At 34.6% G+C, this 72089-nt stretch overlaps 1 long non-coding RNA gene across 1 annotated transcript; it reads left to right on the top strand.

Moving 5' to 3' along the window:
* The first annotated feature begins 55637 nt into the window (after positions 1 to 55637).
* On the top strand, positions 55638 to 70672 carry LOC116872267. The gene is made up of 3 exons (XR_004383621.1): positions 55638 to 55715; positions 67178 to 67184; positions 70661 to 70672. It is a non-coding gene; the product is annotated as an uncharacterized LOC116872267 (long non-coding RNA).
* Positions 70673 to 72089: the final 1417 nt, after the last annotated feature.

Here is a 72089-nt window from a genome sequence, read left to right as displayed (position 1 = left end):
GATCATTGGGAAAAAGGAGAGAGAGAAAGAGAGGCAAACGAAGAAACAGACTCTTAACTCTAGAGAACAAACTGATGGTTACCGGGAGGGAGGTGGGTGAAAGGAATGGGTTAAATAAGGTTTGGGGATTAAGAAGTAAACTTGTGATAAGCACTGGGTCTTGTATCTAAGTGCTGACTCACTAAATTGTACACCTAAAAGTAATATTGCACTGTGTTAACCGGAATTTAAATAAAAACTTAGGGTGCTTGGGTGACTCAGTTGGTTAAGCGTCTGACTCTTCTTCATGATCTCAGGGTCCTGAGATGGGGCTAGGAGTGGAGCCTGCTTAAGATTCTCTCTCTCCCTCTTTCTGCCACCCCCACCCCACTGCACTCTTGCTCTCTCTCTCTCTCTCTAATATATATACATACACATCTATATCTTTACTGAAGTAGCACAGATCTTTATCTCTACACATGCTGTGTGAAAAGAGCAACCATAGGTAATAAGTGAAAAAGACTACCACAGAGGACACAGACTAAGTAGATTTTTCAGATGAAGTAAACCAAATAAGCCTCCAAAACAGGGGCAAAACCAAGGATTTCATGCTTGCAGTTTCAAGGTTGTGCCGCATGGACTTGCTGTCATAGTCTCCTTGAACCTGGTTAGTAGTATTGAGGGACAGGCGCTGGGCTGGGGATATCATTATAAGCAAAGGCCCAAACTACTCAAAAAGCAGGCAGCAGAGATGGCAAGGTGAAGAGAAAACAGAGTAGCACAATGCCCTGGACCTGCCAAATATCGTCATTTGACAAGTATTAATGGCTAACTCACACACACAAAAAAGTTTACACACAAACGTGCAGATGCCCACACACGTACACAGATGAACTGCCACATTGTCACGGCCTCATTGCGAACTAGAGAGATTTCCCACTTGCAAAGCGCAGCGGAGACATATCCAAGAACAGAGACTGATGAGGATGCGTTTTAGTTAAAGCTCTAAATATTATCCACTGACTGGTTTTCAACATCAGCTACATACACATCAGCATCACTAGGAGTTTTGTAAATGGTAAGACACAGGCTCCAACTCAGACCACCAGAATCTTCGCAGGTGAGACCTAGACAACACTGTATTTTAAAAGGCCTTCTTCCCTCCACCCCTAACCCTGAAAATTCTAATGTGAAGCCAGACATAAATAGTGTTATACAGATAAATACAAAAAAACAATAGGGCCAACCAAAACTAGAGGTAGGATGGGTAGGAGGAGAAAATAGAAATTATTAATTATTTATGTTGTCCTTATCATTCACATGAAATAACCAAAATACAGCATTAGAGAAAAGCTGATGTACTAGATCTTGGCTAATTGAATTTAAATGAAAAAATTTTAAAAAAGAAAAGCTGATAGTACATATAAAGCAATAAGTAAGATCACAAGAAGAACTAAGTCCTGAATATAAGCCCCCTGCAAATTGTCTGAAGGGAAACACACATACAGAAAACAAGACAAAGATAATGCAAATCAAATACTTTAAAGGAAGATTAAAAGGAAGAATTATACATACATACAAGAATTATACAAACATAATATAAAGTGAGGTGATATAATTAAAGCCAAGCATATCAGACCAAGTATATACATAAACACACATTCCTATACACACACACCCCCCAACACATTTGTAATCAGCTGTTCAAAGGGAAAAAAAAACAAATATTTTTAAAATATGAGATATAGTTGTAACTGATATAGGAAGTCTGAAAGGAAAAGGATGGTCAAAGGTATACCAGAAAAAAAAAGATATCTGAAAAATGCAACTGAAAAGAAAATAAGAAGCATAATCTTATATCAACAGTTTGAAATTAAGGGGGGAGAAAAGCTTTTCTCAAGACAAGAGGAACACTCTAAAAAAAAGAGTAAACTGAATCATGGAGATCTATCATAAATATTTTTCTTCCAAATAACCTGGTATCAATGGTAATAAAAATTAACTTAAAATAATAAAAAACGCTAAATTTGAGATGGAATCAGAATAGTTGAAATGAGGAGGAGACTTTATAATGATTTTAAAATCAAACAGTAGAACTTCAATATTCATAAATAAAAACAAAAGGAAATGCCTGGAGAAATATAAAAACAAAGATCAATTATTAGATAATTTATTTCCATCAGCACATAAAAACCAAATAGAAAAAGTAGGTAAACATAAGAGAAATCAAACTGATTTATTAGAGTCTATTCTATAAAAATATAAAGCAGGTTTTCTTTCCAAGCGTACAAAAGAACACCTTAATCACTTGAATACAAAGAAAAAGCAAAATATTTTTCCAAAACAATAAAATGACCTATTACAATCATAGTGAAGTAAAACTAAAATTTTACAGCAAAAAAATGGAAATAAAACAATGTGAAAATTATAAATACCTTTAAAAACATTTAGGTAAAACAATAAACAAAAACTAATATTACAGAGTATTTGGAAAATACTGATACAGAAATATTATGTACTAGAATTGATGGGTTATACTCTGGAGAGGGAAAATATATAGCTTTAAGTATTTATAATACTTACTTAAGAACAGATGCAAATTTATTGAACCAATAAACCGAAAGCTTTTTTTAAAAAGTACAGAAAAAATAAACCCAGGAAAGTTGGAGGAAGAAACTAAATAATATAAAAGCTGAGATCAATGAATTGGAAAACAGAAATCAGAACTAAGAAATCAATGATGTGGTTCTTTAAAAATGTAAGTGGAAAAAAATAAAATAGACAACCAACGACTTAAGTTAATTTGGTGGAAATAAAGAACAAAATGAAGGAAAATAGGAAAAAAATACTTCTACAGGGTATATTAGGAAAAAAAAACAAAAAAATATTTTGCTAAATACAATATAATTAAAATTTAAACCCTAGCATGGGTGAAACTGTTAGGTAGAAGCTAGACCTGAGCCATGTAAAGAACATATGGAGGTAGATTCCCGAGTCCCTGAAGGGGAATGAAAGAGACAGGAGCTGGACACACAGTGATAAATAAGCTACACATTAAAGCCTGGGGGCACAACATCCTGACCTTGTGGCTTCCAAAATCTCCTTGGGACAGGCAGATCAAATGCCACATGTGTGGAAAATGTGCTTTCCTCTTCTACCTCTGCCTCCGGGTAATCCCTAGATGCATAATGCATTTGCATGCCTGAACAGCCTCCCCAACCTCCACTGCCCCACCACCTACCCACGGAGAAAGGCTGCCCTGATGGTTCAAACCTTATCAAAACCCTCCGCTCCTAACCCAATCACTTGGCAGGAATCTCCCAAAGGACTGGAAACAGCTTCCCTGGAGACCACCCCACTCCTCCCAGCCAAAACAGAGCCAGTAATATCCAATCCCAAAACAACCTCAGGGTCAGTTCCATCCTGTGGAACCTGCCCACTTTCCCACCTTGAGAGTGTTATTTTCACTTTAATAAACTGCTTTGTGCTTGCTACTTTCCTTCTGACTATCTTTCTATCAGCACAGATCCCCATGTAAATATTCTCTAGGAATCCAAGGACCTAAACCTCCATTCACACAATGCAGACTCTCACCTGTAACAAAACTGCCCATATAAAAGGAATAGATAACCTCAGTGCAATTTAATTTGTTCCAAAGAATAGAGTGAAAATAAGGCAAAATCTTTTTGTAGAGGCAGCATAGCATTAATAACAAAATTTAATAAAGACAGAAACTAGATTATATATAAATTAATTTTTTACACTGTAAAAACATACCAGATACATTTATAGTATGAATGGGAATAGGTTAATTTTCATAGTAAAGAGGGCTACTTTGAACCTCTAAGACTAATATGAAGTGTTTAAACAATTCCTAGAAGAGAAATCACCTAGTCCTAAGTTTTGTAATTGCCATATTAATTAGATATTAGCAAACAGAAATCTAAAGTGCTTGTAATAATTTACCTGGAGTGTATGCAATTTAACACATTGCTCTTTATAGAAGTTAACACTGGTATTGTCAGACTCAACATTTTCTTGTGTACTGGTTATGAAATAACATTTGACTGTGGTTTTATTTATTTTTATTTTTTACTTTATTATTTTTAAAGATTTTATTTATTTATTTGACAGAGATCACAAGTAGGCAGAGAAGCAGGCAGAGAGAGAGGAGGAAGCAGGCTCCCTGCTGAGCAGAGATCCCGATGTGGGGCTCGATCCCAGGACCCTGGGATCATGACCTGAGCTGGAGGCAGAGGCTTTAACCTGCTGAGCCACCCAGGTGCCCCAACTCTCTTAAAATTTTAAGTGCACAATACTGTATTGCTACTATATGTTATGCAGCAGGTCTCCAGACCTTACTCACTGTTATAACTATAACTTTATACTCATTGAACAACAATCTTAAATCAGCAAACTTGGTTAACTGTCCTATTAATCTAGAAATTTATCTGAGGACTCTCTTAGATTTTCAAGTATTCCGGAAATTCTAAGCTGGGGGTGATTCTGCACCCCAGGGGACATAAACAATAATATCTAGAGATACTTTTTGTTGTCAAAAACAGGGGATGTTGGCATCTAGTGGGTAAAGGTCAAAGATGTTACTCAACATTCGATAAGGCTCAGGATACTACCCTCACATCAATATCCTGCCCCAAATGTCAATAGTACCCACATGTAGACAATGCTATCCTTGCAAATGAGAATTGCATTTCCTCTTTAGCTTCTCTTGTAACTTTTGTTTTTTTCTTCTTTGCCACTGCTGGCTGGAATCTTCAGTTCTCACGTTTAAAATGGATAACAAACATCAGTACCTTGTTTCTTATATTTTAATTATTTTCAATTTTTTTTAAAAATAATTGTATCCCTATCAAATATTTATGAAGATAACGAAGTTCTGTGTACCCTTCATCCAGTATGCACCAATGGTAACACTTTACATAATGATAATACAATTACCAAAATCAAGAAACTATTATTGTTACACTATTAACTATAGCTCTTACATGAATTTGATCAGGTCTGTGACTAATTACATCTCCTTACGCTCCTCTAATCAGTGAAAATTCCTCAGCCTTTATTTGCTTTCATGATTTGATGCTTTTGAAGGTCCTGGTCAGTTATTATGTAGAATATATCTCACTGTGTTTGTACAATGCTTTTTCATGAGGAAGTTTCATAGTTCAATTTTTAAGAGTTTATCATAAATTGCTATTAATTCATAAAATATCTGCACATTTTCAATGATCATATGATTTTCCCCTTATTCATGTGCTGTATTTCATTACTAGGTTTCTAACATTTAAATATTCTTGAATTTATTTAATAAATTCAATTTGTTATTTTGGGTATTTTATCGCATTACAAAATTGGAATAGCTAAAATTTTTAAAGATTTTTGCATTTATTCATTTTTAAGAATTATCTGTAATGTTCTTTTCCTACATTGTACATTTTTCAATTGTTATACAGGTTAGAAGCCTCATAAAATACATTTTTCCCCCAGAAGTTTGTTTAACATTATTATTCCTACAGTTTTTGATAAAATTGTTTCTATGACTTCTTACAGTGTTTTGTCTGTGTGTGAATGTGTTTGTTTCATGTTACATTTCACTTGCTGACTGATATGTGTAGGTCTATTCAGGCTTTTTATTTCTTCTTGACTCAACTTAAATGAGTTATGTTTTCTAAGAAATGTCCATTTCACCAAAAATTTTAACGTTAAGACATACAGTAATTGTAGCATCTTAATATTTGACTTTTGTTACATTGGTAGTTATATCTGAGTCTTATATTACTAATTTTTGCCCTCATCTATAATTTTCCTGTTTTATTTTTTTTTGTTTTGTTTTGTTTTACCATCAGTGGCTTATTTTACTTTTCTTTCACCAATGTACAAAACATTAGTGAATAAGATTATGGTCTGTGCAACTAGTCTACTTACTTGAACCCTCACTCTGCATTTACTAAGTTCTGTGTCCTTGTTCAATGTTATGTAATCTCTCTGTGACTCAGACTCTTGTTTGCAAAATAAGATTATTAATGATATCTGCCTCAAAAGGTAGCTTGAAAGTTTAAAAAGTAGAATCTTCAAATAGTTTGTTGTTATACCATACATTCAATATTACTTATATGATATTTTAAATTTTTGAATGCTTAGGATTTTAACATTTAATCATTTTTAGCTAATTGGTCATTTCAATTTATAAAATTTCCTGTAGGTATTAATTGACCTGCATCCACATACTTTGAAGTGTAACATGCCTGTTTTTGCCTTACTTTTAGATTTCTATTATTTCTTAATTGGATCTTGAGTTATTTAGAAGTGTTTACTTTTTTCTTAATATACTAATCTGGCACATTTTTGCTCTTTTTTATCCTTAATATATGTCTAAATTATTTTTAAAGACTGCATTTACTATGGTCTCAGATTCTTGGAAAGTTGTCCAGATTGGTTTTATGGCCCAGTATATGTCAGTATACATTAATATTCTGTGTGTTCTTGAAAATAATAAATATTACATAGCTTTGCTGTGTAAGGATCTATATAACTCCATTAAGTGAAGCTTAGTTGTAGTATTCTTTCGGTATTTTATGTCCTTAGCCACCTTTTGGCTTCCTTACCTAAATTCCCTACTTGTATTATAACAAAATTTCTTTTCATTTCACACACACTACTGAACTATAGCTCACCTGGGTTTAAAATTCTATCTTGACACACATTTGCTTTCAACATTGTAGGGATATTTTTCCATTATGTTCTGGCTGTTTACTAAAACATCTGTTGTCTAACTGATATTCCTTTGTACATAGCCTGTATTTTCTTGCCTCTGGTTGGTTTCAATATTTTATCATTGTCTTCTGAGTTCTGCTTTTTCATTACAGTATTTCTGGCTGTGGGCCCATTTCTTTTAACCTATTTCAGTTTCATTATGTTTTTATACTGAGGATTTATACTCTTTCAGCTCAGGAACACTTTTAGGTGTTATTTGCTTTTCTCCCATTAAAACCATTGTTTCCCTCTTTAGCAGTAAGTAGAACTTTATGGACCATATTCTATCCTCCGTGAATCTCACTTTTTTCACATTTTCCATAAGATTTTCTTACTGTGTACATCCTTTGTATCTTATTCCAATATACTTCCTGTTTATTAAGTATCTCTATATAATTATTCTTCTGTTAAAAGATCCACTGAGAGTTTTTTATTTCAATTATTACATTGATTTTAAAGATTTTATTTATTTATTTGACAGAGATCACAAGTAGGCAGAGAGGCAGGCAGAGAGAGAAAGGAGGAGGAAGCAGGCTCCCTGCTGAGCAGAGATCCTGATGTGGGGCTCGATTCCAGGACCCTTGGATCATGACCCGAGCTGAAGGCAAAGGCTTTAACCCACTGAGCCACCCAGGTGCCCCTCAATTATTACATTTTTAACTTCTTTTCAAAACTTGGCCTTCTTAAATATGGTATCTTGTTTCTTTCTAGTATTTCTTCTATCCTCTTTTTAAAAATTGTTTTATATTTGTTTTTATTCTCTATTTCTTATTCTATTATTTAAAATCTTGAAAATCTCATTCTTCTGTGTATTGTTTTTCTAACTCCTGTACAATGTCACTTTTGTCTTTATATGTTTTGAATTTTGGATTTTGGACTTATATTTAACAAGGATGTATTTGTGCTTATCCATGTGGGACCTAGTAGAGTTCTTTCCCACTTGACATAATTTGGATTTACTTCTCTCACATACAAAATGGGTCTCCTAACCCTTAGGCCATTATATACTAATATCTTGGTTGACAGTTTCCCAGACAAAATGGGTGGTATAAATTTAAATGCCAAATCCATGTGAAGGAAAGTCTGTTGTTCTGAATTTTCAAAGGAGATGATTTTTTAATCTAGCTTTCAAAAAAATCTCAAACATTTTCTTGACTTACCATTTTGCTTGTGGGCAGAGAATGTCATTGACTATGTAAACATTTGAGTCTTCTTAATATATGTCAGGACATGTTGATTCTAACTCTCTACCCTCTATAGTCTGAATCTTGTATCTAGAGTCAACTAGCAACTAAAATACTCAAATTAGCCCTGGGCCCTGAAATGAGGTTGAAAAATCTATTGGACACTCAGGCACTGGTAACACTTTCTCCAACTTTTCCAGGAAGGCAAAAGTAAATCCTGAGCCACCAAGTAGATTTAAATTTTTTTCATAACTCTGGTAGTACTGGGAGGCACTCTTGGATCTTCCATCCCACCACAAGAGTCCCTGGAAGGGACTTGTAATTTTACTAGAAGCTCAACGAGGTCACTGGCATCCTTGTTTTCAGCAATGTCAGTTTTGGGGTTCTGAGGTGACGTAGAAAATTCTGAGATCACTGGATGGAGCCATTGTTTTCCCCCAGTGTTTCCAGGAAGACAAGACCAGTTCCTCGGCTTTTGTGTGGCTCTAGCAACCAAAAGAGTCCTCTCGGGTCTTTCAATCCAGTGCAAGCATGTTCTGGGTCCTCTGAAGGAACTCTGTAAATTTTTCTATAGCCGCAAGTTAGCTTAGAACTTCCACACTGTGGTACCTTGCTAGCACATGCAATTCCATGCCACTTTAGAGGGACTTGAATTATTTCAAGATTCTCAATCCACAAGAGGGAAATGAGCTGTACAGGGGGAGGTCTGGAGTCTCAATGTCTACATAGATATTTGGGGAAAGTTTCTATAATAGTGTTCTGTAAATTGGACACTCATGAACAGAGAAACTCTATTCAATGTTGTATAACAACCATACAAAAGAATTAATAAGAAATGTAATAATTAATAAAAGCTATTACATAGTAATAGTATATATCAGAAATTAATCATAATAAATGATATAAATAATTTTAAAAGGCAAAATACTTTTCAGATAATCCAAAGTAAGAGAATTCATTCCCAGAAGGTAAACACTACAAAAAAAAGTTTATGGTAGAATAGTTATTACAAATTAAAGTTAGGATCCCCCACTACCCCAAAGAAACAAATTAAAGTTTGGATCTACACAAAGGGATAGAGAGTCCTAGAAATGCCAAACTAAAAGATATTCTTCTTAATTTTTAATATCTTTAAAATAAAATTGAATTTTAAAAACAATAATAATATTATGGGTTTTAGAACATATGCAGCATGAAGATGAGTGATGACAGCACACTAAAGGGAGAACTAATGGAAATATGTTGTAAGGCTCTCATACTTAACTGAAATGGCATAATATTATTTGAAAGTAAGCTAAATTAAATATATATATATATTGATGTATTATATATATATATTAGATAATATATAATATATTATCTAAGTATTTAAAGGTTATCATAATAACCTGGAGGGCTTATTCAATCAACATACTTTTGGCCCAAACTCAAGAGTTTCTTATTCTCCTAGCTCTGGAGTGGGGGCTGACCATTTGACAAATTGCCAAGTGATACTCATTTTAATGATCCAAAGACCATTCACTGATAATTTCTGCTTTAAAGAAGTCTCTTTGTTTAAAAAAAGCATAACTAACAAGGTATTTGTGAGAAAAAAGAAATCTTAGAAAAGTTAAAAGTAGGCAAAAACTGGTAAAAAATATTTTTTAAAGATGTGACAGAAAATAAATATCATATGGAAGACTTTTAACCCAGTTTTACTGATACTCATAATGGATATAAATGATCTAAATATTCCAATGAAAAACCTGTATTGTCAAATTTAATAGTAAGAGAACACCCAATCCTGTACTATCTATATGGAAAAAAATAAACATAAAGATACAGAGAGGTACCTGGATTAGGATTAGGAATCTGGATTAGGGTCGGGGGTACAGAGTGTTCAGTATTTTCTTGACTAATTCAAAATGATCAACAATCCTCAGTTAAGAACCCCTGCTATTCTCCTAGTTTTTATAAATGTACTACAGCTATGTAAAATGTCAAAATTGGAGGAAACTGAATATAGAGTATTGGGAAACTTGATCACTACCACACTATGTAAATGTAAAATTATTTAAAAATAAAATTTTAAGTGTCAAAAAGTACCAAAAAAGAAACTATTGTGTCTTTTTGATGGTTTAAAAAATTGTAACCAATTGTCTATTGATGTTTACAAGAAAATAAAAGGCAAGTCATTGACTAGGACAAAGTATTTGCAAAATACATGTACACTAAAATTTAGGGTATATAAAAATATTTTACAACTCAGTAAGTTTTAACAAGACATATGTTCCAATAAAAATTGGGCAAAACATTTGAGCGAACACTTTACCAAAGAAGATGTATGGATGAGAAAATAAGTACATAAAAATAGTCATTAGGAAAATGCAAATTAAAACCACAGTGAGGATTACAGTGTGCACATACTATCATAGCTAAAATGAATGTGGCTGATCATCCTAAATGTTGTTGACTACATTAGCAACTGAAGCTCTCATACACTGCTTCTAAGAATGAAATGTTACAGCCACTTTTGAAAAGTTTGGCATTTTCATGTAAAGGTGTATACGCATATACTATATGACCCATCAGTTGATTCTTAGATTAGTTGAAAATAAAAAGATATGCCCATTTAACACCTGTATTGAGATTTCCACGATAGCTTTCTTCATCAGAAATGAAAACTGAAGACAAGCCAAATGTCCATTGACTGGTAAATGTTAAATGAATCAGCAAATTGGAGTATTTCTATGCAAAATACTAGTCCAGAAAAAAATGGAACCTACCAATATATACATTATATGGATGAATTTCAAAGGCATTATGCTGCATGAAAAGCTGATGCCAAAGACTATGTAGTGAAGCAATTCCATCCATTTAATATTCTAGAAGAGGCAAAACTGGTAACAGAAAGCAAGTGAGTGGTTACCTAAAGACAGTAGGTGGCAGGACTGCCAAAGGGCACAAGAGGCAGATCTTTTGGGGATAATGGAAATAATCATGATTCTGGTGATGGTTACACGACTAAATATGTTTGTCAACATTCAGAAAACTATACACTTAAATTGGCAAATTTTATGTGTATAAATTTATCTCAACAGAAATGATTTTTAAGGGTTGCCTGGGTGCCTCAGATAGTTAAGCAACTGCCTTTGGCTCAGGTTGTGATCTTGAGATCCTGGGATCAAGCCCTGAGTCAGTCTCTCTGCTCAGAGAGCAGTCTGCTTCTCCCTTTCTCTCTGACCCTCCCCCCATGCTCATTCTCTCTTTCTCTCTCTCTAATAAATAAATAAAATCTTTAAAGATAATATTTTAAAAATTGTCTAGCTTCTGACTTCTCTGCTTTTTTCTCAAGAAAAGGTAAATTTTTGTTTTTTCTTTTTAAGTTAATTGATGCTAGGTAAAGAAGACAGAAACTCCCTGACTTGAGATGTTTCTGATTCCTTCAAACCTATGTACAGGCAGATCCCATGAAGTATAAATAGCATGAAAGTTGTTGACCCATGATCTGTCTGTGGCTTCTAGTGACAAGCTTGCTTTTGCATTGAGAGACACATCTTAAGTCCTGATGGGAATAATACAGACAGAACTCCATCTTCTGTGTTTTGGGTGGCCCTTTCGATATGAATTAAATCTGTTGGCAATGCAGATACCTCAAACCAAAAAATGTTGTATGAAAAAATAAAAATTCACGTACTCATTACATTATATTTATCCATTAATTACAAACCCTGTGATGCTTTTCAAAACAGAGGATCTATATAAGCATTATCTACTGCCTATCACTTTGGGACGGAGTATACTGTAAAGAACAAGAACTCTGCTTCATTAACTTCTCTAATCAACCAAAACACTCCCTCCTTTCTACACCCTTACTTATCACTTGACCTTATAAACTCTGGGTTAAATCTCCTTAGAGTGTGTCCCTTTACAGTTCTGGGCACCTAATATCCATAGCAATAGAGGATGGGTTGAGCTCCAAAAATTCACAAGAGTAGTATCACAGTTGGGATCATATCCTAGAAAAAAAGTGTTGAATTTTCTTACGCTTATTCCAAATATGAAAAACACAATTCCAATGTTCCAGAGCTATTATTGTAGACAAAAGCTAAATAGTCTAGAGATCTGTTACACAACAATGTAAATATACTTATCATTGCTGAATGATACACTTAAAAATGCTTAAAATGGTAAATTTAATGTTATTTCTTACTAGAATAAAAAAAGCTAAATATAGTGGGAAAAATAGGGTTTTAAGGTAATATCACAGTGCCTCTCTTTGTATAATTTCCTTATAAATCTTATTCAATTTTCATTTCTATTCTAGTTTATATGCATATTACATTCATTCTGGAATAAACTTTTTATTTCAGCAGCTAGTGGTCTGTTCAAAAAACTTATATTGTGGGGCGCCTGGGTGGCTCAGTGGGTTAAGCCTCTGCCTTCGGCTCAGGTCATGATTTCAGGGTCCTGGGATCAAGCCCCACATTGTGCTCTCTGCTCAGCAGGGAGCCTGCTTCCTCCCTCTCTCTCTGCCTGCCTCTCTGCATACTTGTGATCTCTTTCAAATAAATAAAACCTTTAAAAAAAACTTATATTGTGTTATAATTCACAATGGCTTATTTACTTACATAAAAATTGAAATATGGTTGCAAGAACTGTCACATATTAATTATCAGGATTGATTCTGTTGCCTTAGATAACCAGGCAGGTGAAATCTTCCTCATTCATCATTCTCTATATATTTGTCCCAAAGCCGTACACACCATGATTTTGATGGCCTCCTCTGGCACAGAAGAGTCAATCCACCTTGAAGCATACATGAATACTTACATTCCTGTGCTAGGATTTTCCTCACATTTCTGAAGATCCATTTGAAGGAATTACACATCCTCAAATATTTAAGTATTATTTTACTACAAGAGATCTCTAACACTATTTTCTAAAAACCAACAAACACAAGACGAAAAAGAATACTTCTTTTCATAACCAGTGAAACATAAAATTCTCTTTCTCTCTCTCTCTCACACCCACACTCACATGCAAAACTTTTCATTTTTTTGGTCCCTTTATGTTATTAGGAACTGTGTAAAGTCTAATAGATTAGCTTTCTTTTTGTTAAATGATAACAAGTTTCTAGCTAATAGTCTCAGATGGAGGGATATGCTCGATTGCTGACCAAGGACTAGCAAAGCATCCTCTTATTTAGACGGTTGTTCCTCTCTTGACACCAACCATGTGGCTGTAGAGGGAATTACCAACCACCATATCCAAGAACTCTAATGGTATTTTTGGACACTTGAGCAAAATCAGACTAATTAGTGTATTCCTCTACAGCATTTTAAATCTGAGAACTGAAGTATGATGTGCAATGGCTCTGGCAAAGCAAAAATGAAAATATACTAGCCTGAGAGCTGCCAATGCCAAGGAGCATTAGCTAGTCAGCTACAGAAAGTCTCAATGAGGGGCACCTGGGTGGCACAGCGGGTAAGCCTCTGCCTTCGGCTCAGTTTACTATTTCAGGGTCCTGGGATCAATCCCCACATTGGGCTTTCTGCTCGACAGGGAGCCTGCTACTCACCAACCCCTCCCCCCACTCCCACCCCCCACCCCCCCACACTGCCTGCCTCTCTGCCTACTTGTGATCTCTCTCTCACTGTCAAATAAATAAATAAAATCTTAAAAAAAAAAAAAGTCTCAATGATGAGAAAAAAATTCCAAGATGAAGATGCAGAGAAGAGCAACACCTTTCAAATCCCTGTTCTCAGTCATTTCTGAGGCCGGCTAATGCTTTGAGATTCCTAAAGTCTGGTTAGGTAAGCCATAAATTCCACTCTCTAAGTGTGTTCTAGCTGAATTCCTGCCATTTACAGTCAAAAGGAGTCCCGAGTGGATTTCTCTAGACTGAATTTTCTCTCCTCCATCTACCACATTCAGTTGCATAGTTTGAGACTGGATTAATACTCATCATAGAGAATTAGGCTTCAAAAGTAGGAGAATTTGTAATTATTCATATCATATTCTGGAGTTTAAGAGCTTCTTTTAATCATTGAAGGACTTAAATATATTTTCAGCCACGAGTGTTGGGCCAACATTATGGCAGCAAAAATCACTGAAGTATATAGATTTGAATTATAAATCTGAAATAAAAGTTAAATCATTGCTTAGCAGTTTAAATCTATTTCTACTTGTCCAAAAAAGAATGGTCTTTCTTTTCAACTCGCCTTTTGTTTTTCTTATATCCATATAACCATTTGTACATTCATTCAGAATATGTTTGCTAGAAATCCAGTATGTCTCAGGTATATACTATTCTACAAACTTTACAGTATAAAGAAAAATCACTGTTAACTTGTTTTGAAGTTGAATTTGATAGCCATATTTATTTTACTTAAAAAACAAAACATTATGAAACACTATGAGTCCTTACATAAACTTTAATTTTATGTGTCAGCTTGACTGAGCTAAAGGATGACCAGAACACCAGTAAAACTGGTAAATTATTTCTCGGTGTTTCATGGAACTTCTCAGCTGCTCATGGTGTAAGCCAACACCTCATAATAAATCTCTTTCTATATATCTCTCTATAGCCTATTGGTTCTGTTTCTCTGGAGAACTCTAACACATCTTTGGAACAGTTGAGTTAATCAGAACCAGATGAATGAGGTCAGAATCAGTAAGTTATTTTCATAGTAGTAGTGAGAAAATCAACCTCTTGCCAAACAAAGCTTATCATTTCAAATGAACAGCTTTCTGTAATTCTAAAGTTGTTCTTTCCTAAAACAAACGTTCAAAATCTCAAGGTTACATGTTAATTGACCTTAGAATTTTTCATTTTTTAATACTATGCAAAAGTATTAAAGTATTAAAAAGTATTAAAGTATTTTTAGAAAAAAAATTCCTTAAGAAGAAAGATACAGAATAGGTATAGGTTTCACTTAATTTCCAAGATAACTGCCATGTAAATATTTGATAGGCTTCATTACCTTTCTTTATAAATGAAAGTAATGGATAATCTATTGCTTTGCATGATCAAAAGCACTCGTGTGAACAGCTTCTTAAACAGTATCATTAAGGTTTTATCACCAAATATTAGCTTGACATTTGTGGCCTCAGGTATCAACTCTAATATTAATCAAAGTTGGATGAAAAATACTTGGGTCTTATAACATTATCTAACCCACTAAAGAATAGAGGAGCCAACATACAAATATCTAAAAATATTACAAAGTAATTGGTTTGGCCAAAATGTGTTTAAAAAGATAGTGAAAGTACAAGGGCTAGAGAAATTCTGCATCCATGCATTGGTGGACTCAGAAAATTCTCCAATGAAGAAATTAAATTTTGTCTGGATCCAGGATAAATAATATTTTTCAGGAGAAAAATAACAGAGAGTCTATTAGTTTCCTAAGACTGTTGTAACAAGATACAGCAGAGTGGGTGGTTTAAAACAGCAGAAACATAGTCTCATATAGTTCCTAAGCTTATAAGTCCTAAGGCAAGGTACTGGTAGGGTCATGCTCCCCCCCACCCAGATCCTTTAGGGAAATATCCCTCCTGGACTCTTTCAACTTCTGCTAATCCCTGATTTGTGACAGCATAACTCCAATCTCTGCCCTCAACTTCCCTTTGTTCTTTGGGAAAGAACAATTTTCAGAATTATGGAAGGGGAAGAAGCTGTGCCACTTACCAGAATCAGCTGAAAAGAGAAAACTCTAAATCAGAAGTTTGTGACAAGGGACAGCAATATGAATCATGACACCCTGTTCACTCTAAAAGAAGGGAGGGGTGCCTGGGTGGTGCCCAAGCGACATAGTCAGTTGAGCGTCTAACTCTTGGTTTCAAGCTAAGGCCATGATCTCACAGTCCTGAGATGGAGCTGCATGATGGGCTCCATGCTCAGCATGGAGCTGGTGGGATTCTTTCTCTCCCTCTGCGCCTCCCACTCATGCTTGCTCTCTCTCCGAAATAAACAAATCATAAATGAATGAATGAATGAATGAATGAATTGAAATATACCTCCTGAACTGAGGAAAGAAGGTAACAAACTACTGTTGAAACATTAGAAAATACCACTTTGGATAATGGCCAAATTCTCCACATTTACTACACTCTTTTAACCCCATCCAAGATTATTCTTGAGCAGGTATCTTCCCCTCATTGAGTGATCTCAAATCAAGACATGTAGTGATCAGAAAAGAACGAGCAAAAGAATACTGATAGATGAAGAAAACACATTAGAATTATTATGATACAAAATTTCATATATATAGCTCTCGAAACTCTATTTCTGAGCATAATGCTCTCATAATGAGAAATCAACAAGAAAATTTTGGAATGCCAGTGTGAGATCAGTAAATTAAAGAGTTTCAAGTCACTACCTAGGTTGAGTGAAGGGGAAGGGGTAAATACTAAGTAAACAAAAACAGAATAAGCCAGGATGAAGAAGTGAGGAGTACTTAAAGTACAATAATATTAAAAATTATCTTTCATTTTCTAGTCACCTTCCAAAATGAAAATGTGATGTCATTTCCTAAATCAATACATGTTGCTAGCTATCTACTGTACTTTGAACATTTAAAATTTATTTGTATGGTTTTTATTCTGGGTGTAATCTACTCTTTTCCTCTTTTACCTCTACCATTTTATCTTATTTGTTGACTTTCATAAATGTGCCATGAACTTTTGTGACTCCTACATTTACTTCATCTTGGTCTTTTTACCACTCTATTTAAAAAATCCTTCCTCAAACTTGTGATATTGTTACTGTCGATCTCCTTTAAGAACCATGTCAAATGTCACCTTCTCTGTGAACTTCCCTTCAGCAGACAAAAATGATTATTCTTTCATCACTTTGTTTATGCTTCTATCAAAATACATGACATACTTAGAAATGATATTGATTGGGGCATTTGAATAATCAATATTTCTTCAACTAAAATTAGAATTCCAAGTACAATTCTAACAAGTTTTGGGTTAATTGTTATAGGAAAAAGGGAGGAGAGGGTGGGCTTAGCAGTTGTGAGAACAGATTATATAAATTTAGTCTGTGAGGACCTTAGACTTATTTGTGGAGATTCTTGGTTGAATGAGCCATTTCCAGAAAACATAACCTAAAGGGCATGGCCAACAAGAATAAATAGCAGAAAGGAGTAGGTTAGTGACAGGGAAACTCAAGGACAGAAGTTACTCAGAATCTATGCCAGCAGCCTCTGTCAGAGTTTGTCTGCAGCCAAACATGGCCCCACTGCCATACTGGCATCTAGAAATTGGAGAAAAGACAAAAGGTTTTATGAGGAGAAAAGATAAAAGACAAAAGCAAAACCGGGATTCACAAATGACCAAATATCAAACCAATTACTAAGGCAAGAATTCAAACCAAGGAAAACATGAGAGAAGAGTTGTCAGAATTAAAATCACCATGAAAACATCAGACTTAGTACATGAGAAGTTTGATACCAAACTCCAAATATTTCTGATAGAATTTTAACTCATTTCTACCTTAGTTCAGTAATTCTTAAAACTACATGATTATCAAAATGACTGTTGTCTCTTAAATTACAAACCCCAAATCCTACTTCCAAAGACTTAGAATCAATAAGCCTACATTAAAAACAAACATATTAAAAAAACAGATAAGGAAAGTCACTCTAATGTTTTCAGCCTGTTTGTTCTAGGCTGGAAACATGGCACAATCAGGGTCAACCCATGCTCACCTCTATTTCCCTCTCGATTTATCTAAAGCTTCTAATTTTATCAGTTTTCTATTGAAAACATTTCTTATTTGTAGTATGTCACCTGAATTCTTGTCAGTTATGTCCCTTGGATACCTTGCTCTATGTGGTGTTTTGTTTTCAAGGAAAGATCCCAGGTGCCTAAATATGTGCTTTCTTCCATTTTCCCCAATTGCTCTCGGCCTCAAAACCCTGTGCTTAAGCAAGATAGTATTTTTTATTTTATTTTACTAGCATCAACAAGACTCTTCTTGACTCCACATCTTCTATCCTCACATTTTTGTCAACAGATTCATCAAGAATATTTGCAATTAATATGCTTATGTTAGTGTTAATGGTACAGTTTCAGAACTATAATTAACACTTCAGTATATAATTAATACTAACATTTCAACCATATATTAGAGCTGACAAATTTCTGATTAAATGAATGAACTGAAGAAGTATTCGGCAAACATTTATCTACAACTACTGTCTGAACTATAGTAATTAGATGAAGATTGTGGGACAATGACAAATCAATTCCAAAGGCAAATTTACAATCTCTTGAAAATGAAAAAAGAAAGCTATAATGAAGCCATGTTTTGATTTTAATAATTGTGAATACTAGCACATATGTTATATGCAGACCATATATAATGAGTTGTTTTATTCTACCCAACTATAATTTAATGCAGGAGTAGGGCATTTTTTTCTCTGTAAAGAGCGAAATAATTAAATGCCTTCAGATTTGTGGGCCATATTATTTGTTGTAGCTATTCAAATTTGGCATTAATAATGTGAAATCAGCAGTAAGTGAAATACAAAAAAATGGGTGTGGTTGTGCTCCAATCTCTCAGTTCCATAGATTGTCTTTTCATTCTGTTGGTTTCTTTTGCTATGTAGAAGTTTTTAGTTTCATTTAGTCCCAGTTGTTTATTTTTGCATTTGTTGCTTATGCTTTTGGTATCATATCTGGGAAACTGTCAAGGAGCATTTTCTCTGTGTTTTTTTTTTTTTTCTTTTTAGGAATTTTATAGTTTTAGTTCTTGTGTTTTAAGACCTAATCCAGGTCTCTGCGAACTCTGATAGCTCCTGCTGTGTGTCTGCTAATAACAGCCTCTGCTTTTCTTCCTTGTTCCTCGCTCTATACATCTTAGTTTAGCTGGTCCAGGTAGGGTGAAACCAAAGTGGATCTTTATGCTGTGCCCCAAGAGGCTGGAGAATGTGTTTGCTCTCCTTGCTTCTTCTTTCCTGGCAAGAGGAATTCTACTTGAGGAGTTCCTTCTTGGCACCCAACAGTCCTGGCTTGAGGGATGGGATAGTGCCAGCAAAATGAAGTTGCCTTTCTTTTCTTCTGTGTGATTATTTCAGTTTTCTCCCATTGTATTGCTAAAACTTCCTAAGTGGACTCTAAACGTCTCCCAGAGTTGTTTCCCTTTGTGGATAGTTGATCTTTGTTGGGGGACAGGGAAACTGGGTCTTTCCACATTGCCATTTTTTTTGCAATTCTTCCACAAAATTTTAGGTGAGAGTACTTCATAAAGCAATGGTATTTAATGTCTAAATTATCAACTAATCAACTTTTTTTTTTTCTTTCTCATCATTATAACAAATGCAACCTTCTGTTCCTGGTTGTGCAACAGAATTTCAAAAAGTGAAATTCAGTGCGCTCAAATGTCCATAACCTGACTGTTCGTCTTCTTGCTATGTCCCTCAAAGAAGATAAAACAAAAACAAAACAAAAAAACAAACCAGAAACCAAACAAGCCTGGGATTCTGACTATAAGGATTCCTGAAGTCTCAGAGAAGAGCAATTATTATATAGAAAAGAAATGGAAGACCCAAATTAGGATGAAGGGACTTATATTCTATATTTGAAGGAACACACATTTCGTAGTTACAGATCTAGTTTCTTCTAATGAAGGGACACTACCACCACTTCTATAATATGTACCTTGTCTCCATTGTTATAGACAAAATACAGAATGAAAGAATCATGAGAAAATATTCTCTTAGATTCACATATTACTAGTGTAATTTGAGGGTAGCTAAAACTGTGTATGAAGCTAAAGTTCAGCTTTCACTGGTAGAAAATTCTCAAGTCCAGTCATTCAGCAATTATTATTTTTTGATTATCCCCTATTCTGGATACTCTATTAGAAACAAATAGATAATAGTCACATGAAAAAGCTATCATGACTTGAGAAGGGTTAAATATCTTCCACAACATTATATTCAAGTATATTTGGAGAACTTTGGTCTGTCATGTTGTTTTCAACACATTAAATTTTAGAATAAGTATCATTTAGGGAAAAAATCCAAGTAATTACACTTGAATTATATCAAATTTTAAGTTGTCAGGTCACTGAGGAGTAGAGATACATGTTTGTGTGTCTGCTGTAATGTTGTATTCTAGTTAAAGCTGCCAAAGGAGGTCTGTGAAGCTAAAAGGAACATAATTTCCACAACAGTATCGTACAGTAAAGAGCGCAAGGTCTGGCATTAGATCACCTAATTTGAAGCCAGCCTCTAACTGTCCTCAAAAATCCCTATCAGTGAGAACTTTGGGAATTTATATAATTTTGCAGTGCTTTCCTTTTTGTAAAATTAAGGTAATGATAATTCCATCCTCATACATAGCCCATTGTAGACATGCAATAGGGTAATTATTATTGCTTGTTAAAATTTCAAATATATTTAGTCCAATTAAATAGAAATTCAGAATACACGTTTTGGCCCTTAGATATTTAGGTTTTGTCAAGTGCAGGGTCAATTGCTATATGATTTAGCTGTAGACGTTCTTGCAATTGTAACCCGGCTGTGTCATCTTTTTACAGAATTTAAAAGTAAAGTTTTCTACTTTGCCTTTCCTTAGAAGTAAGGTTTTTGGTTATCTTTGTATGACTTTTTTCTCTCCTTCCTTTCTTTCCTCTTTTTGTCCTGTTTTCCTCTCTTCCTCTTTCCTTCCTTTTTTATTTCCAGTGGATTTATTACTATTAATAATGGTGTATTTCTTTTATTCTAGTCACTCTCAAAAATTATGTTCATTATTTGATGGATAATCTCTTCCAGAATTTATCAATCTTGGAATTTCAAAATAAATTTGGAACTAAAAATATAAAAATATACTATGTAAAAGTAGACACGTTGATTTACAGATCTCTATTAAATTATCAAAAATACATGTTATGTTTTTAAAAAGATACATTATATTTTTAACTTTTGAAACAATATTTTAAATAGCATCAAGTATTTAAAACCTCTTATTGAAAGTTTTTGGTATTTGAAACCCAATTTTAAATTGAGTAACATATTCTTTAAAGAATTATATAAACCACTAATAAAATAAACACATTGAATAAGCAAAAATGCCTGCATTTCAATTAGATCTATTTTTAGGGGGAGGACTGGAATATCAGATGCCTGTGCCATGATGATGCCATGATGTCTTATGTGTTGGTATTGTCAGTTTCTTTTTTGTTTTTTGTTTTTGTTTTTGTTTCAGAGTTCTCTTTACCCATGTCAAGGTACATATTTACTTACTCATTTGAATTTCAGATGCAGTTAAGTAAATAAACTTTACAAACGTTAAGTAAATTTTACTTCTTAGTTTATGACATGTCACTTTCGTCACAAGATTTTACTCAATTTATTAGTTTATGTCCTTAATATTTCATTATTACTGCCATTCCTTACCTTCCATAAGCACATGATCTTCAGATTTTGTTAAATTCCTATTTATGTAGTATCATCTCATGAGAGGAAATCTAAAACAAAATGCCAAGATGACAATGACATGCAGTGAAAGACTGACTGTCACTGTACTTCACAAAGGATCCCTTATTTACAGTGATTTCCTCAAAACTAAAAACAATAATGAAACAGTCAAATTGCAAATATCACTCCTTTCAAATGTTTTGCATTTACTGTTTTAGGACAATAGAAAAAAGTTAAAGCGTAAATCCTCTTTTCCAGAAATAAATGTTTGAAATGGATTTTTCCCACAAGGTCTATATTATTGGCAGAAATTTCTTCCCAACCTGCATTACAGTCTATAAATTCATATTTGTTTCAATGACAATATAGATGTGCAGGACTTTAAGATGAGCTGTTGAGGACCTGAGCCATAATTACATGATTTTAAGAGACACAGAAAAACGTGACTGCTACTGATTTACTACAGCTGTCTCCATAAACCTCAAATCTGAATATAATAGATATTACACAGAAGATGGAGAGGGACACAGAATAAGAAATAAGGATGTTCTTCTATATTATATATACATTGATGGTAAAAACAAAAACAAAAACAATAGAGACTCTCTTCTCAGGTTTTTGACAGAATGTGGAAGTGTGGGTTTTCTTGAGATAGCAAAAGATGGATGGGAGATGGGGGGCTGGGATTCGTACATACAACAGCATTCACTATAAACCATTGTCTTATAATCAAATGACAAATGGAATCTTTGATACATGGAATCAGTTCTGTTTACATATAAGCACAGCCTATTAAAAAAAAATCCTGTTTTTGTTTTGAAACTGCATTTTCCACATTGGTTTTTTAAGAAATATATTCTAGTATTTTTGTTAATGGTGATGGCAGTACCACAGTAACACTGTAACTCTGATAAGGTAAAAGACTTGAACTAGTTACTCCAGCTTCTTGAAAGCAAGCATCATGCCCTGAACTTGTTTTATATTAATGATGGCTCTTCCCAAGATGGCAGGCAAACTGGAGAACATTAAGTCTCTATTACACAATTACTGATAACAAGATCAATTTGTTTGCTTTAGATTAGTAATGACCTTCTCTTTTGTATTCATAAACTCATGAGTATAAGTCACAGCTAAAAGATTACTTGATAAGAACTGAAGGATGGACTTTGCAAAAGTCAATTTCCCCCAGGGAGCAATAAAGAGACCATGCACTAAAACTGTACTGTACTGTACTGAAATATAGGACACTAAAATGAGAAATAAAAGTAAGAAAACTTAGAAAGTCAAGGTACAATATAAGTTTACAAGTATTTGCAGCCAGAGTTGTTCAAGTCCTAATGAGAAAGGCAGTAACTGGACATTCATCTAGTATCATAGGCAGTCCACAAGTCAGCAAAGTATGTGTGATAATGAAGCAGAGAAAGCAAAAAAAACAGTGTAACAGTTGAAGAAGAAAAAAAAAATCAGTGAATATTTTATAAACCCATTAAAAATATGCCATTTCAAAATGGGAAGAATGGTATACTGAAGTCAAATGGACAAGATATATGTTATTAGATATCTGTGATACCAATCACCAATCACCAATATCATAGCTATGTCACTGAGTATCTGACATGAGTCAAATACTATACTTGTGTCTATCAACTCCTCCAGGTAGCTATTATCTATAATTTACAGAATAGTAAATTATGACTATAAGAGTCCCTAAAACCTTACTATGAGATCAAATAATTTGCCTTGAGTCACGTGGAACTAATCTCAAATCTTAGTTTTTCCATTTCATTCATCAATAGAATGACCTTGGGCTAATATTTTAACCTTTTAATTCCTCACTTAACTGTGAAATATTATGTTACAACAGTTTTGTTGTTTTAAAAAATTGTACTTTATTTATTGTAGATCATTTGTGTCATTGATGCAGTATAGTACTTTATTCTTAAGTAAAAGAACAGTTTGCTTACAAATTTTTAAATTTCATTGAATTAATTCCTGTTATGAGTTAATTCAACTTTGACATTTTATTTAGGGTTTACATGCAACAGTCATTTTTTCCTCCTTCCTAAACACTAAATATTTAAACTTAAACTCAAAATAACACATCAATTCTACAAAGAGAGGTTTACAAACCAGTCTATTGACTTAGGTATAGGACATAATTGTTGGGTTCTCTATAGGATGATTTCTAAAAATATTTTGGTGATATATCATAAATTATAAAACTCTGGCAAAAGCAAAACACTATATGGTCTTACTTGCCCATGTCAAAGACTGAAGTCCAGCACATTTACAGCAATTAAAAAAATACACAGAATATATACATTAGGCACCTAAGTAGGCTTACATCTCACTCCTAAAATAATGCCTGAGTATATAAAATACTCTCCAATTTTACACACTTTTTCAACAAAGTGGATAATCACATGGCAATTTTATTTTTTTTATTATTTTCTTATTATTTTTTAAGATTTTATTTATTTATTTGACAGAGAGATCACAAGTGGGCAGAGAGGCAGGCAGAGAGAGAGGGAAGCAGACTCCTTGCAGAGCAGAGAACCCGATGCGGCGCTCGATCCCGGAACCCTGGGCTGAACGCAGAGGCTTTAACCCACTGAGCCACCCAGGTGCCCCCACATGGCAATTTTAAAATCACAATTTTAATATTTTATTTGAGCAGTGGAATAAATAATTTAATTTTAATTTATCTTTATCTTTATTTTATCTTTATCTTATTTGTCTTTATCTTAATTTATCTTTAATTTATCTTTCTGATTTATCTTTCTTTTCTTTTCTTTTTTTTTAAAGATTTTATTTATTTATTTGACAGAGATCACATGTAGGCAGAGAGGCAGGCGGAGAGAGAGGAGGAAGCAGGCCTCATGCTGAGCAGAGAGCCCGATGCAGGGCTCGATCCCAAGACCATGGGATCATGACCTGAGCCGAAGGCAGAACCTTAACCCACTGAGTCACCCAGGCGCCCCTGATTATCTTTCTGAACACACTTGTCCTAGGTTAAAATTGTCTTCCAGATTTTAAAAATATGATCAACTGAAAAATAAGATCATGGGAATATTTAAAAGTACATAGAAATGGAAAAATAATCCTACTTCACCATTCCATGAGGTAGAATTAGAAAAGTCCTTAGAACTGTATGTAATAGTTGAATCTAAAAAAAATTTAAAAAAAAAGAAAGAAAGAAGAGAAAACTTATAGGATAGAATATAAACAACTTATAGAATAAAAGGTTTAAATTCAGCTATTCATTCTAGGAACTATTATCTAGTTCAGGTAACTTTTATTACTATTGACATTCCTTCCATTCATTTCAGCTTTTTGGATAGCAAAGAGATGGTACAAGGGTGCAAACAGGTTCCCTATTCCATTTGTTATGGACAGTTTGTTTTTCTCCTTGGCAGCTTTTACAATGAGGGAGAAAGGAGAAGACAAGCTAGATCTCTCATTCAGTGAAATTTCTGTTTGTAATCATTCTACATTTTTAGCAAATTTCCCCTTTGATCCAGCTTCAAAATACATGTTTATCCCATCTTGCATTTTGGTTCTTTGCTATTCTGATTAACCGAAGGGTGCATGCTTTAAAGCTGTCTTCTGGGAATGAGTCTATCTATATTCTATGTATCACTGGCAGGTAGGCCAAAGAGTTTTTCTACCAAATTATATTCCCAGCAGGAGTAGATGTAGACACTCTAACAAACTCCGGGCATGGTGACATCTGTATCTATGAAAGAGACCAATCTGCATGCCATCTGGCACCAGAGACTTGAGCTACTTGAAGTCATACTGGAGACATTTTGGCTCTGGCAATCAGGGTTGCAGCTATGTGGTGAGTTAAATGCTCCACACAGAGCTCCTGACAGGAGTATTATAGCCCTAAAAAAGACAAACTGGGTGGTATCATTGGGCTGGCTAGAATTATTGTAAAAAAATGACATCAAAGTTGGGAATTTCTCTTTTTGTGAAAAATCCAGCAGGGTCTATATGTCATAATAATTTGCAATATTTAAGTTCATCCTTCAAAAATAAGTTAGTTTTTAAAGTAAAGATATTAGTCTCAGACTTGGTAAAAAAAAAAGGGGGGGGGATAAGAATGTTCTTTCCAAGGTGCAGCATACTGTGTCTGTAAGTAACAGCTTGAGAGAAAATTACAGTCATTAGGGTACAATGGTAAAGAGTTTTTATTTCTATTTAATTCAAATTAAATCTGATTCAAAATACATGGGGAACAGGGTTGGTTACTGCCAGGGATGCTATTAAAGCTTCTGTTCAGCACTTCTGTAGTCTCTTTTTAAATATGAGACTGACAGCATCATCCTCTCCACTGCCCTTCTGTTTGCTCCTTCACCACTGCCTTAAACACAACTGCTTTGGGTTAGAGGTACGATCAAGGAGAGGAGATGAAGGGCAAGGGAAGGGAGGAATGAGTGGAAACACTTAAATATTATCACCTATCAGAGAATAAGCTTTAAAATTTTACTCACCATTTCTAAGACCGGGTTTATAAAAAGAAACCCTGCACTTGGTTTGTGATACCATCATTTTTAAGAAGAATTTAGGTATTTATGTAATGTCTTTTTTCTTACCATAACTTGCTCATGATGAAGTAATTTTCATATAAACATCCACCAACTTCTAATAAAATAATTAACTTATTTGTTTGAAATTTTGTTCCCAATAACTCAACTTAGTTTCTGCCCACGATAATTTGTTTAATTCTCTCCAGTTTTTGGCCCTACTGACCACAGAAATGTTATCTGGAGTAAAGCATTCCTTCTCCTTCCTTCCTTCATTTCTTCCTTCTTTCCCATATTACTATCTTTTTTTCTTTTTTTCATTATCTTTCCTTCCTGGAAGTACATTTTATTAGTTTCCCATGGCTGCTGTAATCACAAATGTAGTGATTTAAAATGACACAAACTTAAAAATAACAAAATTTGACCAACAGTTCTGGAGGTCTTGAAAGCAACCTGTCAGCAGAGCTGTGCTCCTTTTGGAGGCTCTAGGGGAGACTCCATTCCTTTTTTGTTCCAGCTTCTAAAAGCTATCAACATCTCTTTATCCATGTCCCCCATCCCCAATAGTGGCACCACAATGGCCTCTGCTTCCACTGTCTCCCTCTTATAAGGACCCTTGTGATTACACTGGTCACACCTGGAAAATCCAAAATAATCTCTCAATCTCAAAATTCTTCATTTAGTCACATCTGCAGAGTGCTCTTTCCCTGGTCAGGTAACATATCCATAGATTTTGGGGATTAGGACACAGACAACTTTGTAGGATCATTGTTTTACCTACCACATACATGGAGGACACCAAATGATGATATGAGAAGGTAATAATTTCCACCAGTGTTAACTGCCATCTCAGATGTGACAGATGGTGTAATGGTGTTATAATCATCAGTATGAAAATAAAAGAAACCTCATTTAAAAGGGATTTGAGAGGCACTGAAGGGGAGATCTCATGTAAGTATTATTGCTGTAGCCTGCATAACCAGCAGGAAGAAAGAAGATAAGAATTATCTTGACAAGAGAGGACATTTTTCACATTGAAATTTTATCTCCTGCTTTTAGGAAAATATAGGAAGATCCCTCCATGTTCCAGCAACAACTCACCAACTACTGCTTGCAACCAATAAGAAACTGCCACATCTCAAACTTTTAGTCTTCTCTAATGGCTTTTTATTCAAAACAAACCTCTCCAATTTCCTCCTAGAACCTAACAAAAACTGACCTTCCTTTTGTCTATTTGGACTTGCCTATGGTTCACCATAGCTTGCATGTCCTGAATTGCAATTTCTCTGCTATTCCCAAATAAACTCATTTTGCTAGTAAAATAACTGGCTATTTTATTTTTAAGGTTGACATTAGCAATGTTCTCTCAGAGGGAAGGAAATGGAAGGAAATCACTCGCCTGCCTCTAGAGAGTCATTGATTCAGTTATGTATGAGTCTTATTGAACAATATCCTGAGGCAATGGAAGAAAGCTTCCTCAAGAAGCTTAAAATCTACTATAAGTGAAACAGTATGCAAATAAATAATTATAAGAGAAGACAAAGTGGTTAGTGCCCTAAAGTTAAGTCAAATACATTAGCAAACGTGACAAACAGAACAATTCCAATCAAACTTATTGGTGAAGGTTTTATTTTTATTTTTAAAAATTTTTTAAAGACTTTATTTGAGATAGAGGAAAACTGTGCATGCATGAGCAGGGAGTGAAGCAGAGGGCAAGGGAGAAGCAGAGTCCCTGCTGAGTGCAGAGCTTGATACAGGGCTGATCCTAGGACCCAGAGTTGAAGGCAGAAGCTTAACTGACTGAGCTACTCAGGCATCTCTTCTCTATATTTTTAAGTATAAAGCAAAATGGGCCAAGTACAATAAAATAAGCAAACATATTGTTCATGTCCTATTGTAGAGCTAAAGAAGGAGATGCTTCCATAACTCAGTCATACTCAGGTGGTATCAATGTGTAACAGCATATTTTTATTTATTTATTTATTTATCAAATACTTATAACAGTTCTTACTTTGTTCCAGACATCATTCTACATATTTTTCAATTATTATTCATTTAATTTTTATAACAATACTTTGTGGAACATATTATTATTATTCCAATTTTACAGATGAGAAAGCTGAGGCACAAATAGGTTAAAAAATTAAATATAATCTCATATTTAGGACGAAGTCTGAACCCAGGCAGTCTGCCTTCAGATTCCCTTTCTCAACCATTACACGAAGCTACTCCTAGAGTGAGTCATTAGGGCCAGACCCTCTCAAGTACTATATTAGAACATCTGTGCACAGAGAAGACAGGGAACATTCTGGGTGATAAAAACAGCCTTATCTAAAAGAAGAAAAGCAAAGAACACAGCTGTTCAGGTGAATAGCATAGCTCAGCTATCTAGAAGAGTATGAGATATGTAGCTGTATGTAATTTGGTGCCCACACATTTACAGATGAGCAAAATTCCAAACTACTGGACCATGCTCGTTATCTAAGAGCATCTTAAAACTTTCAAATTTCCTTAGTCTGAACCTTGAGGTGAGCACACATGTGAAGCCCATAGAATCGTGATTTGGGGAATTTTGATTTACTAGCGATTATCTGTCAAATAATTTAGATTATTTCAAGCCTGAAAATTCCTCTCAATTCTTGCAATATATTTTTCTCATCATAAGAATTATTAAATTATATATAACTTCATGATACCAAAGAGAAAACACTATAATGGTAAATAGCTTTAGAATCAGATACACATGAATTTGAATCACATCTCTGCTATTTGCCAGTTATGTGTAACATACTTGTCTCAATTGGGGTGCCTAGGTGGTGCAGTCAGCTTGGAGTCGAATTCTTGGTTCAGGATCCTGGGATTGAGCCTCACTGGCTCCATGTTCAACTTGGAATATGCTTGGAACACTCTCACCCTTTTCCCCTCACCCCAAAATAAATAAATAAATCTTTAAAAAATAAAACATATTTGCCTCCTTAAGGCTTAGTTTTTTCATCTGTAAGATGTGGACAAAAACAATTGCTTCTTCAAATGCTGACATAAATATTAAATTGAATAGTGTATATTGAAACAAATAGCACAGAATCTGGCACCTATTAATTGCTCATTAAATTTCAGCTACTATTACCACTATAGCTAATCATCTAACTTTTATACTGACATCATATGGAAAGGATTGAATTTTGATGTATTAAGAACAAAGCAAGGTGAAAATTTTCAATGTTTAAGAAAGCTTTTTTTTTTTTTTAAAGATTTTATTTTCTTAAATTACAGAGAGAGACATAGTGAGAGAGGGAACACAAGCAGGTGGAGTGGGAGAGGCAGGATTCCCACCGAGCAGGGAGCTTGATGTGGGGCTTGATCTTGGGACCCTGGGATCATGACCTCAGCTGAAGGCAGACACTTAATGACTGAGTCACCCAAGCATCCCAAGAAAGCTTATTTTTGAACAATAGTAAAGGAGGCAGTAGAGTATAGCAGCCCGTAAAACAAATTTTTGAATAAGATACAGTAGGTTGGAATTCTAGCTTCGTGACTTACCATATTTATAGCTGTGTGGCTCTGAATATGTCAATTAGGTTTCTGAGTCTATTTTTAGTATTCAAATAAAATAATATGAATAATACCATTATTCAATAAATTATATATATGAAAATTTAATACATTTCTAGAAACATAGTAGATATTAAATACAAACTTCGTGTTTAACGATTCTAATTGGACTCCTATTAGTTATTTCTAAATATTATTTCTGATAGAATCTTCAAGTGATAACAGAAAGGTAGAAGAACAGGAAATTATTGGTACATCAATGTTTGATTAAGAATTTACTAACAATTTCAAGATAAAATATTATTTAGTTATTTTATATTAGGCCACCATAATTTTTGACAAAAATAAATGATATGTTATGGGTTTTTTTTTTCACTATATAGGTTTATGCCTAAATTAACCCATTTGGTTTTGATAAAAGAAAACTTATTATCATTTGAGGACAGTTATGTTTCCAAAAAAATACAGACTAAAAGTAGTATAGTATCCAATTTTGGTGAAACTAGATTTTTAAAATTTATTTACAGAGTCTAATTAATAATTGCTGACTGAATCAAAGAAGTCAGTTTAGAAAATTTAGTACATTCCCTGACATCTGTTCCTGGGTCATTATTTACTGAATCTGCACTTTTACAGCAGGAGGAGCAATTATTATAAAGTTAATTGATAAACTAAGCATTTCCACCAACAGGAAAGAGCTGATTTTACAACTGCAAATGAGTCTGAAAAATTTAAAGAACATATTCAGCAGTCTCAGATTTATATATAGATCTCCCTCGACTTACAATGGGGGTTACATCTAAGTAAACCCATCACCAATTGAAAATGTTATAAATAAAAAATGCATTTACGGTACCTAACCTAGCAAACATCATGGCTTGGCCTAGCCTACTAGCTCAGAATATTTGTATTAGCCTACAAGTTGGGAAAAATCATCTAACATAAAACCTCTTTTATAATGAAATGTTGAATATTTCACATAATTTATTGAATACTGTGCTAAAAGTGAGAAACAAAGTGCTTGTTAAGTGTACAGAATAGATCTAAGTGTAACTGTTATTTACCACCTGATTGCATAGCTGACTGGGAGCTGTGGCTGCCACCATCCAGCATTAAGAAAGGACTGTCCCATATATCACTAGCACAGGAAAAGGTCAAAATTCAAAGTACAGTTTATACTGAATGCTTAACTGTTTTTAAATCATTATGAAGACAAACAAATTATAAGTTGAATTATCATAAGTTGGGGATCATCTATGTACAGCTTCCCTAATACCAATAATTTTGACTAGCAAGAGAAAAAAAAAAGAAAGCAAGCAAGAAAAAAAGAAAAGAAAAAAGCAAGAACATTGACTAGCACTTACTGAGAATTTTTAGTGCCAAGCACTTTACAAGTACCACATTTAACTGACAAATACTTATGGGTAGATAGTTTAGCCCTAATGCTTATTTTTCAGGTGAGTAAACTGAGGTTTATCTGAGTTAAAACATTTTGCTCAAATCCTATCATTAAGAAATGGCAGATTTGGGACTTGAATTCAGGTATGGTCACTTCTAAATCTCATATTTGTTAACTACTTTATTTTTATTATTTTTTACAGACAATCACAGAAAATAATAACTCTTAAAGATAATCAGAGGAAATATCTGCTCTAGGATGTTGTCAATGTATATTACTTTTATCTTCCAAAGCATATCATACAATGTTTCTTACTTCTATCTTTGCCACCTTCTTTATCATTAGGATTCCCTCTTCATTGTTGTAGGCTGCGCTCCTGGACTCCTCTTTACTCCCCAGCCCCTTAACCATGACAGACCCATTCCATTTATGCTCTTGCCTGATTCCATTTACTCTTCACTGCTTCTCTGTTGTCTTGAATGTTTGGAGGAAGGTGTCCTGTGAAAGAAGATTAGAGTAGGTAATTCTCACTTTCTCCATTGCAGGACCCAACACACTAATTTTGAATCTCACACAGCAACTTTGATAAAATAATTAATATGTTCAGCCTAAGATTTTCTGTGAAAAATAAATTAAAAACTAAATTTATTTCATATGTTTACATACTCAAAAAAATCTTTGCTTTTGCATCAATTCTTAATCACTTTTAAGTTTAATTCCAAGAGATAACTATAGTAGTATCAAGAGGGAGATTTTAAAACTCTATCCAGAATCTCAATATTGAATAAAAATGTATTCGTAACATATGGATGAGAAGTTTCAGTGTCAGCCTAGCCTCAAGTTAGCCATTAATCCTGAAACAAATGGATTAATCTTTTTGAATTTCTATGTTCTTATCAGTAGAGTGAGGTATTTTTGCAACAGAGGAATCAGTAGTCTTCCATTCCCTAAATTTGATATATCTAGAATAAGTCAATTTTTCAGGACAGAGTAGAAAACAACTACCAGAGAAAAAAATAAAAACTAAAACAAAATAGAACAAAGAAAAGATCTGCAAATAAAATCAGAAAGAACAAAATAAAAATGTTCAGATTCAGATGATGGCTGTACCACAAATAATCTCCAAACTTTGTAAAAGAAACAAAAAACTTACCAGATTCAGCCATATATTCAAAACTCATTGAATATAGTAGCCGGGAACCAACTAAGCACTGAACAATAGATTAGACCAGCAGTTCTCAACTGGGGGCTATTTAAAACTCCAGGGACATTTGACAAAGTCTTGAGACATTTTGGGGGTGCTACTACTGAGAGTGAGAGTACTAATAGCATCTAGAGGATAGAGCCCAGGGTGCTGCTAAACATTTGACAATGTACAGGGTAGTTCCTCCCCACTAAAAAGGAATTACACATCCGCAAATATCAATAGTGCCAAGGTTGAGAAATCGTGAGCTACATTAAGGTAAAACACAAAAGCAAACAGTTTACAAAAAAGAGTTGAACCTCTACCAGCCAGTGCAATGCAATAAAACCAACCAAGGGAATACAACAAGGTAAAAGGCTACTGTTATTATTTTAAATTATATTTTTCTTAGATTGATATAAATTATTTAGTTTACATATATTTTTTTACGTCAAACTGGACTTATCAAACACTTCCATTTCCTCATGCCTGTCAACTACTTATAAGCATGGTCTCAGTAGATATTTTGTCACGAGAGATCAATAATTAAATGGTGGTGGCAGGATGAAATGAGAGAAAATAAGTTGAATTGTGTGTGGAGGGATCTATGTGGAGAAATAAAAAGGAAAAAGAAACAAATTAAATACTAATCAACTGAGGTAAGCAGTATGAGAGGCATAGACATTTCAAACAGAAAGAACTGGAAATCTAGTTTGGTTCTTATGTAAGTTTATTATTATTGAATTGCTACTACGTGTCCAAATATTTACATGTATCTTTGGGCCAAGAGTAAATTACTTTTATTATGAGCATAAACATTAAATCAGCTATTATGTTTTTGTGTCCAATTCTCAATTTATCTACCTATAACACAGTGCTAATAATATCATGTACTTCATAGGGTTTTGAGGATTAAAATTATATAACATACAAAAGGAATGCATTATGATTTATTATAATTAAGTATTAGGCATTGTAAGTTTAAACAATGATGTTGGTGATGATGTCCTATGAGGTTGTGGTACAAATGACTTTAAGGTGAACAGAAATGGCCAGGAGAAACAATGAATCAAATCTGGCCAGGAAAAGCATGATATATGAAACAAAAATTGGATTAGTCGAGAATAGATGGTTATGACAAGATAAATATGATATCAAAATTGAAGCAAGTCCAGAAGTCTTCTAAGAAAGGTTATTAGTTGCTTACCAAAGGACTAAGACCACAGAGATTACATAATTATAAATTTCAGGAGCAAGAAACTCAAGGTCAAGTGTAAAATTAAAAATGTAAGTTTCCTTTATCCTCCCATTGCAACCTCTGCAAACCTATGTAGGAGGGGATTAAAACACACCTGGTTTACCTTGTTGCTGATTAAAGAACCATTAAGGGAGCCAATGCATTCCCATATCTTCAGAGCTAGAGGGAATATTTTTGGATCCTACCTGTAGGGTAAGGATGCTCACTGTCATTCTAGAATTACTAGTGGCAAAACAATACTGAGACATGGGGTGCCAGAGAAAGAACAGGGCCCTAGCTTATAAAGAAAGGTAAAATAAATTGTTCTATAATTATTAAAATATTTTTCTATTATGTGATTTTGAAAGGAATTCATATGTATATTGGCAGGGAATATCTGGGAACTCTGTACTTCCTGTTCAATTTTCGTATGAACTACTATAAAATAAAGGTATAAAAGTACAAAGTCATAAAGGTATAAAAATAAAGTCTATTTAAGAAAGTGAACTAGTATGACATGTATCTATTTATCTGAAAAGTCACTTAGGAAATTGTTTTATTATTTTAGTTTTTTGTTTTTTTTTAAGAAATCTGTACACACAATGTGGGGTTTGAACCCACAACCTCAAGACTGCGTGTTCCATCAACTGAGCCAGCCAGCTGCTCCAGAAGTTGTTTTCTTTAATTCTAGAAGAAAAAGTAAATTATCTGTCCCATTCATAACTGAAAATTATCATTGTATTGTACGTCTAATATGTGACATAAATTCTACATACCTTATCCTTAACTTTCACAAAAACCTTGAAATATTGCTAGTATTTCCATTTACAGATGAAAACCTGTGGATTAAATAGGTTATGTTGTCAAAGTTCACATTATTACTATATGTCAGAGCTATAATTATAACCCAGGTCTCCAAATGCCTTTAAGAATTTCCGCTAGACTGTTACCTTAATTGTGTCCAATTAATACATCATTTTCTTCAGAAGATGGCAGTAACAGATTCATATAGAAAGGGAAGATTATTTCCATCTTTTTTCAATACCCGAAGAACAGACTAAAGAAAAAGCTCCCTAAATTTAATAAAGTTGAAATCATACTAGTATTTTTAATGGAATTTTATTTTCTTTCTTTTTTTTCAGCCATTTAAAAATGTGAAAAACTTTCTTAGCTCAAAGGCTGTGCAAAAACAGGTGGTGAGCTTGACACAAGCATTATGGTTTTCCCACTCCCAAATTAAAATATTATGCCAGTACTGACAGTTCTTTAATCCCTCTTAGAGTTTATTTTTTCAAATAATTTACTAAGTTGAAATTCATATGACATAAAATTAATCACTTTAAAATGGACAGTTCAGTGGCAGTTAGTATATACATGATGTTGTGCAACCACCACCCCATCTAGTTCTAAAATATTTCCATTATTCTAAAATGAAACCTCTTACCCATCAAGTGAATTCTCCCAATTACCCCTCCCCAGTCCTTGCCAGCCATCAATTTGTGTTCTATCTGTACAAATTTTTCTATTCTGGATAGTGCATTATAAGGAGAATCGTATAATATCTGACATTTTGTGTCTGGCTTCTTTCACTTTGCAAAACGTTGTCAAGATTCATCCATACTGTAGAATGTATCTGAATTTCAGGGTTTTTGTGTCTGAATAATACTCATTTGTATGTTTATCTATATTGTTTATCTATTCATCAGCTGATGGACACTTGGGCTGTTTTTACCTCTTGGCTATTGTGAATATTTCTGCTACAAATGTGCACTTACATTTACTTGTTTGAGTACCTGTTTTCAATTATTTTTGGTATATACCTAGGAGTGGAATTGCAGGGTGAAGTGGTAGTTCTAAGTTTAACTTCTGGGGGAACCATTAAACTTTTTCAAACAGCTGAACCGTTTTCAATTTCCACCAGCAACATACAAAGGCTCTAATTTCTCCACATGCTCATCAACAGTTGTTATCTTCCATTTTTATAATTATTGCATACTAGTGAGTGTGAAATGATACCTCATTGTGGTTTTGATTTGCATTTCTCTAATAACTAATGATGTTGAGCATATTTTCACTTAATTCATAAACATCTTATGTGGAAAAATGTCTATTCAAGTCTTTTGCCCATTTTTTTTAAAATTTTATTTGTTTATTTGACAGACAGAGATCACAAGCAGGCAGAGAGAGAGGAAGGGAAGCAGGCTCCCTCCCGAGCAGAGAGCCCGACATGGGGCTCAATCCCAGAACCCCAGGACCATGACCTGAACTGAAGGCAGAGGCTTTAACCCACTGAGCCACCCAGGTGCTCCTTTTTGCCCATTTTTTAATTGCGTAGTTTGTCTTTTTGTTGTTCTAAGTGTTTTTTATATATTTAGGATACTTGTCCTTTAACAGATATGTGAATTGATGATGTTTTCTTTTGTTCTGAAGACTTTCTTTTCACTCATTTGATAATGTCATTTGATGTGCAAAGGTTTGAACTTTAATGAAGTCTAATGTATCTATTTTGTCTTTTATTGTTCATGCTTTTGGTGTTCTACCTAATGGAATCCATTATCAAGTCCAAAATCATGAAGATTCACCCCTATATTTTCTTCAAAGAGTTTTACGGATTTAGCTTTGATATTTAGGTCTTTGATCCATTTTGAATTAATATTTGTGTATTGAATGAAGTAGGAATTTAACTCCATTTTTATGCATGTGAACATCCAGTTGTCCCAGAAGCATTGTTGAGGAGACTACTCTTTCCCTATCAAACAGTCTTCTCATCCTTGTCAAAAAAATTAATTGATTGACCATAAATGTATGGGTTTATACCTGTAGTCTCAATTCTATTCCATTGGTCTACATGTCTACATCACATTGTTTTGATTACTGTAAATTTGTAGTGAGTTTTGAAATTGGAAAGAGTAACATGTTTGTTGTTGTCAAGTTTGCTTTGCCTACCAAGGGCTCCTAGAAATTCAAAAGAACTTGAAGACTAGTTTTTCCGTTTCTGGGAAAAAAAAAAAAAAAGGCTATTGTAATTTTGAATTTTGATAGAGACTGCATTGAATTTGTACATCACTTTGGGTAATATTGACATCTAAACAATATTAAGTCTTGCAATTTGTGAAAAAGAATCAATCCCCATTTATTTAAGTTTTTACTTTCTTTCAGTAAAATTTTGTGATTTCCATTGAATAAATTTTTTACCTACTTAGTAAACTTTTCCTAAATATTTTATTCCTTGAATGTATTATAAATTGTTTTCTTAATTTCCTTTTGGATTATTCATTGCTGGTGTATAAAAACACAATTGATTTTTGTGTGTTGATCTTGTTCCCTGAAATTTTCTGTCTTTGTTTATCAGCTTTAGTTAATTTCTGTGGATTTCTTGGGATTTTCTACATAGAGAATCATGTCATCTGTGGATAGAGGCAATTTTATTGATTCCTTTCTTCTATCCACAGATGACATGATTTATTCAATTTTTTATCTGGAAATATCTTAATTTATCCTTGATTTTTAAAAATTTATCCTTGCTGTACCTGGATGACTTGGTCAGCTGAGTGTCTGACTCTTGGATTTGGCTCAGATCATGATCTCAGGATCGTGAGACAGAGTCCCACATTAGGTTCTGCACTCACCAGGGAGTCTGCCCCCCAACATTTGCCCTTCTTCCTGTTCATGCAAGCACCCTCTGTCTCTAAAACTGAATGAATGAATGAATGAATGGATGAATGAATAAATAAATAAAATTAATCCTTGATATTTGAAGAGCATTATTTCTAGACATAAAATTCCTAGTTGGAAGTTATTTTTTCCTTCAGCACTTCAAATGTCATCCCACTGTCTTTTGTTCCCTCCATTGTTTCTAACAAGAAATCAGTTGTTTACCTTACTGCCTTTACATGATGAATTTTCATTTGCTTTCAGGATTCTTTTTCTTGACTTTCCACAGTTTATTATGATGTGTCTTGGTATGAATATCTGAATTTATTCTATTCAGTTTATTGAGCTTTTTTGATGCATAGATTCATGTATTTCATCAAATTGGAAAGTTTTCAGATATTGTTTCATCATATTTTTTTTCTGTCACTTTCTCTCTTCTACTGGGACTCCACAATGCATATGTGGATTGGTTTAATAGTGTTCCACAGCTCCCTTAGGCTTTGCACATTTTTTTTTCTTTTTTGCTCCCCACATTCAATAATGTCAATTTTCCTATTCTTTTTAGGTTTATTTATTTATTTGAGAAAGAGAGAGAGAGATAGTGTGTGAGAGCACATTGGGGGAGGAGTAGAGGGAAAGGAAGAGAGAAACCCAAGCAGATTCTGTACTGATCCTGACATGGGGCTCCATCTCACGACCAATGAGATAATGATCTGAGCTAAAACCAAGAGTCAGACAGTTAGCTGATTTTGCCACATAGGCACCCAATTGTCCTATATTTAAAATTACCAATTCCAGGGATGTCTGGGTGGCTCAGGCAGTTAAGTGTGTGCCTTTAGGTCAGGTCATGATCCCAGTGTCCTGGGCTCCTTGCTCAGTGGGGAGCCTGCTTCTCCCTCTGCAGCAATCCCTGTTTGTGAGTGCTCTCTCCCTCTCTCTCTCTCTGACAAAGAAATAAAATCTTAATAAAAAGACTGATTTTATCTTTTGTCTGTTCAAATCTGCTGTTGAATATCTCTAGTGAATTTTTCTTTTCAGTTATATTTTCATCTTCAGAATTTTTATTTAGTTCTTTTATAATTTTTGTCTCTTTATGATATTCTCATTTTCTTTTTATGGTATTTCCACATCTTTATTTCCTGGTTATGTTTTATTTTTTATGCATGGTGTTCCTTAGATTTTTGAATATATTAAGCCAGTTGATTTAAAATCTTTGTTCAGTAATTTCAATATTAGGTTTCCTTGGGGGCAGTTTTTGTCAATTTGGTTTTTCTTGTGAATGGGTCATACTTTTCCATTTGCATGTCATATGATTTTTTTTTTCTGTTGTTGAAAACTGGGTATTTAAATATCATAACATGGTAACTTTAAAATAAGATTTCCCCCTTGTCCAGGATTTCCTTTTTGTTGATGTTGTTGTTGTTTAAAGCTAAAGTCAGGGGTGCCTAAGTGGCCCAGTCAGTTAAGTGTTTGCCTTTGGCTCAGGTCATGGTCCTGGCATCCTGGGATCGAGCCCCACGTCAGGCTCCCTGCTCAGTGGAGAGCCTGCTTCTCCTTCTGCCTCCCCTTCCTCCTGCTTGTGCTCTATCCCTCTCTCTCTCTCTCTTTTTCTCTCACTCTCAGTCTATCTCAAATAAATAAATAATATCTTTAAAAAAAATAAAGCTAAAGTCATTTGGAATAGTTACTAAATATATTCCAAATTGTTGCAAACAGTTGATTCTTTACCATGTGTGGTCACCGAAGTCGCTGGTTTTTTGTTTGTTTGTTTGTTTTTTTAGCTTGTGTCAGCTATTATTTTTACAGACATTTCCTTGAATGCTGGGAGATATAAACAAACACAAACACAAAATCAAATTACCTCCACCAGTCTTTGCAGAATGGCTTTATATTGGGGCAGTCCTTTAACACATAGGCAAACTGTTTATAACTCTGCTTAGCCTTCATTTCTTACTTGCACTGAAACTATAGATCAGCCAGAGGTGAAGGCTTAGGGTCTTCTCAGGTCTTTTGTATGTCCTGGGCATACACAGATCTTTCTAAATTCTTCAGTATATATATGATTTTTGAATGCCCTATTTTCCCAAAGAAATTCCATCCAATTATTCCTTCTAGGCTTGAGATGGTCTATTATAGGTCTCAGCTGTATCTTTTGCCCCAGGAGGCTGTGGATTTTTTGTGCATCTGAAAATTTTTTCAAGCAATGTCTGCCACTTTTATACCTGAGTAAAATCCATATTGGGTGGTACAGAGATGAGTATCTTACATTAGTCCTTCAGGTATCCCTGCCAGTAGATTAGAATGGACAAACACAATAATCTATGAATATGCCTTTTTTGCTTTTTCCAAAACTAGGGACCAGAGTCCAAATCTGGGAATGTAGGACACCATTTTTAAGATCATTGATGAACTATGCAGGGGATGGTGTATCAGCAAGTAAAAACACCATAAACTTTCTTGGTGTCTTCTAAATTGTCTTTTCTTGTCCACTATTATCTTGGATAACATAAATCTTTGATGTCTTTCCAGAGTTCTAAAAAACTTGATTTTGACCATTTCTGCATAGTTTTCTATGTTTCTGTAGAGGACAATAGTTTGAAGGAGCTGCTTATTCTGCCATTTTGCTGGCATCATTCTTTTAGACTCAGTGTTTTGAAAATAATTTTTTATATATTGTGAGCTGTAAGATTATATTTCTTTTTTATCATCTTCAAATTCTCTTGAGGGCTGGTAACAATATATAATACTAACTTGATTCTTTATCATATTTACTAATATAGATGAGATTAACATAATTATGTTCTAATCAAACAATAACTAAATAATATTAAACATGACCCAACTTTCAGTATAATTCTGTTTATGAAATAACTTTTCAGTTTTAGATTTTGAAAAAACTACTATTGTTTTAGTGCTGTCTGCTTTTTCTATGTTCTTCAATTATAGTGCAAAGAACATACTAGAAAATAATTTTCCTCATATTTAATCATTTTTCCAAGCATGATCATCTCTTACCTCCAGTTGTTTATAAAGATTACTAAAAAGCCTTTATTACTTATGTCTCCTAAGAATAAGAGCTGCTTTAAATGAAACAAACATAAAGACACATGAAAAATATATGATGTTTATGTGTTAATCCAGATATGACTTAACTCATTTGAATATTTATAAATGACATGGTCTTTTCAACCACATCTACATGTCCTTATAGAAAAAGTTCTAATCAGTCATTTGAATGACTGATCTGCCACAGCTCAAATCAATTCTCCATCTAGTTGGAAAGTGGCACAGAGAGCTTAGAGAATAGCAGTGCCTATGGCCATGTTTAAGTCAGCACATCTTGGGACAAGTGGTTGAGAGAAAGACTAATAAACTTCTCTTTCACAGAAGTAAATATATCAGCATGAGCAAAGAATAGCAAAGTCATTTGTTTCTCTAAGCAATTACAACTGTAAACTGTTGTGAGATTTCAAGTTCACAAAGTTAGAGTATTCAATATTGAGTTTGGTAGATAGAATGGTAGCTCCAAAATGTTCTTTTTGGTTTTGGCTCAAAATTAGAATAAAGCTCTAAGAGCTAATCTGTATGCGGATGAGTGTTCCATGAAAAGTGTATGATACTTACAAATATTTTTACCCTTGTATTTTGATATTGCAGTTTTGATTTCATATTTTCGAGAAATTTTGTTATACTAAAAAGCCACTGATTGTTATGGGGGATATTACCACTTTCTTCTGCCTCATGTCACTCAAAAGTATTCTTGACATTCCTAATTATTTAAACAAGAAATTAAATTTTTATGGATTTCTGTATATATTTATACATGTATATTGGGGTTTTAATCTATATTTAATGGTTTGAACAAAAGGAATTTTAATTTTTATAAAGTTTGAGAAAATACCAAGAATACTATTTCAGTTCTCATTTCCAACAGTGTTAACTTTCTCTATTTAAGACCTTACAAAACAATCACAGATTTGCATACTTCCCAGTTCTATGTGTCCATGAGTACAGAGTGACCCATGTTAAGTGGGAGGTAAGTGATGGCATATCTGTCAAAGGCAGCTGTTGTGCTTCATGATGGAAAACATCATTTTCTATAATACTGGAGGAAACTTCTTAACACACTGATAACTTGAACTATTTTGAGAAGGCCAAAGTGTGCCTGGGCCTTCATTCTTACATATGTAAGTTCTCAGGTTTGGATGCAGGCACATGATATTTGATCGTAATTGGTAGTAGATATCCAGTATAGAACATAAACTGTCCTTAGGAATTGGTAGCTTCAAAAGTGTGATTCGAGGATAATAGGATCTCGTAAAGCCTTGTCTCTACAGCTGTTTTTTCTGTGCTTTAATAACTCCATCTGACTATACAAAAGTTTTGAGATACCCTGAAGTAAAATATTAATTATATTTACATTTAATATAAGTATATAAGTATTAATATATAAAACATTTATAATATCTTATTTATATGGAAAATTAAAAAAAAAAATATCTCAAAGAAGCACAACCCCAGATCTGGATAAGTTTAGTAAATTGCTCTGGAAAAGAGTTGGGAAACAAAATGATAGTACATAAGGCTTCCTTTTTTCTAGGATGACAAGTTTAGCTCAAATAGTGCTTTCATAAAGTAGAATTTAGAAACAAGAAAACTAGTGAGCAAAGGTATGAGGAGAAAGAGCATAGTCCGGAAAAACAACTGTAACACAAAAACAAAACATAAGAGAACTTTAAAATTTTTAAAGTTCAAAACCCATGGAAAAACAAGAACTCTTCCCTTCCCAATTCTCTGAATTTTCCTCCTTCCACTAACTGCTCCTTTAATTGTTTGGTATTAAAAGAAATGCTTTTGACTTTTGAATTCACTTTCAGATTCCAACATAGTTTATAAATAAGACACAAGCAAATCCAACAGTACATTAAAAGTATTATTCACCATGACCAAGTAGAATTTATTCCTGTGCTGCAGGGGTGGTGGTTTGACATCTGCAAATCAATCAATATGATATACTACATGAATAAAAGAAAGGCCAAGGACCATATGACCCTCTCACCAGCTACAGAAAAAGCATTTGACCATGTACAGCATCCTTTCTTGATTAATACTCTTCACAGTGTAGGGATAGAGGGAGTACACCTCAATATCATAAAAGCCATATATGAAAAGCCTACAATGAATATCATTCTCAATGGGGAAACACTGAGAGCTTTTCCCTAAGGTTAGGAACACAGTGGGGATGTCCACCATCACCACTGCTGTTCAACAGAGTACTAGAAGTCCTAGCCTCAGTAATCAGACAACAAGAAGAAATAAAAGGCATCTGAATCAGCAAGGAAGAAGTCAAACTCTCACTCTTTGCAAATGACATGATACTCCATGTGGAAAACCCAAAACTCTCCACCCCCAAATTGCTAGAACTCATACAGGAATTTGGTAGAGTGGCAGGATATAGAATCAATGTACAGAAATCAGTTGCATTTCTATACACTAACAATGAGACAGAAGGCAGAGAAATTAAAGAATCAATCCCATTTACAAGTGTACCGAAAACCATACGATACCTAGGAATAAACCTAACCAAAGAGGCAAAAGACCTACTCAGAAAAGTATAGAACACTCAGGAAAGAAATTGAGGAAGACACAAATAAATGGAAATATGTTTCATACTCATGAACTAGAAGAACCAATATTGTGAAAATATCTGTTACCTAGAGCAATCTACACATTAAATGCAATCCTTAGGAAAATACCATCAAATTTTTTCACAGAGCTGGAACAGATAATCCTAAAAATTGTATGGAACCAGAAAAGACTCCAAATAGCCAAAGGAATGTTGAAAAAGAAAACCAAAGCTGGTGGCCTCATAATTCCAGACTTTAAGCTCTATTAAAAAGCTGTAATCACCAAGACAGTATGGTACTGGCACAAAAACAGACACATAGATCAATGGAACAGAATACAGAACAAATGTAGTGAAGGGGCACCTGCACCCCGATGTTTCTAGCAGCAATGTCCATAATAGCCAAACCATGGAAAGAGCCCAGATGTCTATCAACTGATGAATGGATAAAGAAAATGTGATATATATATATATAAATATATGACAGAATATTACTCAGCCATCAAAAAAATGAAATCTTGCCATTTGCAACAACATGGATGGAACTAGAGGATATTAGGCTAAGTGAAATAAGTCAGTCAGAGAAAGACAATTATCATATGATCTCACTGATATGCAGAATTTAAGAAACAAGGGGCACCTGGGTGGCTCAGTGGGTTAAAGCCTCTGCCTTCGACTCAGGTCATGGTCCCAAGGTCCTGGGATCGAGCCCCGCATCGGGCTCTCTGCTCCGCAGAGAGTCTGCTTCCTCCTCTCTCTCTGCCTGCCTCTCTGCCTACTTGTGATCTCTGTCTGTCTAATAAATAAATAAAATCTTAAAAAAAAAAAGAATTTAAGAAACAAAACAGAAGATCATAGGGGAAGAGAGGAAAAAATAAAACAAGATGAAACCAAAGAGGGAGACAAATCATAAGAGACTTAACTATAGGCAACAAACTGAGGGTTGCTGGAGAGGAGGGAGGTGGAGGGATGGGGTAACTGGTTGATGGACATTAAGGAGTGCCTGTGATGTAATGAGCACTGGGTATTATATAAGACTGATGAATCACTGAATTCTACCTCTGAAACCAATAATATATTATATGTTAATAAAAAAAAGAAAACACAAACAAAACGCAAATCCTTTGCAGCTGATTTTAATTTGTGTAGGGAGCACACTGCTATTTTAAGCAACAGGGATGAAATATAAAGGCAATGAAGTAGAATTAATACATTTTAAGTATGAATCAAATTGTTCCCCAAACAAAGACCACCAATATAATAAATACATCTACATTCATAGTTTCATGATTGGTAGTTTCATGAGTGTCAAGTGGATTTATATAAAATATCAATTTAATCTTATTCTATCTCACTTGCCAATCATAGACTAATACATTGTAGTTTAATCATATTTCTCATGGAATATATAGTAAGTCATAGCTGTGATGGTAACACTTCATGTCCATTGCACGAACCAACAGCTATGAATTTAAAAAAAAAAAAATACAGGGCTGTAGAAAACAATGAGATTCTAATCCTGACTCTTACTAACTCTTTGCACAATTAACTTAACCCGCTAACCCCAAAATATTTCTTTTGTGGTCCTTGCCTTTTCAAAGACTTCATAGGTCCACAGTGAACTGAATGAGGACAATATAGTCATATTTTCATGAACTGCAACAGAATACTGATTTTTATCTTTCTAATATTTGCTTTGAAACAGCCTCTATCTTATGAAACATTAGTGATGATAATAGTAGGATTGTTTTTGTTATTCATGTGCTTTCTTGATACAATTTTAAAAATATGTCAATATTGTTAGCTTCTCTTCTACATTCACAAATATTTGTTCACCTTTATATATACATAAGCATTTTATATAAACATATGCACACACATACATCTATATGTTTATGAATATACGGTTTGTTACATGTTTTTGTTATATATGTGTGCGTGTGTGTGTGTGTGTGTGTGTGTATGTGTTTGGTCAACCTCAATTTCTTCCCACAAATATCTTATGAAATCTTTTCACCCTCTTTTTGTAAGTAAGGAAATTTCTATTTGGTTTACTAACTCATTTTGAATTTCACTACCTCTACTTTTGTGTTCGGTGTTCCTTACATCAACTACATCTACTCCTGACTTATGGCAAAAAGCTTTAGTGATACTATGATGATTAATATTTTTTTAAGCTTTAAGACTTTGGAACTCTACAGAGACATTTGCTAGAATACTAGATTTTATTCTCAAGCACCAATTATCCATTTTCATGGGTAATAACATGATGGTTCCGGAAATAACTTAATGATTGATCCCTTCCAGCATATCAATTTCCCTTCTAACAACATGAATTTTAAAAGGTCAACACCATTCTTGTGAAACAACAGAAGTGCCAGGTGAAGCATATAAATATAGTGGATCTTAACAATAAAACTTTCAGTCTCAAGTTTCCAAGGTTTTTCCATTGTTTGGTTTAATTCTGCTCATATATTTGGATCCCTTTGAAGTTTGAGTTGGGAGAATTGATTCTGTAAACCCAACAGGAGAATGACCAGGTCAGCTGCATCCAGAGATGCCTATCCCTCATTTCTTCCCTGTGCCCAAACTCAGGCAATGAATAATCACAACATAATTGGACAACCAGGTTTTGCAAAACTGCAACCCTCGGAGGATGTCGGTATATCCAACAATCTCTACAGCTACTTCAGAAACACCAATCACCATGAAATGTAAATACTTGAGCAAACCTAAATGACTAGAAAATATCTATGGCATATATCGCATTGTGTTACATCATCAAGGAAGAGATGCACAAAAAATACAGTTCATAGAAAATTCAGCTATATCTCTGTAGGTTAAGCAATGACTAAAGGAGATATTGCTATTTTGATATTTGATATGCTTCTCTTCTCATAAATTTCAAAACACAGCTATTTACAATCCTTCTAATCTGATGGGGTGCAGTAAAGTGTGACTTTGAAATATTGTCAGTTTCAACAAATGCATAAACAAGTTAATATTTATTGATACTGAGAGCATCAGTAGCTTGCTATGGGTGTGCACATATTTCCACAAATTATAAAAGACAGCAAAAAGGTCATATATATAGTCAAAAATATTGCATACACATTACCCAGCTCATATTATTGTTGAACATCTCTACCTCATGCTACTTTGCTACTTGTCTTGTTTTATGTTTTACATGGCACTATTAAGGATAAAATAAATGATTTCTAATCAGGACTTCCAAACTCCTGAGAAGTAAAGTAACTGAAAAATAAAACAGTGTTAGGAAAAAAAATGGCACTATTGGAACTTGCCTTGTTGGTAGTTTAATGATGACCATAAATTCTTTTGTTATTCTTCCCTATGAGAGGTGCAGTTTAATTCCAAAGTGGCCTTAATGACTTTCCTGGGCAATATAGTCAGACAATGTGATGACGTGACAAGGTGATGTTCTCAGATTCCTGAAACTGGCTCATAAAAAACCTTGTATCTGAATCTCTAGGAACACTTGTTCTGGAGGAAGCTAACAACCACCTAAGAAGACTGAAAACTTTAGGTTGAGAAGCCAAGGCATGTGAAAAGAGACCATGGATAGTGTGATGTCAGAAGAAGAACAAGGAAAAAAAAATAAATAAAAGATGAGTAAGGGAGCATATCTTTAAAGTGCCAGATATGTGAGCAAAGAAGTCTTCTTTGAAGCAGAAACTCCAGCCCTATCCACTCTGTATGTCACATAGATCAGTGATCAAACCACCAGCTGAGCCCTTTCCAAATTCTGGATCCATGAATTTGTTAGCAAGATTAAATGATTATTTTAAGGTACTAGCAGTTTGTTTTGTAGGTAACCAGAACAGGGTTCATAATTCTAAATCCTTATTTGGGTTTCACCCTTATCTTGCAAACCTGCCAATCCTACAGGAGTTTATAAAGTCAGAGCAAAAGAGTGTTTAATGTTCATGTTCTTCAACACTTTGTAGATAATAAAAATGAAATCCAGACAAGTGAAGCGACTTAACCAGGTCCACACATTTGGTGACTACCAGAGTTGGATCTAAAACCACAGATTGCTGAATCTGGCAGACTTTTTTCTGTTCACCTTGCAGGATATCAAATTATTTCTTTAAAAAAAAAAAAAAAAGGATCCAGAATTTTAATGTCTTTTTCCTTCTGAGGAGTTCCTGAGAAAATATGTGCAGATCTGGAATATCTTTTTTTTTTTTTTTAAATGATGGGAACTGAATTGGTAAAGTTCTTTCAACCAGGATGCAAGTATAAAGTTTTTATGGTACTTTATTTTTATTTTAGAGTCACTAGATTTATATCAAAATATTTGGTTATTTTGAAGCAAATTATATGCAGGATAATTTTGATAATTAGTTTTTAATAATAGAATAGGTGATATTTAAGATGTGAAGAGGGGAAATAGCAAATTATCTGTATGGAGGCACAGATGACTTTTTGGAGAAAGAAATACAACGAAGTTTAATAAAAGATCATCAGAAGATAGATGAGAGTGGTCTTGGGGCATCCCTATCTTATTTGTCCTCTTATCACTTATGTGGTTCCAACTAGAGACCTCTAACTTCAAAAATGGGTTTCTGAAGCATCTCATAAAGGTACCTTCTTCCCATTTCCATATGGCCCAGTATGCTCCCAGCATATTTCCATATGCTCTAGTATTTTGCCAGTCCCTCTGTTTTCTGCCAAGTATCCCATTCATCTTTACAGCTGCTACATAGCTACATTTTCTAGGGGTACTGGAAAAGATCCACAAGAATAATTTATCTGATTCTCTCTCCACATATTTCTCTTGCATCTCTACCTTGCTATCTCAGAGTTAAAACTTCTCCTGGGCTGGTGGTGTGTATTAAGGAGGGCACATATTGCATGGAGCACTGGCTGTGGTACATAAACAGTGAACCTTGGAACACTAAAAACAATAAAATTAAATTAAGATAAAAAATGAAATTACTTGAATGTGGAGAGCATTATTAGACTACAACATATTACACTTTTGGAATATCCTGGTATATGAGTTTGATCCTGTCTGTTCACCACAGTACAAATAAGATCCTAACACAGACAAGCTGCAGAGTGTGTAAAAGTTATGTCATACATTCTTGCCCCTCAAGGTGAAGTTATAGGAGACTTTTAATTTTATTATTACTATTATTTTTTAGAGAGAGAGAGAGAAAGCATGAGCAGGGATGGGGAGAGGGAGAGAAAGAATTTTAAGCAGGCTCCACACCAGACACACAGCCCATTTTTTGATCTCATGACCCTGAGATCATGACCTGAGCTGAAATCCAGAGTCAGATGCTTAACCAACTAAGCCACCCAGAAACTCCAGTCTTTTAAAATATTTTTTCTCAAGGGAAAGTCACTTCAATTGTTATCTAATTAAGTCTATACCTTTAAGAGCTATTTCCCATTTTCTAAGTCTGTGTGTATATGGGCAAAACCAGCAGAGGCTGCTAATTACAAAGTATATATAAGGAGGCTTTCTTTGCCCATGTAGTATCTTCACAGTCAGATAATTTCTCCAGGGTCTATTCCTTCACATATACATTAACTCTTTTCATTCCTATTATGCATTCTAGTTTATATATCACTTGGATTTTCTCTTTCTCTCTGCTTATTACATTTACACTTATGACTTGAGTTACCACAATTAGTTCCTATTTCATTGGAAGATGCTCTTTCTTTTTTTTTTTTAACTTCTTTTCAGTGTTCCAGAATTCATTGTTTATGCATCACACCCAGTACTCCATGCTGCTTCTTATACAAATTATCCACAATTTCACATTTGATGACAACTTATCAACCAGCTCCAACACAATGATTATTTCCAATGATTATTTAGAAAAGGGTTTATCATTTTTCCAACCACTCTCAACCATTGGTCATTCCTCCCTTACCTCCTTGCCACACTCTCATTTCCCACTTTCAGAAGGTCGTAGGCATGTTTCTGACTTTCCTCATCCAACACTTCCAAAAGGGAATATGCAGGTGTGTTTTATGATTTTCCTATTATTCATTGTCATACTGTTAGTACTATTGTATGCTTCACACTAAACTAAATACCTAACAAAACCTTAGTAATTGGTTCAGCATCAAGTCAGGCCAATTGTTGGGCCAGTCTAGATTAGATTCTAAAACTGGGCTATTTTCCTTGCCATGTGCCTCAAGGGCTCCACTTTTTACTTTGTTTTACATGTTTTCTCTACTTTTTCTGTATCTCTGGATATGGGTTTTCATACTAAATCCTCTTCCATATAGCAAAAAATCTGTTGCTGAATTTACCTGTCTTAACCGGGTTTCTTCTGTCTGACCCAGTATGAATGTCTGCTTATATTCCTTCCAACTGTAAACAATCGTAAGTCATAATTCATCACATTGGCAGAACCTGCTATTTATCAGTGAATTAGCAGAATCTGGTGATTATCCTTTACTTGACATCCAAAGCCTTTCCACGGCCTGGTACTTGAACGTTTCTATTTGGCTATCTCACTACAGGAAAGCTGTCACTGTTCCACACTTCTGTTATTTCCTCCCCATACCATGTTCTGCCTCAATTTATACCAAGTGTTCTAACAACACAGACTCTTACACTTTAATTTTGAACATAAGATTTTCAAACAAAAGTCTCATGATTAAGCAACAATAATCTCAGAAGAAAACATGGACAGTATTTTGGGAGATATTGTTTAATTTCCTTTGGATACAATGGGTCAGAGTTCAACCTTCTTTTAATTTTTCTATCTTCCAGCTTTTACAAGTTTCATTAGTTATAAACACATACATACGCACGTCATACATACATACACATTCTACTTCAAAGTGAGGACAATAAATCAGTCTGATTAAGTCAATGGATCCTGACTTTGAAAAACACTGTCAATTTTCAAGATCAAAAGGATGGTCTGGCTTCCTTGGGCAGTACTGACTCAAGATAGAAGATAGATATTAACTTATATGAGCTTTGAAGTTTGAACAAAATTTGATTGAACAAATTTATAATTAGTAAATATAAAATATAAAATAATAAATTGAACAAATTTATCATTAGTAAACCTTCTGAAATGTTTCTCAGCAAACACTGAGCACACACACAGCAGGCTGATGTACTGACTTCCGTCTATTCCATTCATTTTGACTTTGTCTTGTTTTGTTCCCCATTTAGATATCATTTTCCACAAACTCAATGTAAACATCATTATTTGGTTACATATTTGGGATCATTTTTTAATGAAATATGAATTTGGGTAAATCATGTAATAATGAAGACTTTATTTCTGCTACTCTAAAATTAGGTAGTAATACTGCCTAAGGTGGGGGGGAGGGGAGGAAAGAAACTCCAGAGAGCCTAATATTCCTGGAGGCTGGGCAAAGAATTTCGGGTTGCTGAAGGAAGTGCCCAAGTTTACATCATGCACCTAATAAACATCTTGGTCACCTGAGCTAGTGCTTTCTTTTATATACATATATATCTTTTCATATTTTTGTTAGGTTTTGTATCTTCAAAAATCACACTGGGAGATAAGATGGAGGCGTAGTAGGCTCCCCGGGGACTGCCTCATGAATATAATTTGTTTGCTTTTCTGTGTAAGGGCCTATTTAGCCAGAGCTATTCCATTTGGTTAAACAGTGATTTTGTTGTTTATGCAGTAAAATTTAAACTGACCCTAACCTCCCCACCCCCCGCCCCAGGGGACTTAATTAAAAGCAAGTCCAGGAAACCAGTCCCAGGTAACAGAGCCCAAATACAAGGGCGGATCAGGACAGGTGGAGACATCCAATCAGTGGGGCACGCATACTGTCTCCCTAGCTACCAAGGAGTGTGGGCCCTGCCTTTTGGGCACCAATTCTAACCAAGGTGATAGGCTAGTTCAAATATCTACTATAGGGTAAACTGTAATTCAATTGGCCACCCACGTGTGACCTAGCACGACTATGCAGCTTTCTCTGTGTGTTGAATCTCATTGGCCACCTGTGTGTGGCCAGGCTCAACCACATGGCCCTTGCCCTTTAAAAGTTAGTCAGTAAGGCAGGGAGGGGTCGCGCTCTCTGTGAGGCGGTCCAACTGGTCAGTTTGATTCTCAATGCTTGGCCTTCGCTTTGTATCAGTCTCGTTCCTTTGATTACAGACCCATCATCTGTACACCACAAAAACCAGATAGAGTCGCATTGGTGCCAGAAAGGCAAGAGAGGTGGACAAACATTGTGAGCTCTCTTGGCTCCCAAGGCTGGTGAGAGCTGTGGCAGAGAAACTGGAACCAGAGCCACATTCCACTGCCGGAAGCCCCACAAAAAAATGTAAACCGTCCCATAAAAGCCAGACCCTGCCGGCTGCAGAAAAGTGCCAAGATGAAAACGAAGGACCTGACTAGAAATCAAGGCAAAGCGGAGATACAGCCAAGAAAAGACTACATCGAAAGAAGGCCGAAGTCAGGGAAAAGCAAATACCGCCAAGACTGAAACCAAGGGCTTACCTTCAGGCCACTGGCGAATGTGCAGGAGAATAACTGTGAGGCTCCACCCACTGTCACGTGACTGACGTGAGTGGCGCTTCTGGAAGAGTTGCAGCCACGTGCTGGCCCGGGGCTCCTCAGAGAGGCAGGGCTTCAGTGTGGCGGGTGAGACACCAGCCTGCGCCCCTGAGCTTTGGGGTGGAGGTGGAACCCCCAGCAGCAGACACTGGGCAACCCTGACCAGGTGCTCGGGGCTGGAGCTAGACAGGAGGAAGGTAAGTGCCTGGCTGACGTCAGGTCTTGAGCGCAACCCTGTTCCAGCCAGCGCTGGGTGGTTTGCTTTAGCAGCTCTCTGGGGTGTCTCTGGCCTTGCCTTTAGGCTCTGAAGAAAATGATTTGTTTTCTCACAAACGGGTCTTTTCTCGGATTTTGGCATCCAGATTTTTGATCATCCTCAAGCAGGCCCCGTATCCCCCATCCTGCCAGCGCTGTTTCATGCATGAAGGTGTTTTGAATGTTACCATGGATTAAAATTAAGTCTGTGAAATTGGAGCCCACCCTTGAGGTAAATGGAGGTATTTGGGACTTTCGTGAACTGGGATTATGAGCTTTTGTTCCATTTCGGTAGAATGCTGCTTTAGAGAACGGGGGCGTTTTGGAAGCCCAAAAGCCCGAGATCCCTGTTAGCATTTATTGAATGACTGCTCTGTGCCTGCCACTGTTCTGGGTACTGCCATGGAATCGGAGACTCGAATGTTTATTACAGTTTCTTTTCCCAGTTGAGTAAAGGGGCCTAGAGGGGGAAAAAAATGACCTAGTGGTCTTCTCTCTGCATATACACAACATCTAAAATTATTTTAATTTGATAGCATCACCCAGTGACTGACTAATGTATGCTTGTGGAGAAAAAAAATGTTTTGAGTTTTAGTACGAGTTACTTTTGTATGGAGTTCACAAGAAAGTATACTTCTTTTGAATGGTTACGTATTTTTAAACAAATTATATAGCTTTATTGAAAATAGAGGCCGTTAGATTTTTAGTCAAACTTTCTTTACTTACAGATATACTTATGACAGAACAATAAAAGAAACGTTATTTGACTTAGAATATTGTTCTAGATCCAATTTTAACTAAATGTAAAGTTTCTAGAAGCATTACCAAGACACAGTTATCCAACATTCAATACTAAAGAACTGAAACATATGGAACTTTACTCAAATTAAAAAAATCAAAAAGAGGGCGCCTGGGTGGCTCAGTGGGTTAAGCCACTGCCTTCGGCTCAGGTCATGATCTCAGGGTCCTGGGATCGAGTCCCGCATCGGGCTCTCTGCTCAGCAGGGAGCCTGCTTCCCTCTCTCTCTCTCTGCCTGCCTCTCTGTCTACTTGTGATCTCTGTCTGTCAAATAAATAAATAAAATCTTTAAAAAAAAAAATCAAAAAGAACAAAAAAAAGCCCACCAGTTACATGTTAATTTAATCTATTTTTGTTTTGGGTATAGTATTAGTTAACAATAGTCTTTTAAGTATGACAAACCACATTAATCAGCATGAGGCAATCTGATCAATAGCTTGGTTACTGGTCTCAATTAATCTGAGAAGAAATATGTTTTATGTCACGAGGATGCCCTGGGTATGCCAATCAAGCTATAAACTGGTAGAAAAAATGTTTATTCCAAATGCATTTGCTTGATGGATATGTTATCAATTCAAGAACTATCCTAGAAAGGAAATTGTGAAAAACATTATCATAAAAAATTAAATTTTTTACTTCTCAGTATATGATCTGGTTACTATGGAAACTGACAACTTGGCCTGGAAGCAATTAATCTTTCAGAAACACATTCCCCAGTCGTATGGTACAGTATCTTCAATAATCATAGAACTAAGTGCCCTAGTATTTAGTCACTCATTTAAAATGATTTTTAAAAAATTATTATTTCATAGTATACTGATATGCTGAGTATATAATATAATTCAGAACCCAGATGAACTAGATATTTCAGTGGGAAAACAAACTCTTCTTTAAGATAGGGGTAAACAGGGTGCCTGGGTGGCTCAGTGGGTTAAAGCCTCTGCCTTCGGCTCAGGTCATGATCCCAGGGTCCTGGGATCGAGCCCCGCATCTGGCTCTCTGTTCAGCAGGGAGGGAGCCTGCTTCCTCCTCTCTCTCTCCGCCTGCCTCTCTGCCTACTTGTAATCTCGTCTGTCAAATAAATAAATAAATCTTTAAAAAAAAAAAAAAAAGATAGGGGTAAACAGAACTTAGGTAAATTAGGGGAAAATTAAGCCTTCTGGTCACAAAGAGATACCCTTCAGATTACCTCAGAATTAGACTTAGAAAAGAATACAGGAAAACTGGCTATTCCCTTATGTAATTTATTTGTTAATATTGCTAATCAGTAATAGCAATATGAAAATGTACGTATTATGTCTATGATTTCATATGAGCGGCTACATAACAACCTTGTCACATAGTTATAAAATATGATGATGAACTTCATTTTAAAAATAATAAAACACATTAAAATAATTTAGGGTATTTTACTCTAAAGTGCAACAGTATTCAACAACTTGTAAGTAGTAAAGTAAGTATATGTACCATTTCCAAGGCTATCCTATGTCAGCTATGAACTCAGTGGTAGAAGTGCATATAAAGGGGGCTCATCTATTTGAGGAAAAGACATGGAGCTGTGTTATGTGACACACAGTTAAACCCAGTATCACTGGGTTTATAACAGTGTCGCTGAAATAAATTCAATCTCCTTCCTCATTCCCCATGTACAACTTGGGTATATTTATTCAAGAGTGAAGGTAACACACTAACCGAACACATTCTCTGTGCCTAACACAGTTTCTGACATTTTATCTGTCGGACTTTATCATGGAGGGAAAAACAGTCTTTAAGATAGATTAAATTTGGGGGCACCTGGGTGGCTCAGTGGGTTAAGCCTCTGCCTTCAACTCAGGTCATGATCCCGGTGTCCTGGGATCGAGCCCCTCATTGGGTCTCTGCTCAGCAGGGAGACTGCTCCCCCCGCCCCGCCTCTGCCTGCCTCTCTGCCTACTTGTGATCTCTGTCAAATAAATAAATAAAATCTTAAAAAAAAAGATAGATTAAATTTTAATTAAATTCAAAGTATAAAATATGTACAGGTGTTTTTTACTATTTTCGGATAATTGGTACTAGAAAGGGACAAAATAAAAAGGAATGAAATGCCATAATAATTAGCAATAATAAGCTTGAATTGGGACTTTATATTAAATAATTGAAAAATTAAAAGTAACACTTAACCTTACATACAATAAAGTATAGTTTATAACTTTAACTTTTACCTTGTATTTATTAAGCTCTATGTATAATAAAATACATTTAATAAAATATATTTAAAAATAAAATAATTTTATTTATATATTTAATTTTAGGCATAATAGTTGTGAAGAAATATTTCATGCTAAGATGTATTTAATGTCATGTTTGAGTTGCAAAATAAGACCACAGAGAGAACCTATTTGCCAAAATATACTTTGCAAAGTTTTCAGTTTTCTCAAAGTCTTCCTTAGTCCTATGATTTTAAAATAATCTTGTCTCAAAGCGCTTAAACTATTACTATTTTTGAGGTATTTGTTTTCCAGACTTTATCATATCTAATGCGAAGACATCCTTCTTTGTTTAACACATTTGGGTTTGAGTAGTTCTCAGCTTAATTTTAATCAAATTTATCATATTGTCTAATTTTTGGATCATTAGAAGATTTTCTTTGCAAGTTATTTTAATTGTTTTCTTTTTTTTTCAAGTCACTCAGCAATTATTGAGTTCTTCCTAACTGTGTCTGGTACTGTTCTAGGTTCAGAGATGAAAGCATAGTGTCCTTTAACCAGGTGGAGCATATATTTTATTTGGGAAAAGCAAATAAGAAATACCTGAATTAATTAGTTTATAAGACAAACTCAGATAATTTCTACGCAACTGTATTATAGTAGTATGATAGAAATTGACTAGAGTTTACTGAGGTCTCTGGGTTAGCTGGTGTGTTTAGGAAAGATTTATTGAGCTTACACTAAAATGATGTGTAGGGGTCATTTGAGGCAATTAAGAAGAGTATTCCAAATGTAGAAACTAGCAGGTAAAAAAGTATTGGGTGGGAACACAGCCACTGTGTTTGATGAGCAGGATAAGGACATGTGTAGGTAGTGTTCAGAAGGGAGGTTGGAGAGATTAAGTTGGAGAGTTAGGCATTCTGCTAGGTAGAATGTGATTGACCATAATAATGAGTTGGATTTTAGGCTGATTGAAATAAAAAAAAAAGTTTTGGGGGGGTCTTATAGGGAAAGGATGCAGTCTGTTTTAAAAAGGATTACTTTGGCTGATATGTGGGAGAAAATAATGGTAGCAGAAATGATAAATAGAAGACTGTTGTATTAGATGTGAGATTATAGCAAAATGGGTAAGTGTGGTATCAGGATACATCACATGATTTGGTTATAATTAGAACATAGTGGGCACCTGGGTGGCTCAGTTGGTTAAGCCTCTGCCTTCAGCTCTGGTCGTGGTCTGAGTCCTAGGATCGAGCCCCACATTGGGCTCTCTACTCAGCAGGGAGCCTGCTGCTCCCTCTCTCTCTGCTTCTCCCCCTGCTTGTGTGCTTTCTCTCTGTCAAATAAGTAAAATCTTTAAAAAAGAAAAAAATAATAATTAGAACATAGTTGGAAACTAGAGAAAATAGGATGTGATAGATTATATGAGGGATAGATCATGAGAGAAGTAGAAGAACAGAAGAATATTCCTAGGTTTATGGGAAAAGTAACTCACTGCCTGATACTTGCATTTACTGAAAAGAGAAGACTTGGTTATAGGTTTCCTGGGCCTAATATTTCTGTTTGACAGATATATATATATATATAGATAGATAGATAAATATGTCTATCTATCTATATATATATATAACTTCCAAGCAGAGATGGTTTGTAGATAGTTGGATATAAATGAAGGAGGCTAGAGCTATAAATATGAAGCCAGTCACCAGCATGCAGATAACATCTAGAAACATGTAGATAATGGGAATAAATAAGAAATGATCTTCAATGACTGCTAAAATCACTGGGTGAAAATGTTGAAAGAGAAACTATAATGAATAGATAAGATCTGAAGTTGACCAATTTTAACTGCCTAAAAAGATAGACCTGAAATAACTCTTTATTTGAAATGCATAGCAACTAAAACTAAATGGCACCACCTGTGAAATATTCCTTTCTAAAAATTTAACATGAATCTCATCATATCTCTGGGTGTAATTAAGTTTATAGAAAGAATTGGGGATACAATTAGCCAAATGAAGATGTTGGAAATTCTGCAGGACTAAGGACTAGTCTCTTTAAGAAGTGAATGGGGAGAAAAAAAGGAGATCTGTTCTAGATTAAAAGAAATTTAAAAACCATGTTAAAAAAAAAAGCTCAATCCATAGGATTTATTAAGATCCTGATTTTAAAAAAGCAAATGTAAAAAGACAGTTATTAAAATGGGGCAAAGAGATTTTAACACTGACTGGATATAAGAAAAATAACTGTTTTATGGCTATACTTAAAAACCTCTGGGGGAGATGAAGCCTGAGAGACTGTATACTCTGTGGAACCAAGTGAGGGTTTTGGAACGGAGGGTGTTGAAGAGGAGGGTGAGCCTGGTGGTGGGTATTAAGGAGGGCGTGTATCACATGTAGCTCTGGTAGTGATGCATAAACAATGAATCTTGAAACACTGAAAATATAAACAAAAGTAAAAAAAAAAACAAACCTCTGGATGGAGCGCCTGGGTGGCTCAGTGGGTTAAAGCCTCTGCCTTCAGCTCAGGTCATGATCCCAGGGTCCTGGGATGGAGCCCTGCATTGGGCTCTCTGCTCAGCAGGGAGCCTGCTTCCTCCTCTCTCTCTGCCTGCCTCTCTGCCTACTTGTGATCTCTGTCTGTCAAATAAATAAATAAAATCTTAAAAAAAAACCAAAAAACCTCTGGATTATTGAAAGTAGAAATGCTATATGCCTCGTTTAAAATGGTCCAGCCTTGGGTAATAGGCATTAGAAATGGACCGAGATTCATCATTTATTGGTCATTATGAAGCTGGATTATAAAAAATATTTATGAATCTTTAATCTGTGCTTGAAAATTCCCATGATAATCATGTTTATGCATAAACAAAAGAGTAAATATATAAAATATTAAATATAAAGCTGTGGAAAAACTAAGGAGAACATGAGGAGATGGTTGAGAAGAAAACCTTGGAGCAGCTCCCTTTAAATATATAAAATATTAAATATAAAGCTGTGAAAAAACTAAGGAGAACATAAAGATGGTTGAGAAGAAAACCTTGGAGCAGCTCCCTTTAAGGATTGAAGAGGAGTGTCACAAAGAAGCTGAGGACTGTTAGGGATATTGGAGGAAAGCCAGATAAATGCCACATCTTGGCATCTAGATGGATGTGTGTGTGTGTGTATGTGTGTGTGTGTCCTCAAGAAAATGAAGGGAGTAGTTAGGAGTGTAAAATGCTATTGAGATTTTTGTTAAGATGAGGAATGAGAATTCACTATTAGATCAAACAATATATTGGTAATGTGTCATATATAAGACCAGTTTCAGTGTTTTACAGAAATAAGAATGTGAACAGAGTAGTTTGGAAGAGAATGGGAGATGAGAAAGGGGAGGTAGCAATATGGACAACTTTTTAAGGGAATTGAACTGGGAAATGAGGCAACAGGACTGTGACATGTGATCGAGAATTTTTTTTTTTTTAATTTGGATGATATCAGAGCAAGTTTGCATACCCACAAAGTACTGCAGTAGAATAGAAGGAAAGTGCTGATATAGTAAAGATGGAGAGAATTACAGGAAAGAGTTTCTTTAGATCAAAAGGCTGGGATCCTCCATATAAATAATAACAGGAGCAGAAATACTTTTTATGGTCACAGAACAAAAAGGAAGACAACACAGGTAGATTTGGTGGTGGAAATAATAAAATCACTTGCCATCCATGAAGCACGATTATTGTAGATTACAATTTTCAGGAGAAAATATGGGAAATTGCTGTACCAAAAAATGAAAAATCAGTTTCTATGTAGCGGTGTGGTTGTCAGTCTTTAGTGCCTGTTTGAGATTGGTGGCTACAAATTTGAAAGCAAACCAGTATGTTCAGTGTGGTTTGATTTTCTCCAAAAATTCTCAGTTGCTTGGTTATAAACATGAGATAAGCCTGCAGTTTGGATTAAAGAGGTTTGACGTTTTTGCCAGTTGTAGAAGAAAGAGGCATGAAAATTAGGGATGTGTGCAAGAATGTAGTTACCACGTGGTGGTGGATTGACATTGTGAGAGAGGTTGGACAGCTGTTAACATGGGCATACTGGAGTAAGTGAACTGGAAAGATAAGTTATGATGGTCAGAAAATGGGGTGTCAAAAAGTGCAATTTGAGGCGCTCCTGGGTGGCTCAGTTGGTTAAGCATCCAACCCTTGTTTTGGTTCAGGTTGTGGTCTCTGCATCCTGGGATTGAACCCTGCACTGGGCTCTCTGCTGAGTGGGCAATCTACTTGATATTCTCTGTCTCCATCTCCCTCTGCTGCTTCCATGTTCTCTCAAAATAAATAAATAAATCTTTAAAAAAGTGCAGTTTGAGGAATAGTTCTGCTATGAATATTATTGACAATCTCTGTTAATATAAATATATAGCATATATATACCTTATTAACATATTAATAATAATATATTAATTATTGATATATTGAAGATAAACTCAACCTAGCAGGTGAGTGGGTGATTGAAATTAGATTAAGGAAAATCTGCTTGAGGAATAGGAAACCAGGAAACCAAGGAAGCCAAGAAACTGAAAAAACAATATTTTCAATTTATCATTTACATGATTATTGATGTAAACAAAAAAGATGCCAAAAGTAGTGGTCAAAGATAAGACATTTTAGATGAAAGATAAACAATGTATAGAGATTTTTGAGACTATCGTGCAGGGGTTTGATGAAGATAGGCTTTGAACTCCAGAAGGCTTGTCAAAAGAGATAGAGATTGATAAAATGTTAAATGTGGCATTTGGGATCAGATAAAGAGATTATGTGTCTTGAACAACACGGGGTTGGCCATCCTGGAAACTGGAGTCACCAGGATGATCATTCCTCTAATGGTGAGTGAACTGAGATTGACAGAATGGTATGATGGGATTGGGTCAAGAACTTTTTAAGAAGAAAGAGAAATAGCCAAATGTAGTTGGCCTGGCTTTTGATAAAATAATTTTAAGGAAGAAATGAGAAAATAGAAGTTTTCAGGCAGCTGTTAAGTTTTGCACGGTTGTTCTTTTCAGATTGAAAATGCAAGTAAATTTTGGTTTCTATATTCTTTTTTTTAATTTTAATTTTAATTTTTTATTTTTTATAAATATATAATATATTTTTATCCCCAGAGGTACAGGTCTGTGAATCTCCAGGTTTACACACTTCACAGCACTCACCATAGCACATACCCTCCCCAATGTCCATAACCCCACCCCCCTTCCCCAAACCCCCCTCCCCCAGCAACCCTCAGTTTGTTTTGTGAGATTAAGAGTCACTTATGGTTTGTCTCCCTCCCAATCCCATCTTGTTTCATTTATTCTTCTCCTATCCCCTTAGCCCCCATGTTGCATCTCCACTTCCTCATATCAGGGAGATCATATGATGGTTTCTATATTCTTCATGGCATTACACTACTGATCTCAGCAAAGAAGTTTATTTGAAACATGTAATTCCTCATTGTCTGTTACTTAATTTCCTCCTTTTTAAAATTCACTTCTGTTTATTGTGTTTCACAGTACTGAAACTTGCTTACCTATCGCTTTTCCTTATTTGTCCTATTGCCAGCAAAGTTTTATCACAGCAGGCACAGTGATAAACGCTGATGTCTGTGTTGTTAAAAAATAGGATCAAATAAAGCATGGTTCTTATGCTGTTACCTCAGGAGAGCTGTGTGATGTTCAGTATAAAAGAAGGACAAAAGTGTCAAGACGATGGACTGAGGAGTGTGATAGGCACATGTTTTCTAACTTCTGATTTGATACTAATTCTGGAAGGGGTCCAGATAAATTTGTGCTTTTTTTTTTTTTTTAAAGATTTTATTTATTTATTTGAAAGAGAGACAGTGAGAGAGAGCATGAGCGAGGAGAAGGTCAGAGAGAGAAGCAGACTCCCCGTGGAGCTGGGAGCCCAATGCGGGACTCGATCCCGGGACTCCGGGATCATGACCTGAGCCGAAGGCAGTCATCCAACCAACTGAGCCACCCAGGCGTCCCTAAATTTGTGCTTTTGACATAAAGAATAATAGTAATATATCTGCATGTTTACTTATATACCATATAATTCAGAAAAAGAAAAAGAGAAATCATTAGGTGACTTCCAACAGCTTTTAATATATAATAAGATAAATATGAAATTTGGATTCAGTAGCACATAGTTACTAAATATGGATAAATGTTTACCATTACACTTTAAAGCATACAAAATAAAGAGTCAAATAGTATTTATTTATAGTAAGTAATGCAATGAATTTTTTCTCCAATGGTTCTTTCTTCATTTAATTATGTCAAAACATAATTAAATGAAAACAAAAATAATGAGGTTCAAGTATATATATTTGTGATGACCTCATATAATTTATCAGTAAATTCTTGGTTGTATGAACATGATAACAAGTTTTGTATATTACTTCTATATAAAAATTGTCTTATAGGGGCGCCTGGGTGGCTCAGTGGGTTAAAGCCTCTGCCTTCGGCTCAGGTCATGATCTCAGGGTCCTGGGATCGAGCCCCACATCGGGCTGTCTGCTCATCAGGGAGCCTGTTTCCTCCTCTTTCTCTCTCTGCCTGCCTCTCTGCCTGCTTGTGATTTCTCTTTCTCTGTGTCAAATAAATAAAATCTTAAAAAAAAAATTGTCTTATATATCCATTTGTAATACATCTGTTTTAACTTCAGATAAAAATTAATTTTTTCAAGATGACTTATGACTAAAAGACACATAAAACTAATTTTATGTAGTTGGTTCTTTATGTCAAAATAACCCTTTATAGTAACTAAAGCAATTATTTTACTATGTATATGACTAAATTCATTAAAATACACTGTTGTCAGACATACATATTTCTATCCATATTCTTATATCCAAGTTGCTATGGGATAAATAATTTGTGTTGTAGAATGAAAGAAGATTGGAGGTTTATTTTACCATTATAAAAAGGGATTATGTCTTCTATTCAAACAGTTTATATAAACAGTTTATATTTGGTTAAAACTATAATCCAGACTTCTTGTTCATTTTCTACCTAGTGCAACTATTATAATCAGGCACGTTCAATGTCATATCAGTAAAAAAAAGTTGCCTAATATATATTATGAATTAGGTAAATAAAATATTCATATCTAAATCTATTAAGAATTCAAATAAATATCTTTCATTGTATTATAGATGCAAATAGTTGCATCAGTCCAAACTAAAAAGTTGATATGTTTTTTAGTCTCCGTAAATTGAGAGAAATCATTTTCTGTGAGCTATAAATATCTGTAGTCATAGAATAATAATAAAAATGATTTCTTTCTTCAAATTTTAGGGGGGGTTTGCTACAGTACAGAAACAATGTAAAATACCAAAGTTTATTTAGATGTTACCACAATATTTCAATTGCTTTTAAAATATTCCTTATAGGAAAACTAATGCTTTTAACATTTTATTTTACAGGAATACTTGAGTAAATATAACTCATTTTTAAATGTGGTGCTTTGATAGATATTTTTAAATAATCCCTAATATCTCTTAAACCACACATTGAAGTTCTATTGAAAGTAATTTTGAGTATTTAAAAATATAGTGAGAATATATCAAAAGTTTACATTTTCTTACATATCAATACATATATCCATTTCAGAGTAAAATCAATAGCATTAAGATTTTGTATTAAGATTGTAAGCAACCTATAGAGATCTAAAGCAGCCTTTGGAGATCTAAAAGGCCCCTAAATTTAATTTCCCCAGAATCTTATGAGTTTTATCAATAATTAATTATTATTTAAAGACTATCTTTTTCTTTCCTTTTTTTTTTTTTAAGATTTTATTTATTTGACGGAGAGAGCGTACACAGCAAGAGAGGGAACACAAGCAGGGGGTGTGGGAGAGGGAGAAGCATGTTTCCCGCCAAGCAGGGAACCCAGTGCAGGGCTCAATCCCTGGACCCTGGGATCAGGACCTGAGCCGAAGGCAGACGCTTAACAACTGAGCCACCCAGGCACCCCTTTTTTTTCTTTCTAATATTTTTTATCTTTAATCTTTTTTCTGAATGTGTATTTTTCCTTTGTATACCAGAGGTATTTATTCATATTGCAGTTCAGATGTAAAAGCAGGTCAGAGAGTTCATGTATTCATTCATAAAGTGCCTTCAAATTCTTGACAGCAGAAAATATGCATGAATACATGAAGTCACAGACTGCCTAACTTTTCTACTAGGTTATTTAAATGAATTATTTGGGTTATTCCTTATTTTTTAGCAATTCCTGTAGCGACTTATATTCAGATTTGCTCAAGTATTTCCTGGATGAATTATTTAATTCATTCAACCAATTTTGCTAGATTACCTTAAGGGACACATTTTCAGCTTTGGAATAGACCTAGAGTAATCATATAGAAGTCAGATGATCTCTTAACTGGAGCTGCATACAAGTGAAAAAAATAGTAGATCAATTAACATGTCCAAATACTGCTTTTTTCAACCGCTGAATTAATATGGACTTAAAAGCATTCCACTATTTGAGGTAGGGCTTCTGGAAAAGTATGGCCTGTGTTCAATCCACGTGTTCTGGATAGCCTGAAATTTTTACTTTAGGTTTCAACCAAAATGAAAATGTTTGAGTTACGTAAACTAGTTGGATTTGCTAACCATTCTTGTTAGATAATAGGAGCTGAAAGCTTACCTTGAAAGCAGCAAAGCTGTGGCTGGTTTTATTCCTTATTACCTTACATGAATTTGACTCTTGACATATAATAGTTCTGAGCTTATTTTGCTAAAGCTAGCTACGTGGTTTTTTTTTACTTGTCATTACAAAGGAATTGCACATTAATGATTTAGCACTCTACTAAATCTCAAGTGAAAGGGCACACCACATCTAACAGTTGCTCTCTAAAATCAAGTCTCTATTTCTCCCTCTCTCTCTCTCTCGATTTTAATAGAAACTGTGGATTCATTTTATCCCATAGAGCTCTTTTCACCCTTAAAGGCTGACTTCAAATGCATTTTTCTCATTGACTCTTTCCCTATCATGTTATTAACACTTTAACCAAGTTGTGTTTATGCTTTTTAAATAGATTGATTATATCCTTCTAAGTACTCTGTTTCTTTATACTTTTAATGCAAGTTAAATTCTCTGAAACTAGTGTTCACTTCATAATCATATTTTATTGTGTGCATATTAGGAATTAAAATATTTTCATCAATATTCTTATTCTTAATCACATTAAACCATATACTCCTAAAAGCTTATTTTATAACCCTCCATTTCATCAGTAATTCTTGAAGGAAAAAAAAATGTGAGAGTCAGTGGTCAGAAATTTAGATAAATATAGTGAGGGAGTTATTTTAGGGTGATGATGAGAGAGACATTTCCATGCAATAATTTTACATAAAGTGGCCTCCTTTGGTTACTCACTCACAAACACAGTCCAGGTACTTTCAACATATCTTACTAGGCTCTGTTTCAGGGTGTCCATTAAGTTAACTTTCTTATCAACTTCCTTCAGGTTTTCCCACAAGATTTTTATCCCACTCCCCCCAGCTGCACACCACCTATTTTACTGTTGTCTTCTATTAATATTTTTGTAACATGACATTTAGGCATGAAAGTCATTCAGACTTTCAGCACCTCAGTTGAAAAAACAAAGAAGGGCAATAGGAGCATTGTGGCAAATGAAAAAAAAGATCATTAGTGACTTAAAATAAATGTGAAGTCAAAATGTTAACCCATGACTATCTTGCTAAAGACCTTCTAAGCATAGTATAACTTACTTTGAGTGGTAAAAGAACCTGCACAATGAGCGTGAGACTATATTAACTAATAAAAACTCCAATTTCCAGAAATCTGAAGGACCATCAGTAAAATTATACTGAAGAGAGTCGAGGAATCAGTGATAAAAGAAGTAGTAGTAAGAAAAGGGAAGTAAGCATGAAAGAATTAGTTAACACGACTGTTCCTGCATTGTCAGGTTCTGGAAACTTTTATGTACTCCAGATTTTCTCTTCATGACTATATAAATCTTAATGAATAAGTGAATGTTGGCTTTTCTAGGGTAGTAGTTGATAAGAGCAAAAGCAAAATCAGAATATGTCTTTATGGTATCATTTTCCCCTTCATTGGTAAGACTCCTGTGATTACCTAACTCTGAACTGAATGTATATTGTATAACTAAACATAATCATACATTTGGATTACCTCAACAAATTCATTAATTTAGGACCATGACTTATATTCTATTATAAACTAATATTTTATTGGAGACATAGTGCAGTACTTCGGTAAAACCCACCATCTAATTAAAGAAATAACTATATCAGAAGTAAACATCTTAGAAGTTTACTCAGGCTTTTCAGAAGCCCCTAAATGTATGTGGGTATTTGTGTGTGGGGCAGTGATTACTAAAATACTTATTAGAATCAACAGTTTGCATTTCATCCCTCTCATAATTCCTTTCAGAGAAGACAGCTGGAAACAACCCTCATCCCAACTCTAAATTTCCAATTTAAAAGTCTTCCTGAAATTTCTCAGTTATTTGCTCACAAGTCCTGCCCTCTCCCATTCTATTATTATATATCATCTTTCTTTTCTATTTGAAAAATGCTTTCTCCTGCTCCAGTTATCATTGGTATAGCATTTTGTATTTTTCAAACTACCAGCTTGATTAGTTTAATAAAATGCTTAGCAGTCAAAGGGGCTGATTTCTATTTGAAGGAGAACATAGGAAGAGGGTACATGCTTGGAAATAATTATTCATTATCTTTTTCTTTTACACACATCTGTTTAGAAGTGTAAATTTCTGTCCTAAAGTTCTAATTCATTTTAATTATTAAATATTTTATATCAAGAAATCTTGAAAATGCAAGCTAAATAAAACTTTGGTTTAATAATATTGTGACTTAAAAATTACAAATTTAAAAATATTGAAGTAATTCATAACTGTCAAAATAATAACTTGTGGAGTACATTTTCCACTGTGGATATTGACCAATTTCTGTTCTTTTTTTTTTTTATTACTTTGATAAAATACCTCAAACTGTGGGTTTGATTATAAGGTTAGTATTTTTCTTTACTTTTTTTAACGTACGTGAAAACATGAACTATGAACTCCCTTCTGGCGCCACAACATATCCCAGGCTCATAGTGTATTTGCCCTGCCAAAACTCTGTAATTAACCACTTCTCCAGTGAGCTCTGGCTCCTTTTGGTAGTAAATGAAATATGGAAACCAAGATCTGGGTATTAGATGTGCCATTGGAATGTTTACAGGCCCTCTTAATGCAGAGAATTAGGAAATGCATGTATATTAAGTCATGCGTGTATATATGTTTATATTTATTTCATTGTCTATATATGCATCAGCTGTCTCCAGTAACACACAGTAGGAGTTCATGTTGATGCTAGTAACTCAAATCTAGAACCAGTAGACCAACTTTAATGTATAATGTTAATTTTATTGCATATATTATAATATGTAGACACAGACACACCTATTTAAGAGTAATCACTGAAGGAACACAAATAAAAGTTATTGTTTAAAAATTGAATAGGGAAAAACATGTGAGAGAGAGTAGATCATATAAAACTTTACCAGCTCAAATGAAGGAGAGAATGAGATGAGTAAAATTGATGGACAAATACATTTTTAAAATATCCAATTTATTTTCTATTTTTAATGAAGATTAGATAAAATACCTGAATAAAACAATATCCACTGATGGAATTGAAAATCTAAATACTTTGTTAATTCTTCTTTTCCTCACAGAAACAATATATAAGAAGCTCAGATATTCATGGGGGTGATTTTATTAAAATTCAGGAACAGTTAGAGCTGCAGGGCTTCCAAATGTATCTTTAGTAAATAGGAAAAATTGTATGTCATTTCATTAGAACACTACAACTTTGACAGCTAATCAAACGATGTAAATTAAATAAATAAATGCATAAATCAACTTCACATGGAAAGATTTACCACATCCAACTATGAAGGAAAAAAATGAAATAGTATTAAAAAATGAAATTCTAACTTTAAAATTCAACACTCTTTTTTATGACTGAGTAATATTTCACTGTGTGTATATACCACATCTTCTTTGTCCATGCATCAATCAGTGGACATTTGGGTTCTTTCCATAATTTGGTTATTGTTCATAATGCTGCTATTAGGGTGGATGCTGCAGGGGAGGTAGGTGGGGGATGGGTCAAGTGGGTAGGGGGTATTAAGGAGGGCACTTGTGGTGAGCACTGGATGTTATATGTAAGTGATGAATCACTAAATTCTCTTGAAACCAATATTACAGTATATGTTAACTAGAATTTAAATAAAAACTTGAAACAAAAATAAAATAGAATTTAATACTCATTTATTAAAACAAAGAAAAAAGTACTTAGTAAACAAATAAGAAATGAGAATTTGCTTAACTTTGTAAAAAGTATCTAAACTAAATCTACAGCCCTAAGTCAGAGGACAATCATGTGAAGCAAGAGTGGGGTAGAGAAAATGTGTTCAAATTGTATGACCTCCCTCCACATTTCTTAAATTTATGAACTGCATTAATGCCTTTCTTGACTCTTATTTTCCAGTTGAATTTAATCAACTGAAGGAACAGCAAGAGATGAGAGGAAGGAAAGAGTGGTGAGGTAGGGGTATTTATTTCTAGTTACTTTCTTGCCAGATTTCTTTGCCAGATTGCCAAAGATTGGCCGTATTCCTCTATCAGAATGTGACTGCTCCTGTAATAATAATTACTCTTTCTGGAGTTGGAAGAGCTCCAGCATGAAAATGACTGCATGGTGCAGGCCCTCACTGTTTCTGCCTTCTGCTAATGGACAATGAATTTCTATGTAGATGAGAAGTAAACATTTGTGTTACCCCACTGAAGTGGAGTTGTATGTTATCTCAGTTAATCTGTGAAAATTCACTTCTTGTTTAATTGAACTCTCAGAACAATTGACACTGTTGATCACTCCCTCATTCTTAAAACAGTTTTATTTCTTGGGTTCTGGTAGTAATCACTGCTAGGGATCAATGCTGCTTTTGATGCCTGTCTTCCTCTTTCTGCCTTAGAAATGCCATAATGTTCCAGGAATCCATGTGTCCTCCTTAATACCCTTCACCCATTTAGCCCATCTCCCACCCACACCATCAAATTTCTCTCTTATGGTTTGCCTCCCTCTCTTTCTTTTCCTTTTCCCTGTGTTCAACTGTTTTGTTTCTTTCTTTCTTTTTTTTTTTTTTGTTTTTTGTTAGATTTTATTTATTTATTTGTGAGAGAGAGAGAAAGAGATCACGAATGGAGGGAGGGGTAGAGGGAGAAGCAGCCTCCCCACTGAGCAGGGAGCCCAAGGTGGGACTTGATCTCAGGACTCTGGGATCATGACTTGAGCCATAGGCAGATGCTTAACTGGACTGAACCACCCAGGAAGCTTGTTTTGTTTCTTAAATTTCACATATGAGTGAAATCATATGGTATTTGTCTTTCTCTGACTGACTTGTTTTGCTTATCATAATACACTCCAGCCCCATCCATGTCATTGCAAATGACAAGATTTCATTATTTTTGATGGCTGAGTAATATTTCAGTGTGTGTGTGTGTGTGTGTGTGTGTGTGTGTGTATACACACCACATCTTCTTTATCCTTCATCAGTTGATGGACATTTGGCTCTTTCCATATTTTGGCTATTGTTGATAATGCTTCTGTAAACATCAGGGTGCATGTTGCCCTTTGAATCAGTACTTTTGTATCCTTTGAGTAGACACCTAATAGTGAAATTGCTGAGTCATAGGTTAGTTCCATTTTTTAACTTTCTGAGGAATTTCCATACTGTTTTCCAGAGTGGTTGCACCAGTTTGTGTCCTACTAACAGTGTAAGATGGTTTCCTTTTCTCCACATCCTTATCAACATCTGTTGTTTCCTGGAGTCGTTAATTTTAGCCATTCTGACAGGTGTGATGTGATATCTCATTGTGATTTTTGATTTGCATTTCCTGATGGTGAGTGATGTTGAGCATCTTTTCATGTGTCTGTTAGCCATCTGGATGTCTTTGGACAAATGTCTGTTCATGTTCTTTGCCCATTTCTTGACTGGATTTTTTATTTTGTGGGTATTGAGTTTGATAAATTCTTGGTTAGTGACCCTTTATCTGATATGTCATTTTCAAATATCTTTTCCCATTCTGTAGGTTGCTTTTTAGTTTTGTTGAGACTTAACATAGGCAAGTCCAAATTTGTGATTCCCATTTCCTCTCTATGAAACTTTTTCATTGTCCCGTCTTTTCTAAGTGTATGAGACTACCTGTCCATCAATTGCTTAGACTGAGGACACTGTAATCAGTTTTGCCTCTTTTCAAATACTATGTCTAATACATAAAGAAATTCTTTATCTTTGAATTATTCACCAAATTGAATATACTTATTTCAGCTGTAATCACTAACATTCTAAGCTGAGCCATTTTTATCTCTTGTTTGAACTAATTCAGAACTCTATCACCTAGTCTCTGAAGATTCCTTTCTTTGCAACTCTTCTTCACAGCCAGACTATTTCTTTAAAAAAATAACTATCATTCTTCTGCTCAGAATCTCTGCGTGGCTTTCCAGCCATGTTTAGAACAAAATCCATAATATTTATCACGGTCTCTGTGAGGCCCTAGTTAACCCTGGTCCCTGGATAACTCAGACCTCTTGTCTGACTTTTCATACTCTTATTCAGATAGTCTGGACTTTTTTTTTTGTCCAAAAATATGCCTGTCATGTTTTTCTGAAGTTTTATACCTGAGTTCCCCTCAGGTTAGGTTAGAAAGCTCATATCCAGATATTCATATGGCTATACTTTCAGTTCACTTAATTCTCTGCTTATAGATTACCTTTATACAGGCCTTCCCTGACAACTGTATCCAGAACAGGTATCTCTACTTTTCTAAAGCTCATTTCTTACATTGTAAATGTTTTACTACTAAAAATCATACGTACAATTAGCTTTTTACTTCTATTTCTTTTTGTTCCTTTCACTTGAATATAAAGTTCTATAAATTCAGATACTTTTTCTATTTCATTCAGTATTCAATATTGGGTCCCCTAACACTTAGAACAATGCCTGGGGACATAAGCACTGAAAATAAAAGAAACAAAACAAAAAAATCCCAACTTTAACAAAATAAGGAGAGGGAAAGTTTCCTCAGTTTAATATGTGATGCAGAATAGTAACTTGAGCCAATCTAATTGAAGAGATACATCAAGTATCTAGATTGTAAATTAAATAATGAAATCCTCTTCTACATTCATTCTGCTTTACTTGACAGTGCTGCATTTTTTAAGTTCCTCCAAGTTGAAAGTTTTACAGATTTAGAAACCATTTTAGTTCATGAGGAGATTCAAGTTATTTGTGGTGACAGCCAGCCTCTCTAATTCCATTCTCTCTATTACCAGACCATGAGTTGAGCATACATTGTCTTTCACCAGAATCAATATCTTATCTATTCAGCTCCCTGAAATGAGCTTTCATTATCCAGGTAGTTTTAGATAGATGACTTGCAACTTTTATTACCTTTAGTATTGCCGGCTAGGATATATTGGCAACTTTGTATAACGGGTATAGGCATACATCAGACTGGGTCACCTTGAGATTAAAAAATCGATGAGGAAGAAAATAACAGTTGAGTACTTCTGAGTTTAGCACTGATTATCAAAGCAACATAGTATATAACTAGTGACAAAAACAAACACATGGTGAACTCTAAAGCACAGTCCTGAGGTGGTGAGCTATGAACTACATCGTGAGAACTCTGACTGGGTTGAATTCACTTATGAGACCCTTTATAGTATTTCTGCATCTTTGAAGCTTCTTGGAGCCTTGATACTCAGTCCCATAGTTGGGCAAAATTACAGAAGCTTATATGGATTTTTAAAATTATGAGCCTAAATTTAGAAAATCTTCACTAAAATAAATCCTTAGTATAAATTATGTGCATAATTATATTAGTTTCCCAGAAAAGGTAAATAAGAGAGACAGAAAGTAGATTAGTGTTTGGTTAGGCCTGGAGATAGGGACACTAATTCAATGGAAACCTCTGTAAATTTAGAAACATTAATCATTGAATTAAAGTGGGTAAATCCTATTGCATGTAAATTGTACTTCAGTATAATTGTTTAAAAATTCTATAAATAAAGGATTCTTTTGATGAAGGATCATATGTAAAGTAAAATAATCAAATATATTTTACCAATATTACAAAATATTCTTCAAAAGGTGAAACACTAGACTGCATATATTTAGAATCTTGTCAGTTTCTGGTCTGTTGAGGGAAAGCTGTTATAAAAAGAAAGACCAAAGAAATGCCCCAGCATACTCCTAGTCACCCTCTAATCCAAGATAGTAAATCATAAAGACTATCACATCCCAGGAAAAATTGCAGAAGTTAGTGGTAACCCTCAAAATCAGAGGTGATCATTTCCATGATATCTTCATTCAGTCCATTTGTATGGCCCTTTCAAAACATAGGTTAACTATGGCAATTAATAGATTACTAAACCTAAAGGTGATACCACATTTGAAGCAGTTTTGCTAGATATGTTTCTAGAAAAGAAAAACATGAATTCTGTACTTGGATGTCACTATTAATGTGGAAGATGCATTCTTTTCAGTATCTATCAATAAGTATTATCAAAATAACATCTTTTATTAAGAGAAGAGAACCAGTGTTTATTCACAGTTTTGTACCAGGGCTACTGTAACTCTCTTGCTCCTACGATATCACACTCTTTGGATGCCTTGGGGATATTTTATGATTTTATGGAACGTCACTATAGTTTACTGTATTGATTTTATTATGCTAATTGAACCTGTTTTCAACAGGTATTCTAGATACCCTCATAAGTTTTATGCATCCCAGAATTGGTAAGTGAACTCCTGGTAATTTATATAGCCCTGCCACTTCAATGAGGATTTACTTTCTGAAGTAAAAGACAAGTTATTATTCAACATACATTCTGCCACTAAGAAAGAGTCACAGGGCTTACTGAATCTTTAACACTTGGAACAATTGTAGAGCAGTACCAACAGATTTTCTTGCTTGGACCACATGAGTCTTAAATTCAGTCGTGTCAGAAGTATCCAAGTTAGCTAAACTTTTTGCATCTATCTCAGGGTTGTGTCATCTGCAGCAGAAGACTACATGCTCTCTGAAAACCAAATCCTTATTTGCTGAAGAACCCAGTAGAAATTGAATGCCTACACCCAGAACATCTGACTATGCAACCAGAGCAGTGAAGATACAATGAAGAAAGTTGTGTGAAATATAATTTAGTGTATATTTGAAGTGGTACATTTAGATTTAGGCCTTCACATATCCAGAAGGAACAGTACTTTACATGAAAAGTTGTAATTGTTTCACTTACTCCTTGGAAGAAATGCTTCTCCCTTTGCCCATATATATGGCTTCTCGGGAGTTTCCCTAAGTGTGTAAACTAACTGGATGTATTTCTTCAAGTCAAACTAAACTTCTGCTTTCCTACACTCTAGCTCAAAGATGGCCCTAAAGACAGTGGTTAGAAGAAATTCTTCCAATGTAAATAGCTGTAAACAACATGTAGGTAGGTGTGATCTACCTTTATATACGCAGACACTTGAGCAGTCACAGTTGGCTGGCCTGGTTGGTCAGGGGTCTGCAAAGAGCAAGATTGAGATGCAGTGAAGAAACAACAAGAACTTTATAGAAGAGGCACCTGGAACGATCATTGATGTAGGGAAAAAGCATGAGAATCTGGGTCTAAATTATTAACTACCTAAGCAACATCGAACCTAGAGGAAGCCCTTAA

This window comes from Lontra canadensis, unplaced genomic scaffold, assembly GCF_010015895.1.
Source record: "Lontra canadensis isolate GAN:19392208 unplaced genomic scaffold, GSC_riverotter_1.0 scaffold2, whole genome shotgun sequence".
NCBI lineage: Eukaryota > Metazoa > Chordata > Mammalia > Carnivora > Mustelidae > Lontra > Lontra canadensis.
The sequence above is the reverse complement of the archived record's forward strand: the minus strand, read 5'-3'. Positions and strand labels throughout refer to the sequence as shown.